This window comes from Pinus tabuliformis, chromosome 3_2, assembly GCF_031772625.1.
Source record: "Pinus tabuliformis cultivar Carrire ecotype Pingquan chromosome 3_2, CPIR1, whole genome shotgun sequence".
Taxonomy (NCBI): domain Eukaryota; kingdom Viridiplantae; phylum Streptophyta; class Pinopsida; order Pinales; family Pinaceae; genus Pinus; species Pinus tabuliformis.
Window position 1 is genome coordinate 728,946,682 of NC_142302.1, and position 72,089 is coordinate 729,018,770.

The 72,089-nt window shown below is 38.1% G+C and overlaps 1 pseudogene; it reads left to right on the forward strand.

Moving 5' to 3' along the window:
• The first annotated feature begins 4,205 nt into the window (after positions 1 to 4,205).
• LOC149182686 (24-methylenesterol C-methyltransferase 2 pseudogene) lies at positions 4,206 to 31,918 on the forward strand (annotated as a pseudogene).
• The last annotated feature ends 40,171 nt before the right edge of the window (positions 31,919 to 72,089 follow it).

The following is a 72,089-nucleotide window of genomic DNA, read 5'->3' on the forward strand; positions in this document are numbered from 1 at the left end:
TTGATTTTTAAGGACTTTCTGTCATTTTCAAAGCTTGACATGAAGAGCTGAGGTTTGAGACTTGCTAAGGAGGAAAATATGAATGATGATAGACCCATACTGACTGCAAATAGTCATGGTGACAATATTTTGTGTAACAGATTGCCCCCTAAAGTGCGAAGACTATAGTAGATGAGGATTTCATTTATCATCTAAGAAGAGTGAAGTACTTTATCATTTCGAGGATCATCTTGTGGAGAGCCCAGTTGGAACCTGTAAAAACATTCAAAACAAAATATATATATGAGATCATATCATTGTCGAGGTAGGCATTCCCATACTCAGATCAAAACTGACTAGAAAACTAACTACTACTCTGATATAAGAATGATCTTGTAATACATCACAAGTATAGACACATGTAGACACAGTATGGAAGCAGCCATCTGTTTATGAATAGTCCACTGTATAATGAATACAAAATTCCTCACAGCCTGGATGGTGGAAACTAGATTCAGGGTCCTGATTTCTACTTCTCGAAATAGTACGATTCTATCCATGTGAATGAATGTGTCGAATTCGGACATGGTAGAAACCACTTGATTACCAGTCAATGATGTAAATTGTTAACAAGTGTGAGAGAAACCACCAGTAATGTCAATGGCTCTCAAAGTACTTAGTACAATCCATGAAATTTGAATAGATGTGTTGATGTCGAACATGTCACAGAATCCTTTGACTGAAGGTCAATGATGAAACCTATCATCGAAGGTGAGAAACCTGCCATTGAGGCATGCAGATCCCAAGGTACTGACGATTTCTAGATCATCTTTCTAGATATGGAGCTGAAGTCGATAGAAAGCGATTCGTCGTAGGCAAGCCCACAACACGAAATCATAGATCAAGTTTGAAGAAATTTATATTTGCAAGGACTGACTCAGGGATGGTCAAGATGGATGATAGATATTTTGCAGATGAATGGTTTATTTGCACTGACCTCTTGAACGCATAACGACACAGCAGATGGTCTGGTGACAATTTACCCAAAGTTAATACCCAGAAACTGGCTGAAGACTTTCAATATGGTTTGATCAACTATTAGGCAAAGGATTTCCCAACCCAGGTGAATAAAAAGTGTCGTGTTCAAGAGTGGTTACAAAGTATGACAAACAGGCTCATTTTTCTCTCTTTCCCCCCACCATTTTTGGAAAGTACCTGATCATTTTTGACAAAAAACATTAGAGTCACCTTTAAGCTCTTTTCTGACTCCAAAAATATGAAAAGATTGCCGAGTTTTTCTTTTTAAGCTTGTTAGAACGGAACTAAAAAGACGGTTCACTTACAACCCTTTTCTGACCATAAAAACATGAAAAGATTGTCGGATTTTTGTCGTTTCAAATTCGATATTGGTCATAAAACGACGTGTCATTGGTCACTTTTTTACTTTTTCGGATCAGAGGCACTAATTATGAAAAGTACTCCTTGGTCGTAATGATCAAGCGGTTCTCTCAAGTATTATTTTGTACTTTTTCAGGCTTGGGAGACACAAATTTACGAAAAAGGACAACCATGGAGTTTTCTTAAGTTCTTTCAGAATCTCTAAAATTGAAAAATGGAGTCACCATTTTGTCGGCCGGATAAGTCGTTCTTGTGGACAAGACCGACCTCCCTAGTATCTAATGATATCTAGCGACAAGCAAACCAAACAAATTCTATCTTTCTCTAAATATGCAATTTATAAGTAAAGGAAAACAAGTGTTTTAGGCCTACCTTGGGTCCAGTGCAAGTTTGCGGAAGCCGCGCTCCGTTGATCCAAATGAGCTCTCTTGTAAAGAATCTGCAAACAAAAACAAGCACACACATTAAATAGCACCTGAAAAGCCAATATAATAAAGCATATTTATCATGATGATCAAGGAATTCATGAAACAAATCACATATGACAATTTGTTGAGAAAAATGAATCTGATTGTATTAACTTTAATCAAAGAAGAACTTTACAACCTTAGTGCTTTGATGCTATACAAGCTCCTCCCAGGGTCTAGCAAGAATCTCCTCTATTTTGACAAGTTTCACTCTCTTCCCAATGAAGCCAAAAGGTATGTAATCTCTCCTCTCAATCTTAACTAGGAAGTCTCAATTCCAACAACATTTACCCTAAAAAATGTTCAGCTTATAACCTCTCTAGCAACCAACCCAATGCCTTAATTTATAGTGCAATGGAGGGAAGTTACTAGGTCCACCTTCAAAGGGATAAAGCCCTCCTTCAAAGGGCTAAGCTCCTCTCATCAAGGGATTAGCTCCTTTAGTTTTGGGATGCATGAACCACCTAGGAGCGAACCATCCACGTCAAGATTCCTTCTAGAATCATCCAGAATTAACCACAAGTGATTTTTTAAGAATAAACTCGCGCCTTTTTGACTTTCACAGGGGTCTGCACCCACTCCTTTAGAGACAGAGTGGGCAGGTACACAGGTAACATGACCATGGGGTGCGGGACCGTAGGTAACAGTAAGAGAAAGTGCAGAACCAGAGCTTTATTGATTTTTAAGGACTTTCTCTCATTTTCAAAGCTTGACATGAAGAGCTGAGGTTTGAGACTTGCTAAGGAGGACAGTATGAATGATGATAGACCCATACTGACTGCAAATAGTCATGGTGACAATATTTTTTGTAATTGTAACACTAGGGTCTCTAAGTCAATTACTGTTCATTTGTTTGTTTACTCATTGTGTCAAGTTTCTGATTTGCTGCCTCATTTAATCCATCTTTTAGTCGCAACATCTTCATTGCTTCATTTTCAATTGCGTGAGTGAAAGTGTCTCATTTGTTCTCTTATTTCGAGTGTCTCTATTCTCGTTCCAAGCATAGATTACATTTCTTGGTTTGTTGATTGAAGCATTTATGTGTCTGGTTTGTTCGATTAAGGGAAGAAGTTGTTTTTAGTTTTGTTTATCATGCTTTGGATTTGATTGATGTTTGTTTGTTTGGAATTGTGAAAATTTTCATTAAAGTGCTTTATGTGAAAGAATCATTTTTCATTTTATGAAGAGAAGAACATCATTCTAGTTTACTTAAGAGAAAATATTGCATTAGTAGCGTCATTGAGAAGCTAGAGTTGCATCATCATAAGCATTGGAAATGAAATGAAATTTCTTTTGTTGTTAAGGGAAGATTAAGTGCATTAGGACATGAATTAGTGAAAGATTTCATTCTTTGATTGTTGCATTGATTGTGTGCTCTCTATCCCTCAATTAGTGTTAACTTTCACCGAAGAAAGATTTCTTTTCTCATATAGCTGCATGTAGGAGTTTTCAGATGACAGCGATAGGGCCTTGAAATTGAAACCTAATTCAAGATAAATCGTTAAAATTTATTGAATTAACCTAAGGAAGCATTATAACTTAATGCTCACATTTAGAAGGTCTAGGCTGGAGATGTGTTCTAGCATATTTAAACCTAGCAGCTGTCGTTCACTTTGGCATTAGACAACACTAGTAAAGACTTGTACTTCCCGTACCATCAAGTATATAAAGGGAGACCCCACTAGGTTTGCAATCCTTTATCCATAGAAAGTCGAGTTTGCTGCCTTGTAAACGTGATACACTGAACACAACATTCAGGGAGATTTCCTACTCGTACTTTTTGGTTTTCTGGGTGGTATTCTGCAATTCACGGTTACCTAGTAATCCCTTTTGCCTAGATTATCTTGAGCAGTCATTTTGGTCTTTTTGACTCTTTAAATTTAAAAGATCATAAAAAATTTGTCCTTTGAGCTCCTTAACTCCAAAAGCGACTAGAGTCACCTTTCATCCTTTCCTCGACTCTTAAAATATGAAAAGGAAAAGTTTTGTTTCAGTGTATTAAAATTAACTATCCATGAAATATTCATGGTTAAAGTTATCTTCCTTAGTGATTCTTTAGGGTCGATTCCAATGGCAATATTTCCAAAGTTTACCAGTCAAGGATTCCTCATTGATGCTCCATATATGGCAACGTTCTCCATCCCTAGGTTAACCATTGGTTTGCCTAGTTGGTTATTTTTGACCTTGGTGGTCCTGAGTGTCCCAACTCATGCCTAGCCATCTCCTTCATATGAACCACATCACATTGATTCTAAGGTTGACCTCTCACCTTCTTCCCCTATTTCTTCACCTTCCTCTTCTACTTTTCCTTGTGAATGTTTGAAATCCAGTAACCAGGAGGCTAAGAATAAGAAGAAGAAGATGAAGAAGAAGAAGTCAAATAAGCGAGAGGCCAACTATGCAAATGTTACTCAAAATGTACCTCCTATAGATAAACCTTTTGATCCTCCACGGAAGCTCAGATTCCCTTGCAAGCTGTGTAAGGGTAACTATCTCCTCCGAGAATGTCCTGGCATTTGCAAAGTCTTGGAGGTATGGTCTCAAAATCTGGATCAATCATCCCCATCGACCTTTGGATATCATGTCGATGCTATGCCTTTAGCTAATAATGGTAAGAAGAAGGGAAATATTAGATTCCCCTATAGGTTATGTGAAGGAGAGCATATTCTTCACCTTTGTCCTCTTATGGATAATTCCAAAATTTTGGAGAACCTTACAACTCCTCAACCCCAACTTCCTGTTGGTTATCACAGGCTTTCTTCTAACCCACTCCAAGTTTGTAAAGATATTGACTTGGATTCATCACTTTGCCATCCGGCTCTTCCTAAGCATGACTCTCTTGTGTTTGTTCCTGACCAACCATTGGTTGAGAAGAGTCTCGACTTGGCTCCGCCTTCAGTTGTTCACTCTGTTCTTGAAGAGAGTAGTGATCATAATTCTCATGTTCTTCTCGTCTCCTCAGATTCTCATGAATCGAAGAGTGGCCCTCTTGTTCTAGTTGTTCAAGAGGGTCCTTCTCCTATTCCTGTAAAGCATGGGGGAAATCTTATGATACCCCCACCAAGTAGTTCTACCGTATCTTTTGATTGGAGTCAATTGACTGCTTTTCGCCTCCCATCTTATGTGCCTTCCCAGATCGCAGTACAAGCCTATAATATAGTATTACATGGAAATATATTAGATGAAGGCGCATCTGTTCACATCATGTCTTCTACTACTTGGCAAGCTTTGGGTTTCCCACAGCTTGTACCCGTCACCCAGAATCTGTCAGCTTTCAAAGGAGGAACCAGTCAACCCTTAGGGATCCTTCTGAAGTTCCCTATTACTTTGGGAGGAAAAACAATCTATATAGACGTGAGGCTAGTCCAAGGTCCCTTAGATTTCAATCTTTGCCTTGGACACGACTATGTTTATGTCATGGGAGCTCTTGTTTCTTCACTTTTCCATGTGGTTTGTTTTACACATGAAGGGAGAATAATGACCATTGATCAATTGTCATTCATTGGTCACCAGGTGCCTCCTATGCAACCATCGTCCCCTATTGGTTCTTGTTTCCAAGTAGTACCCTCCTTGCCACAAGTCAATTATGTGGCTACCCGTTCCATCTCCACATCCACTGATGATCACAAAAATGGTATAATACATTATATACTAGGGGAATTAGAACCTGATCTTTCATTTGTACCAGTTGACATGTGTTCCTCCGAGAGCATAGTTCTCCCATCCAGTGAGGACCTCTTGGGGGCCATGTTCTCGTATGGTCCATGATCAGATGTACGAGGATAGTTCTTTTTCTATCTCAACCTCATTAAAAAATGAAACAACATGTGAACATAGTTCCTTGTCTTGTGTCAAGATTGTTAAAAAATGAATCAAGGAGTTCGAGGATATTTTATTCCTATATCTACCTCATTAAAAAACAAAAAATATGTTCAAGGATAGTTTCTTTCTATGTCTACCTCACTAAATAATGATACATATGTCCGAGGATAGTTCTTTTACTGTGTCAATCACATTAAAAAATGAAACAAATCCCTTTTCCAAATCGAGTCTTTGATTAAGATCTCGTAAAATCCCAGTCGAGTCTTTCCTGGATCTCAAAAGTGAACCTTCATTCCATCTACCTAGCTGAATGAAATGAAGCTTGGGGGGCATGTACCTCGAATTGAGTCATTATGCTGGGCGCATTCAAACTTAACTCAAGCATAGTTTGTCTTTGTTTAAAGCTTGTGTAAAAATGAAACCAAACTCAAGCATAGTTTTTCATTTCAAGCTTGTGTAAACATGAAACCGAATTCAAGTAAAGTTCCCTATGGTTCAAGTTTGTGTAAAAATGAACCCATGCCCATTTTAACCCTCGTGATTTCCATTTTTATCAACCTCTCCCGTCAGATAAGCCTTGGTTTTTTCTCCATTCCATCGCTACCATCTCTTTGGTCGATCATTTGCTTTCACTTGATCGTTTTACCCTTTCCTGATGAACCGCAGCGATGAGTGATTTTGTTAGCCAACCTCTTGACCATTACATGTTTTGAGTAGTTACATCATTGCTAGAACTAGTTGTTACCCTTTATACCACGCGTTCCTCTAGGACGAGTCACCTTTAAGCGCCCTTTTGACTCGTAAAAAAATGAAAAGATTGCCGAGTATTTATTCCCTTTTAGACCCGTTAAAGAAAATAAAAGCAGGGATTCATCTTTGAGCTCTTTTCTGACTCTCAAAATATGAAACGATTTCCAAGCTATTATCATTTTAAACTTGTTAAAGGTTGTGAAACATCATTTATCCAGTATATGTTTACCCCTTTTTCGAGGTCGGATAAACTATTTACGAAAAAGGTACTCCTTGGTTGACATGGTCAAGCGGTTCTCTCAAGTATCGTTTTATATATTTTTGGGCTCGAGAGACACAAATGGATGAAAAGGGACCATGTGGAGTTTTCTTTTCCATGTCTTTTTCAAACTATCTAAACATAAAAAAGATACCAAGGTACACCTTTGTCGGACTCATTAAAACATTAAACAATGTCAGATTCGTCACCATGATGAACATGAGCTTCTCCTTCCTAGGGCTCATTAATCTTACTAGGTTAGATTCGTCTGAAGGATGGGCTTACAGTGGAAGGAAATGCTATCCCCTTCAAGCTTGTGATTAAAAAAATTGGGGTACCTGCTAGAAAATGTGGGGGAAAATGGGAAATTCTATCAGTTGTGTTAGCAACTCACTCTTGAACATGACACTTTCTACTTCGTGTTAGGTTGGGATATCCTCGCTTCATCATTGACTCTCCTAGGTTGGGCCATTCATTATTGCCTTCCATTTGATCTCTGGCATGTCATCATGACTTCTGATCCTATGGATCCAAATGCTGCCAAACTCTGGAGTCGTGTCACTGATATGTTCAATGGTTGTCCTTTTGCAGTTACACTCACTCCTAATTATCTGTATCATCCATAATCATTGCATCCCTTTGTCTCATGTCGATGATGTGGGATACATCACGTTCCTCCTTTGACATGGTCATTTCCCGTCAACTTTAGCTCGTTACCCGGGAAGTTGGTCGAGAGACTCCCTTCCAGTACCTTAGAGCTTGCATGCCCTAATGGCAAGTTCTTCACACTCCATGACAAGTTCACATCATTGGCTTTCGATTAGATGATTTCATGGGTGTTCGACTTCAGTTCCTTTATTCACATTCTATGGATTGTACTACTGGTATCTTGAGAGACATTGTCATTATTGGTGGTTTCTCGGGCACTTGTTAACGGTCCACATCATTAATTGGTAATCAAGCGACTTTCTACCATGTTCGACTTTTTCACACTTATTCACATGTTAGAATTTGTACTTTGATCGGGTCATGTTGGAGTGCAAGACCCTGGGCTCATATTACAAAAGTCCAAGTTGCAAGGCGATGTGACATGATCATGCTGATATACATGTCTCTTTTAGATGGATGGTTGTGACCATACCATGAGTTGTTATATGTGACTTCTCATTATTGAATTCATGTGACCATACCTTGGTTTCGATATGATCCTCCTTACAAGATGGCTGCGCCCATGCATTGGATCCATTTACATGATCATTCTCTAGGTGGCTGCGTCCATACCACAATTCATATATCATTTATCAAATATTTCAATGATGTATATGTATCTATTCTTGCTTGCAGGTTCTTCAACGATGGTCTCCGGTTCCACACATCTATTTGTAAAGCATTTCACCCGACTCTAGTTCAGACTTCACACTTTAGAGGGCATCTGTTACACAACATTTTGTCACTATCCCTGTACTCTTCATTCCTAGATCCTGGAGTACCTCTACGGTGAACCCTACATACTTTGCCATCATGAAGAGACTCCCATTATGTTCCTCTTCATGTGCAGAAAATTTCCCTTTTGCATCATTTCCCAAGAATCTTCCTTTTACGCCAGTTTACAAGATCGAAACTAATGACCCATTTCATCCTCACACAAATTTGCAGAGTTTAAAACTCGGCCTAGCACCGTATAGCATAAATGAGCCTTTTCTCAGTCGCGCCGATCCTCTTTTGGCAAGTTTTTTAAATATGGAGTCAAAGCTTCCATGTCTATAAGCTTCATAACAGAAGTCTGGTAAATGGTTGGGATAGATGGAGCCAAGGAATTTAGTTTGGGCTCCTTTCCCCTATTAAGATGAATAAACCCAAGAGCTAAGGCCTCTCCCATAATAAGAGGAACCATCTTCCCTCAATAAAAGCTATATAAGCCCCCCTTTTCCCAAGCTAAACTAGTCTTAGTCTTTTTTGGAGCTTGAATAATCAGAAAGATATCTATAGCTTGTAGCTTTCTAGTTTATGTTTGTGGAGGGAGAATAGTGTGTTTGGCTTGGCTTGGAACTAAAGGGAAGAAGCCTTAAAACTTCCATTGTTGGGGCTATCCATGAGATCCTAGTAGATGTGTGGGAACCCAGATACATCGGAGGAGACCTGCAACGTCAAGGCTTTGGTTGTAATCTCTTTCTTAACTTATATAAATACAACTAATGATTAATTTCCTACATTAGTGTTACATTATATTTGATGGCTTAAGATTCTTTGACCTTTTAAGTAGGCTGAATGCAATTTGTATGCTATCACATTTGTTGTTGTTGTTTGTTGCTTGTTTTAGGTATTCAAAGGAAGGAAACAAAAAGTAGTTGGAGTAAGGAATCAAAATCAGCACTAAGCATAATAGTGTTCTAAGAGGTAGGCCCTCTTATTTGATACTGGCCTAAGGAAGTTTTCACTAGATTGTTTGTTCATGGCTAGAACTTATCTCTCAGGCTAGAGTAATTTTCTTTGTCCACATTGAGAATTTCAATACACCACAAATTCGATGCATGGAGGGATACATTTTTCTTAAATAGTTTATCCAAGCACGAAAAAGGGGTAAACGTATACTGGGTAAATGACATTTCATAGCCTTTAATGAGTTCAAAATGATAATAACTTGACAATATTTTCATATTTTGAGAGTCAGAAAAGATCTCAAAGATGAATCCCTACTTTGATTTGCTTTAATGAGTCTAAAAGGGAAAAATACTTGGCAATCTTTTCATTTCTTATGTGTCAGAAAAGAGCTTAAAGGTGACCCGTCCTGGAGGAATGAGTAGTATAAAGGGTAGCAACAAGTTCTGGTTAAGGGGGGAACTTCTCAAAAGACTGAAAGGTCAAGGAAAAATTAGTCATTGTTGCGGCTCCTTAGGAAAGGAAAAACAACCAAGTGAAAGCATATGATTGGCCAAAGAGATGGTGGTGATGGAATGAAACAACCAAGTCTCATCTAGTAGAAATTAGCTGATAAAAATGAAAATCACGAGATGTAAATTAGGCATGGGTTCATTTTTACACAAGCTTGAACCATGGGGAACTCTGCTTGAATTTAGTTTCATGTTTACACAAGCTTGAAATGAAAAACTATGCTTGAGTTTGGTTTCATTTTTACACAAGCTTGAAACAAAGACAAACTATGCTTGAGTTAAGTTTGCATGCCCCCAGCATAATGAATCAATTCAAGGTACATGCCCCCCAAGCTTCATTTCATTCAGCTAGGTGGATGGAATGAAGGTTCACTTTCGAGATCCAGGAAAGACTCGACTGGGATTTTACGAGATCTTAATCAAAGACTCAATTTGGAAAAGAGAGTTGTTTCATTTTTTAACAAGGTTGACACAATAAAAGAACTATCCTCAAGATTCCTTGTTTCATTTTTTAAGGAGCTTGACACAAGACCAGGAACCATGCTCCAACAACTTGTTTCATTTTTTAACGAGGTTGACACAAGACCAAGAACTATCCTCATATCCTTTATTTCATTTTTTAAGGAGATTGACAGAAGACAAGGAACTATGCTCCAAATATCTGTTCATGGACGATACGAGAACATGGCTTCCAAGAGGTCCTCACTAGACTAAAGAACCACACTCTGGGAGGAATAGATGTCAACTGGTACTAATGACAGATTGGCTTCCACTGCCCCTAGTACATAATGTACTATACCATCTGTGTGATCATCAGTAGATGTGGAGATGGAACAAGTAGCCACATAATTGACCTATGACGGGGAGGGTACTACTTGCAAACAAGGAACAATAGGGGGTGATGGTTGCATAGGAGGCACCTGGTGAGCAATGGACAACAATTGATCAATGGTAACTATTCTCCCTTCATGTGGAAAACAAACCACACTGAAAATCAAAGAAACAAAAGCTCCCATGACATAAGCATAGTCACATCCAAGGAGAAGATTGAAATCTAAGGGACCTTGGACTACCATCACGTCTATATAGATGGCCTTTCCACCCAAAGTAATAGAGAACTTCGGAAGGATCCCTAATCGTTGACTAGTTCCTCCGTTGAAAGCCAATAGATTCTGGGTGTCAGGAACAAGCTGTGGGTAGCCCAAATCTTGCCAAGTAGTAGAAGACATGATGATAATAAATGTGCCTTCATCTAATAGAACACCATGTACTACCATATTATAGACTTGTACTGTGATCTGGAAAGGTACATAAGAGAAAAGGCAGAATGCAGTCAATTTGTGGTGTAGGTAAATTCTCGATGTGTACAAAGACAATTCCTCTAGCCCGAGAGAGCGGGTCTAGCCACAAACAAACAATCTAGTGAAAACTTCCTTAGGCTAGAATCAAATAGGAGGGTCTACCTCTTAGAATGCTATTCTGCTTGGTGGTGATCCTGCTTCCTTACTCCAACTACTTTTCATTTCCTTCTTTCGAATACCTGAAACAGGTAAACAAAGAACAACAACAAACGTGATAGCATACAAATCGCATTCATCCTACTTAAAAGGTCAAGGAATCTTAAGCCATCAAATGTAAGGTAACATTTAATGTAGGAAATCAATCAATAATTGTATTTGTATAAGTTCAGAAAGAGATTACAACCAAAGCCTTGATGTTGCTGGTCTCCTCCGACGTATCAGGGTTCCCACACCTTTACTAGCATCTCATGGATAGCCCCAATAAAGGAATTTTTAAGGATTCTTCCCTTTAGTCCAAACCAAACCAAACACACTATTCTCCCTCCATAAACATAAACTAAAAAGATACATGCTATAGATATCTTGCTAGTTATTCAAGCTCCAAAAAAGACCAAGACTAGTTTAGCTTGGGAAATGAGGGGCTTATATAGCTTTGATGGAGGGGAGATGGTTCCTCTTATTATGGGAGCGGCCTTATCTCTTGGGTTTGTTCCATGTTAATAGGGGAAAGGAGCCCAAACTAAATTCCTTGGCTCCATCCAACCCAACCATTTGCCAGACTTCTGTTACGAAGCTTCTAGACCTGGAAACTTCGACTCCATATTTAAAAAACTTGCCAAAAGAGGATCAGTGCGATTGAGAAAAGGATCATTTGCATCGTACAACGCTAAGCTAAGTTTTAAACTCTGCAAATCAACATGAGGAGGAATTGGGTCATTAGCATTGGTCTTGTAAACTAGGGTAAAAGGAAGATTCTTGGGAATTATGCAAAAGGAAAATGTTCTACTCGTGAAGAGGGACATAATGAGAGTCTCCTCATGATGGGAAAGCATATAGGGTTCATTGTAGAGGTCCTCCAGGATCAAGGAATGAGGAGTAAAGGGACAACAACAAAATGCTGTGTAACACTAATGAAGAAATATTTTCTAACTTGAGCTGAGATTGAACATTGGATAGGGTAGTCCTAAGTTTGGAAAGAGACATAGCTGTAGTTGTCATGGTGGAAAATAACATTTCACCAGTCTGTCTGTGCATATCCATATGGTCAATTGGATGGATTTGACTAGTATCAAATGAAAGCACAATCTTTTTATAATCTAATGGAGACTTAGGAAATGGAATTTGGGCTTGCAAGAAAGCCATTTGCATTCTGCCTTTCTCACTATCAAAAGTAGAAAGAAGCCTATACTAGGAAGTTGATGTTTGTTTCCAGAATTGGCTGTATACATTAGACTTCAAAGTCTCATTCTTCTGTTTAATCTCAAGGAACCTTGAGAAGATGTTCTGATCATCTGAGGAACTGGTTCCTGTGGACTGAATAATTTCTAGAAGCTCCCTAGAAGGTGAAATTGTAGGAGTGGTTAAAACCCTAGTTTTAGGAGGAGTGGTTGAAGCACTAGTTGTAGGAGGAGTTGTTGAAACACTAGCTCTTGCTGATGTAGAAACTTTTGAATCTCTGAGATCAATTATTACTGGTTGATTTTCTTCTGTTGATGTGACCAAGCCAACCTTTGGCTTCTTCTGTTGAAAAATGAATCCTTTCGTAACTTCCTTAGTAGATGAAGTCTCCTCTCTCACCCTTTTCTGTTGCTTGCTCTGAGTAGCTGGATTTTGTTCATTAGGGGTGGATATAACCTGTTTATCTGCTACTTAAAGTGTCCCATCAACCCACTACTCTTGATTCATGAACTTTTATATTTTTGGTCTTAGAGTATGATTATACGGAGCCATTTTTAATTCAACTTTCAAGGCAGAAATAATACCAAAAGGGTCATAAGACCATTTAAAGATAGGATGGAAATTCATTTTCTTTAACAATGTATCTTCCTCAATACTAGTTGATCTAGTGTTGCAAATGAATGAACCAATCTGTAACAACCCTGGTGAAAATTCCATGTAAAATTATATAAATACCATGGATGATGGGACACATATTCCAAGCTTAATGGTGGGCAAGGCATCCTAGTGTGTTTTCATTTGGTTGTTTATGGCTAAGGAAATTGGTAAAGGAAATGACTAAGGCATTAAAGAGGCAAAAAGGTATTTTAGCACATTTATTTATGAAAATAATGGAAATTAGGAGAAAAGGAAGGTGAAAGGTCACATGTTGCATGTGAAGAGGAAATTGAAGGAAAATAATGGAAAATGAAGAAAATAGAGGCCTCATTAATAAAAAGGCTTCCGAGGATCAGTGGGCAAGACTTAGGCAATTTAGCTTTTGAGATCTCTCATTATTATCCCCCTCTCTCATACTCTTGGACCCTTAGAGTTTTCTTGGAGCACTTTGGCATTGGAGCAAGAAAGGCAAAGAAGGCAAGAGGAAGCAAAGATCAAGCAGGGAAAGGCAAGATCAAGCAACTACAACAAGCTTCATTACAAGTATCAACTTGCATGTGTATTTTCCTTGCTATATTTTCCATGCATGGGATTGCATGTGTTTCTTTTCTACCATGGCATGGGTCTTGCCAGGTGTGACAATATTTTTAGTGTAGCCTTTGCAATTTCCTAATAATTGTGATGAAATAGGTTTTCTCATGTGTTTTGTGGGGGATGGCCAAATTGGATTTGAAGCTGAGTGAGGTGGATCTATGAATAGAAAAACACATGGTGGTAGTGGTCCTTAAACCAGAGTGAGGATGCATGAAGCCACTGGCCTAGTAACCCCTGAACTAGACTATGGGTTGTGGTAAATCTAGATTGTGTGCCTTGGTGGGCCTAGGAATCCTTGTCAATGAATGGCGAGATATATGGTAAAGCCAAGAGGTGGATTTTCTCTCCGTTGGGCCTAGTGATTTTGGGATGGAATGCATGGTAAATACTGGAGAGTATGTCTTGGTGTAGGGCCTAGTGATCCCTGGATCAGATTGTAGATGCACGATAAAGCCTGAGAGACTAGGAGGCACTCAAATTCCTCGCGGTGTAGGCAGATAACTCCAATGGCATTCACATTGATTGGTGTTTTTTGATGTGTTCTATGAGTCCCACATTGATGCTTGGAATATGGCATGGGGGTGATTGGCTGAGGAGATACTTGGCTTAGCTAATCTATGGTCGGGTAGAACGTGGTAGTCCCATCACTGGTTGGTTCATTTCATTTATTAATGAAAAAATCATTCCCTTGATTTTCATGTGCAAATGTACTGATATATATGTGGATTTTGATGGCTGATATGTTTATTGTATTTCTATTCCTATTATGTTGTTTATATGCACATTTACCCTGGAGGGTGTTATATAGTGGTATCAAAGCATGGTTCAAACACTTGGATTAGATGGGCTCTATCATAGGTGAAATGAAGAACAAAGGTTAAATTTTTGACCTTTCTGTCATATCTGTTATAAATTTTCTTTTGTGGCATATTATAACTTTAAAATTTGTCCATATTGAAGGTAAATCCCACTGATAATGTGGTAAAAATTTCAGATATTGGTTCAAAATACATTAGGAATTATGATCTAAAGAAGATGACCTTCCTGAATGCACCATTAAAAAGGTCATGTTGGAATTTTTGCAATAACTCATATTTTGTAGGATTTCAAAAGATGAAAATTTTTCCACATTTAAGGGGCATACCACTAATTATGTGGTATAAATTTCAGATATTGGGTCGCAATATTTTAGGATATATGGGTAGAGGGAGTTGAGCCTTCTGAATGCTCCTAAAATGAGTCCTCAAACAGGTCACGCTGACATTTTTGTTATAACGTTTCTTCTTGGAACTCTCAGGAGATAAAATGTTTTCCACAATTAGGGGAAATTCCACTGATATTGTGATAAACATTTCAAACATTTATTCGCTATATTTTAGGAGATATGACGTGTGGAAGTCAAGATTTCTGGATACTTCTAGAATTGTGCACCAAATAGGATTGTGTTGGTATTTTTGTTATGACTTTTCATCTATGAAATCTGAGAAGTTGAAACTTGAACCATACTGATGTAAAATACCACTTATCATATGGTTTAGTTTCCATAACTTGTACTACTACAATTAAGATATATGCATTGAATCATTCACTATATTAGTTTGCATGCAAAGTGTTTGATGAAATGCTTAAATGGTTCAATGCTTAATTGCATACAAACTGTTTGATAAAATGCCCCAATGAGTATGTTGTTTGTGGTTGGGGATAGTATTGATGTGTAATAATATTCTTGTAGTTGATATATACTTACTTTTATGCAAATAGCTTGCTATATTAGTTTGCATGTAAAGTGTTTGAAGAAATGCTTACATTCAAATGTAATAGTATAGTAGTTGTTTGAAGAAAATGTAAAAGTATGATAATTGTTTGAAGAAAATGTTATTTTTTAAGATGGGATAGTATTTTAGTATCGTAATATGGATGTACCTAATCTATGCCTATTTTCGTGCAAATAATTTGAAGAGTTGCATGTAAGAAATTTGAAAGGTTGCATGCAAGGAATTTGAAAATGGAAAAGTGGCATGTTTTTAGTTATTATGTTACAAGTGGAATAAGTGCAGCGTTTTGACTTAATATCATGTAAAATATATGAGAAATAAAAATCAATTTCTTTTCAAGTGTGGTTAAATTTAGTAGAGATTTGGAGATCCCATTTCCATAATTGGGCATTGGAGATCAGGCCGTTATAGTAGCTTCCTCCTTCTACCTTAGTATGGACCCTGGATAGTATGGGGGTATGCTTATAGGTTGTTGGTATTGTGAAGGGTGATTTCAATTAATAGACCCGATGTCTTGATTTTTGGAACATGTGACTGACTTTGTATGAATTATATGTCACTTACATGTTGATTTCATGATACCTACTTACATCCTTGTATGTTAGGTTACATTTTTTAATATTTTGATGACATGTATCAGTCTTTTAGGTTGATTACAAGAATTGATCGCTTATGTTCGACTACATGCGTTTATGTGTAGGTGTAGTTTATTTGGCATTGCTTATGCATAATGTTGGTTACATGTGGCAATGTGTACAATGTAGTAATGGTTGTTGTTATGCATGTATGGTCATGGCTATGACTATGGATGTATAGTAGGTCAAACATTCCTTGTGAAGTCCTTGTATGCAATTTAGGTCATCATGATGCTATTAGTTGTTATGATGCTAATGAACTAGTTGAGATAGAGAAAGGGATGCAAATCATCATAATGAGGTTGCAACATTAGAATTTGGGATAAGAGAAGATCATCATACATGTAGTGTATGTTTGGCATGCAGGTATGTAGATTAAGGATTTTTATATGCATTAGGGTTATATACATTAGGTTTACGTACATGTCTTTTGATGTTATGGTTACATTCATGATAGATCTTAGTTGACTAGTGTAGCTATATGCACATGTGTCAGATAGTCAAGAATGATAGTAACCTGTAGTTGTATGCATTGCTATTGTTGTGTTATATGTCATTGATGAGCATGATAGACTAACTTGTTGTTGTTATGTGCTATTAACTTGATGATTAGAGTTATTTCATTGAGATATTGATGTCGTAATTTGGATTGGTCATATGTGTGATGGTTATGTTCATTGCATTGAAGATCTTGATGTTATATGTATTGTGCTAACCTGGTTTGGCATATGTAGATGGTTATGGTTCAAATATTCAGATATTAGCCAACATATTCGTGATATGGTGTCCTACTGATCTATATTGATCAGACATATGTGATTGTTATGCATGAATTACAAATGCTTATGAGTTTATGATGCACACATGTTAGTTAGTTACTGTTAGGGATATCATGATTTATGTTTGAGTTGATATGTTGTGAATTTGTATCATGCTAACCTAGATTTATTGTGTAGACAAGATAGCCTCCCCTGATATACATTAAGGTATGAGTTTTCTTATGTCGTATATTTGGTGCTTGGTTGTTTGATTATGACGTCTATTTGGTGTTTGAGTGTTTGGTGCCTAGTTGATTTATTTAACATGGTATGTTTGCAAGTAGTTGAATGATTGATGAATTGCTTAATATGAGTATGTGTTGAAATGATTTTATTTTAAGATGATTGTACTAACATGTATGTATTGAGATAGTTGATATGTACTTGAATGTAGTTGATAGTTGTAGCATTATGTCTAATGATTATGGATTATGACATGATTTTTTGTAAAATTTGATTTCAAATTGATAAATGTGATTGTCTTGATATTTGGAACATGTCAACCAACATGTGGTTGACATGTGTGAGCATGATGCAGGGAGTTGGCAAGAGAGGTTGCCATGAAATCTTGAAGATGGCTTAGGTTGCGCTTTCCTTGGGAACCATGGGGATTGAGTCATGGTGTCAGTCTTGTGCTTTTGGTATTTTGAGCTTGATTTATGGTTTTGTTTATGTCTAGTGGAAGGCCTTGCCACTTTGTTGTAGTGTCACATCGTTATGAGATTTCATGGTCTTCTTCTTGGTTTTTCCTTGTCTTGTCTTTTATTGTTTTGATTCTTGGGAATTGGTTGGGAAAGAGGAAAGTTGATGGAGCTTAGGGAGAGATTCGTGGTACCCAAAAGGTAATGTAAGATTCAGATGAAGCTCGATGCATGAGTAAGCGCAGCAGAAGGTAGGGCTATGACAGTCGGTTGGACTGGATAGGTCCATTGTGGTAAATGGATGGTACTAGTATAGTCATGAGAAAGGTAACATGAAAAGGTAAAGTGAATGGATTTGAGGTGTCATATGCTTTGTCTATGTTGGGAATTGTTTCTCTTAATGCCCGTGCATAAATAACGAAGTTCTCTTAACCTAGAACTTATGTTTTCTGGAAATTTTGTTATGATCATGATTATGTTGATGTTTATATATGTATAAATGTATGTATGCATGTATGTCGTTGTTTGACAGGATCATGATTGTTTTATGCTAACATTTATATATGTATGTATGTATCCATGTATCTATGTTACTATCTAACAGGGTTGTCAAGGATCATTATTGTGGAGCAATGATTGCTTATGCAGGAGAATGACATGAAGAGGTTCCTGGTCTTACGAGGAATCAATTAGGAAGAATATTCACGACAAATATAGGAGGTCAGTATCATGTGGATATGATTTGATATTGTATACTTGTATTATGTCTATTTCTATGTTATAATAGGTAATTTTGAAGGATACATCAACAAAGTGAACGAATTGTGGTATGAGGCATGCCGGGATAAGCATGGATGAGATACCGGAAGCAAGGTTTCTTGGTCAGGATAGTGTCGTTTTGGATGTGTGGTACTATTGTTGAGGACATGTTATATATGTTGAACATTTTGCATCTATGATGTGTGAACTTGTGGTGTTGTGTATGCATAGCATGTGTACATGTTGTTTAAGCAATGTTATGTACATGATGGTACAAATAGGATTGTGCGAATATTGCTTATGGAGTGTTGTATACATATTGTTCTGTCTTCATGATGTATATGTGGTGAGTGTGCATATGGTGCTCTGTGCATGTTGGATATGCAGTGGTGTGTACATATGATGCTATGTACATGTTGGATATGCACTGCTATGTACACTCGGTGTTGTGTGCATGTTGTACATATGGTGCTATGTACATATGGTGTTGTGTGCATGATTGTACAAGTGGTTCTATGAGCATGTGGTGCCATGTACATGTTGTACATAGGGTGTTATGAGCATGCAGTATTATGTACATGTTGTGCATGTGATGCTATGTATATATGGTGTCACGTATACATCGTGTGTGTGGTACTGTGTACATGTGGTATTGTGTACAAATTGTACAATGGTGTAGTGTACATGTTGTGCAGGTGGCATCATGTATATGTGATGTTGTGAACATGTTGTGCAGGTGGTGCAGTGTATAGGTGGTACTGTGTACATGTTGTATATATGGTACTGATATATGTGTGGTATTGTGTGCATGTCTTCAACGTTGTGTTATGGGCATGCGGTATTATGTATATTCATCATGTAGTCATGGTATTGTGGTGTGTGCATTCATTGTGTAGTACTTTGTGTAGGTACATGCACTGGGTGGTATTTCACATCAGGTATAAATGGATGCATTGTATTGTATACACTGGGTATAGGTGTATGTGTTGTATGTCAGGTGTAGGTGCATGTATTTCATGGTGTGGTATGTCATGTGGTTGTATGTGTGTGATGCACACTATGTGTCTATGCGCATGGTTGAGGAGAAGGCACTGGGTGTTTGTTGAGTGTAGCAACAAATCCAGAGTGCATATGGAACAAAGACACAGGTAGAAGATAAGGATTGAGGAAAGGATAAGTATCATCATTTTATTTCAATTTTATTATGCATGTGATTTATGACTATGGTATATGATGATTATATGTGATCTATGATTCTGGTTTATGATGGTTACATATGATTTATGATTTTGATCTACGATGGTTTTGTTTTGAGCTAACCTGATGTGATATTTTCATACATGTTGATTTGGTCAAAGATGCTAGTTTGAATTCTTGTGATAGGAAGAAAACAAGATTCCAAGTGTACCTTATTGATGAACTACCAATGAGGTATGATTTTAAGTTATTTCAATTTATTTTGAATCTAATGGAAGTTATGTTCTAGGTACAGGAAGAATGAACATGCTCAGTTGGGTGGTTGAAATCGACTATAAGAATTAGTAGCAACAGCAAAAGAAATTGTAACATGCAACAGTATGCTAGTAAAGCACTTCAGGAGTAGGGCCATTGTGGGGCACTGGTACCCGATAGTGTCCATTGATTGCCATGAGCATGCTTAGACCGGTATGATAGTTTTGAAGTACGTATATTCCTTGGCATTTGAATCTTCTGATCTGAGGAAGCCTTGCCAAGGGATGGACTACCCAGGATGGAGGTGCCAGCAGAACTTGGAATGTGAGCGATTGCATAGAAGAGGTGGCCAAATTCCTAAGGGACTGTGTAGCAGAGAAGGGAAGGTCACGGATGGATTTGTTTTGGTCATTAGCATTTCCAGATGGAATCAGATGCACATTGGGAGTGCGCCCTGGGACAATGAGCCGGTAACTGTTCGTTGAGAGGACAAGTGGCGTAGGATTATAGTGCTGGACATTGGATGCAAATTTGACTTTGCAGTGGATTCTGGACTTCTTGGGAAGGAGGTGAATCCTGGTATTACTTTGAGGGTGGAGGTGTGAGCCTATGGATTCCCTTATTGATTGATATGACATCGTATCATTTATTTCTTAGTTAAGAAAATGTGTATATGTGTATATCATTGTAAATACATGTAGTATGGTTTTTATCTGGTCATGTTGTCATGATGTTTTGCTTTTGAGCGGGTCATTCATTGCAAATACTGCAATGAGCTAAGTTATAAATCTCCACGGGCATTATGTTTTGTTTTCAGTAGTGATGTTGGTTATAGGTGTCATTGAACATCGAGGATAGTGTTCTCCCAAGGGGGAGGGTTTTGTAATAGCCCTTGTGAAAGTTCCATGTAAAAATATATAAATACCACGGATGATGGGATATGTATTCCAACCTGAATGGTGGGTAGGACATCCTAGTGTATGTTAATTTGGTTGTTTATGACTAAGAAAATTAGCAAAGGCAATGGCTAAGGCATTAAAGAGGCAAAAATGTATTTTGGTACATTTATTTATGAAAATAATGGAAATTAGGAGAAAAGGAAGGTGAAAGGTCACATGTTTCATGTGAGGAGGAAATTGAAGGAAAATAATGGAAAATGAAGAAAATAGAGGCCTTATTAATAAAAAGGTTTCTGAGGATCAATGGGTGAGACTTGGTCAGTTTAGATTTGGAGCTCTCTCATTATTCTCTCTCTCTCTCTCATACTCTTGGACCCTTAGATTTTTCTTGGAGCACTTTGGCATTGGAGCAAGAAAGGAAAAGAAGTAAAGAGGAAGCAAGGATCAAACAAGGAAAGGTGGGATCAAGCAACTACAACATGCTTCATTGCAGGTATCAACTTGCATGTGTATTTTCCTTAGTATATTTTTCATGCATGTGATGTCATGTGTTTCTTTTCTACCATGGCATGGGTCTTGCCAAGTGTCATAGTATTTTCAGCCTAGCCTTTCCATTTCTTGATAACTGTGATGAGATGGGTTCTATTATGTATTTTTTGGGGGATGACTGGATTGGATTCGAAGCTGAGTGAGGTGGATCCCTGAATTGACAAACACATGGTGGTAGTGGTCCCTGAACCAGACTAAGGATGCACGAAGCCACTGGCATAGTAACCCTTGAAACAGACTGTGGGTTGTGATAAAGCTATATTGTGTGCATCAATGGGTCTAGGAATCCTTACTGGTGAATGGCGAGATATACAGTAAAGCAAAGAGGTGGATTTTCAATCCGTTGGGCCTAGTCATTTCAGGATGGAATTCATGGTAAATCATAGAGAGTATGTCTCGGTGTAGGGCCTAGTGATCCCTGGATCAAATTGCGGATGCACTGTAAAGCCTAAGAGACTAGGAGGCATTCAAATTCCTCGCGGTGTAGGCAGAGAACTCTAGTGGCAACTACATTGATTGGTGTTTTTTAATGTGTTCTATGAGTTCCAAATTCATGCTTTGAATATGACACAGGGGTGATTGGTTGAAGAGAGACTTGGCTCCACCAATATATGGTCTGGTGGAACGTGGTAGTCCCATCACCGGTTGGTTCATTGCATTTATTAATGAAAACTTCATTCCCTTGATTTTCATGTCCAAATGTATTGATATATATATGGATTTTGACGGCTGATATGTTTATCATATTTCTATTCCTATTATGTCGTTTATATGCACATTTACACTAGAGGGTGTTACACAATCTTTGACTTGATTTTAAACCAAGATTTCCTTTTGCCTGACACAAAGTGGAGGTCATCCATGTTGATCATCTGCCTAATATATTCCAGAGTAAAGATTCACATAGAAACATACTTGGGCAACTTATATGGTGCAAACTCACAACCATATACCTTATCTCTATATAGTTCTGGTATAAATACCAACCACTAGTTTTAGTCTGCTCACATAAGTGTAAAATCCTCTTTATTTCATCTCCAATCCTTGGCTCCGTCTGACTGTTGAGAAGCTGTGCCACTGGATGTATGAATGTATATATAAAATATGAAAATGAAGAGTTGGTAGAAGTTGTCCTAACTATTTTGGTTCAATGGATCACTGAGTGATTCACTCCTTGTTCATCCCGTTCGTTGAGCTTGATGGGCAAAAGATCTCCTTGTTGAAAAAGAAACATGCAGACAATTTGTTATGCTCTTAACCTGCAAAAGATACCCAAATACAGAATATGCGAAGAAAGATACCCAGAACATAGAACAGTGAGAGACAACAACAAATACTTTATTATTGAGAAAGTAATGTTCACTGGCCTCTTCGAGGGGGCAACCTCCAATAGAGCAGAGCTCGATACAAAAATAAGACACGATGCTCCTTGCAGGGAGTCTCTATCCTTTATATATGACTCATACATGCAATACCAAGGATCAATACCATGGGTTTTATTATTACCATCTATCTAATACTACGACCCATTTGCAACTAACTGTGGTCCCGTCATTAATTGTGGTGTAACCACTTACAATTATTAATGTGGGCTTTATTGACTCTTGACTATGACTCGATCCCATTACCTAAATAATAGGGTTAGGGTGGGACCCTAACATGCCCTCCCCCTTAAGACTAGCCTTGTCCTCAAGGCTGAAGCTGCGGAAACTGCTGAAGAATAGTAGCTGGTTCCCAAGTTGCATCTTCCGGAGAGGTGTCTTTCCACTTAACGAGGACTTCCCTAATGATGCGGCCCCGCAGATGCTTGTCTCATGTGTCTAGGACTTGTTCAGGTTGGAGCCAGATTGAACCTTCTTCGTCCAATTCAGGGAGACTAGTTTGAATTCTGCAATTGTTCCCAATCACTTTCTTGAGGCACGTGACATGGAAAACTAGATGATTTTTGCAGTAGGTGGCAAAGCCAACTTGTAAGCCACTTCTCCAATGCGCTGAAGTACTTGGTATGGTCCATAGAATTTTGGAGATAGTTTCTGACAACCCTTGTCTTTAAGTGATGTTTGCTTATATGGTTGCAGCCTCAAAAAGACCTGATCCCCTTCTTGAAATTGGCGCTCTGAGCGATGATAGTCTACCTGTTGCTTCATGCGGTTCTGAGCTTGATGAAGATTCTCTCTAAGATGGGCGAGCATGGTTGCGCGGTGTTGTAGGAGTTGATCCACTGCTTGTACTTTTGAGCACCCCTTGAGATAAAAATTAGGGGAAGGAGGGAGTTGACCATATACTGCTTCATATGGAGTCATTTTGGTGGTGGCATGATAGTTGGTGTTATACCACCATTCAGCCAGAGGTAACCACTGTACCCAAAGATGTTGCTTTTCTGAAGTGAAACACCTAAGGTAGGTTTCCAGACATTTGTTGACGGCTTTAGTTTGACCATATATTTGCGGATGATAGGAAGTATTGAGTTTTAGTTGAGTGCCTTGTATCCTGAAGAGTTCCTGCCAAAAATTACTGGTGAAGATCGGGTCGCGATCGGACACAATAGAAGTGGGCATGCCATGCAATTTGAAGATCTGATCCATGAAAGATTGAGTGACCAAAGTTGGTGTAAACGGGTGGGGTAGGGTGCAGAAATGAGCATACTTCAAAAGTCTGTCCACAACCACCATGATGACTGACTTGTTCCCTAACTTTGGAAGACCTGTAATGAAATCCATAGAAACCTCCGTCCACATTTATGCCGGGATGGGCAATGGTTGTAATGTGCCTGGTGTGTTGACGGTTTCACCTTTGTGGCGTTGACAAACATCGCATTCTGCTACGAAAGTAAGGATGTCATTTTTCATGCCTGTCCAAAAAAATGATCTTCTGGTGCGAGCATACATCTTCTGAAAGCCCGAATGTCCTGCAATGGGAGATGAGTGGAATTCTGCCAAAATGTGACTTTTGAGGGTGGATGTTGGTGATATTACGACTCTGTCCCTGTAGCGAAGAATATCATCCTGCCATGAGTAGCCCTTGGTGGAATTTGGATCTACCTGCAATTGATAAATGAGTTGGGAGAGCCCAGGATGTGAAAACCATTCTCTGCGAGCCTCTTCAATCCATTCTGGAATGGGGAGGGAAATTGCTAGCAGAGTACTTTCCTCCTCAAATTGGCGAGATAATGCATCTGCTACACTACTGTCTTTCCCTTTCTTGTAAATGATCTCATAATCATATCCCAGCATTTTGGCAAGCCATTTATTTTGTTGTGGGGAGGATAGGCATTGCTCCAAAAAATATTTAAGACTGTGATGATATGTACGGATTTGGAAACGTTGCCCCAATAAGTAAGGTCGCCAGGTCTCTATTGCATGTAAGATGGCCATCATTTCCTTCTCGTAGGTAGATTGGCCCAGATTCCTCCCACTTAGTTATTGGCTTGTGAAGGCTAAAGGTCGGCCTTCCTGCATTAAGACCGCCCCAATACCTGTACCCGAAGCATCACATTCAATGAAAAAAGATTTGGTGAAGTCAGGTAGTGCTAAGACTGGAGTGGAACACATGGAATTTTTTAGAGCGGTAAATGCCTGTTGTGCTTCCTCATTCTAGAAGAATGAATTTTTCTTTAGGAGTTGAGTGAGGGGCTTCGCTATGCGACCATAGTTGCAGACAAATTTACGATAATAGCCTGTGAGACCCAAAAATCCTCTCAAGCTCTTCAAGGTCTTAGGTTGAGGCCAATCCTGTATTCCCTGGATCTTTTTGGGCTCCACATTGACACCTTTACGCCCCACAATGTGGCCCAAATACTCAACTTCTTCCATGCCAAATGAACACTTGGACATCTTGACAAATAATTTATGCTTACGGAGCAGTTGCAATAGTAGATCTACATGCTGAAGATGTGTGGCCCAAGTGCAACTATAGATGAGGATGTCATCGAAGAAGACAAGGACAAATTTCCTGAGATATGGTTTGAGAATGTGGTTCATAAGGCTCTAAAAAGTAGAGGGGGCATTACAAAGACCAAATGGCATGACCAGGAACTCATAATGGCCTTCATGAGTTCTGAAAGTAGTCTTTGGAATGTCGACTTCCTTCATGCGAATTTGGTGGTAGCCTGAGTGAAGATCCAGCTTAGTGAAGAATTGAGCCCCATTGAGTTCAGCCCGCAAATCATGAATCACCGGAATGGGAAATTTATCTTTGACTGTCAACTTATTAAGGGCCCTGAAGTCGGGACACATCTGCCACTCCCCATCTTTCTTTTGCACCATGACCACTGGGGATGAATAAGGACTAATGCTGGGACGAATGACACCTGCTTCCAAAAATTCCTTGATTATTTTTTCTATTTCATTCTTTTGGGTGAAAGGATATTTGTATGGGCGCACATTTGGGGGTTGGGCCCCTGGAACCAAGGTGATGTTATGATCATGTTCCCCTCACGAGGGTGGAAGCTCATGAGGCTTGTCAAAGACCAGCAGATGGTTATTTAAAATCTGTTGCATCTCAGGATGAATTGGCAGAGACTTGGTTTCAATTGCCTGGATGGAATTAAATTGAGCTATAACTCCATGATTGCCCTTTTTTAACAATTTTTCCATCCTATGTGAGCTGATGATAGAGGGGGCTCCCGCCTGGAGTCCACGGAGGGTATGTGTGGAGTTGTTCTGCTTAAAACTCATATATAACTCCTGGAAATCCATTGTGATTGGCCCAAGAGTGCGGAGCCATTCAGCGCCGAGGACAATGTCGCAACCTCCCATGTGTATGGCAAACATGTGGGTTTTCAACTGATAATCCCCCATTTGACATTTGACATTTTCACAGCGGCCTTCACATTTCATTGTGCCCCCATCCGCAATTTGGACTTGGAAGTTAGAAACTACTCGTACAAAACAATGCACTGCTTCTGTGACTTTTTGATGGATGAAATTATGTGTACTTCCACTATCAATCAAGACTACTACTGGGCGATGTTTAATAAAACCTCTAATTTTGAGAGTTTGAGGTGAAGAAATCCCTGCCAAAGCATGCAGTGAAATAACTGGTTCGTCAGAGACATTGTCCTTTTGGTTGTCTTCTTCTAGCGCCTCATGTTCCTCAAGTGGTGGATCTTCCTCTGTTGAGCTGTAGTCAGTGGCATCAATTTGAAAAAATTTGGGCTCCTTGCATTTATGACCTAGGGAGTATTTGTCATCACAGTAGTAACATAGTCCTTGCTTTCTTCTTTCGGCCATTTCCGCAGGTGACACCTTTTGGACCATAAGTGTTTGAGTCGTGTTGTGAGCCGTGGGGGGTGACCTTTAGCGGAGAAATTTGGGCGACTGTATTGGGCTGCTAATGCACGTTCCATGTTACGAGCTACCTTGCAAGTCTCCGTCCATGTGGGAGGGTGGTGCAGTAGGACTTGGGCTTTGATGGCTTCTTTAAGACCGCTGATAAAACATTCCGTGTAGAACACATCTGAGAGACCCCAAGTGTGGAAGGCTAAGGCTTCAAAAGCTGTAATATATTCATCCACTGTACCAGTCTGTCGGAGCTTAGTAAGACGACCCAAAAAAGAAGATTCCTGGTCAAAGCGGTCTTGAAGAGATTTTTTGAATTTGGTCCAAGTCAGAAAAGGTCCATTGCAACGTTGATGCCATTCCCACCATTGCCACCTTTCATTGTCCAAGTACATGCTCCCCACCATAAGCTGAGTCGCATCATCTAAGATGTTATTCAGATTGAAATACTGCTCCATTTGTGCTATCCATGCTGACGGGTGAGAACCGTCAAATTTATGCATATCCAACTTGGGAGGTCGCTGACGGGGTTGTTGGTGGGTGTGCCAGACGTGAGGAGAGTGGCTAGACTCACCCTCACTGTGTCCATTGCCATTATACGCCTCCTCATGGGCTTGCTCCTTGCCCTTCGGGATTATGCTCTCGACCAGGCTAGTTAGTCGGTTAAGCTGAATGTGGAGGGTTTGCACGGATTCTTCAAGTTTGTCCATCCTTTCATTGGCCATCGCTTGAGCTCTAGTTTCTACCATGCACTGACCTGATGTTTTTTTAAAATTGGGACCGCCTAAAAAAATTTTCACTAAGAATTGAATGGTACCACCGTGCTCAGCTCGTCGTCCTGATTCTAATGGGCTAGATCACCAATAAGCCCCCCAGGAGATCTCAGACTTTTTTTCTTAACAGAGTTCTACTCCTTCCTTATCAATACTGCAGTCGCCAAATCCTCAAAATGTCAATGTGGCCAAAAGTCCTGCGAAAATTATACCTCGGTATAGGAACCCTTCACAATGACTCAGATCTGGTGGATCTGAGAGATCTGAATGGCGGATCGGATAGCTCTGGGCGGCGGAACAGACTGCTGCTGTGGATCTGATGGATCTAATAGATCGGAGTGGCTGGTCTGCTAACTCAGAACTGCGGGACTAATGTTTGCTACTACTGCACCTCTTTGTGCACTGATCTAGCAGATATGATGCGTGATCCCCATATAGAAAAGGGAACTATGGTCTCGAGGAGTGTTAGGTGCTACAGATCGCAATATACATAGGGGTCTGACAGTAGTACTCAGCCCAATGTTTTAGGGCTCTAACTAAGGAGGATCAACCGTACCCTTAGCCGTACAACCCGACTACCCTATCGTACGGGTGAGTAATCTCTCCGAGTGTTGTTCTCGGTGTACTGTAGCAGCAAGACGGCCGAAGGTTTATCTATGGTGAGGTTGCAGGGGAGCTAAGGGGCTTCTGATATACCTAGAAGGTACTTGGAAGACAGTCCGTACGCAGTTCTGTCTAATGCACTACTACTCAAAGGGGTACCCACAGGGGTTACAAGGGAGTCCAATAAGCATGACCACCTCTTGTATTTCCTGCGTGCATGCCTCCCCAAATCCACAGGTTTATGCGCTCAACGACAGATCCCGTGGTTTAAAGACGCCAGAACACGTCTCTAGCCAAAAAAAAAATTCTACGAAATGGAGATCCCACCATCCCTGGAAAGTGCTCTGATACCACTTGTTATGCTCTTAACCTACAAAAGATACCCAAATATAGAATATGCGAAGAAAGATACCCAGAACATAGAATAGTGAGAGACAACAACAAATACTTTATTATTGAGAAAGCAATGTTCACTGGCCTCTTCGAGGGGGCAACCTCCAATAGAGCAGAGCTCGATACAAAAATAAGACACGATGCTCCTCGCAGGGAGTCTCTATCCTTTATATATGACTCATACATGCAATACCAAGGAATACCATGGGTTTTATTATTACCATCTATCTAATACTACGGCCCATTTGCAACTAACTGTGGTCCCATCATTAATTGCGGTGTAACCACTTACAATTATTAATGTGGGCTTTATTGAATCTTGACTATGACTTGATCCGATTACCTAAATAAGGGGGTTAGGGTGGGACCCTAACACAATTATAGAGTTGTAGCTTAACACTCCATGTTGAGTAAAATTCATGAATTGTTCATGTATATTATTAGCCAAGAATTGGCTATAATTATACATGAATGTTGGTTGTTGATCTTTGTTGAAGATGGAAAGGAATCCAAGGATGGTTTCATCAATAGAATGGTCATCTGGATATCCTAACAAGTATGAAAGAAGAGAAATAAAATTCCTAGAGGCTTTAGGAAACATGGAAGATGGGTAGGGTGGATTTATTTTTGGTAATTCTACATCCTCAAGTAAAAATATTTCAAATATTTGGGCTCTCTATGGAAAGGTTAGCTTATGGTACAAATCCATAAGTTCTGTTGGCGAAAAATGGCTGAGTCTAATTGAGGAATTATGAGCATTTGGTTTATGTTTTCAGCAGAGATGTTGATCAGAATGTTTCCATTCTAAGCCATCACTACTTTTTTTACAGGGTCATATTTGGCTTGGAACTAGGTAGTTAAGTCAGGGAAATCATGAGTTTTTGGGAAGCTGAAGAAAGGCAACAACGATTCTCAGAATCTGATCAGGTATTGCTGGTTAAGGTATTTTTGTTTGAGCCATAGGTTTATTTCATGGAAGTTGAACTCACACTTGACATTTGCAATCTTGAAAAGTGAGTCAAATAGAGGAGCAAGGTCGAGCAGGGTGGTAGTAGCAATGATTTCTCCTCTATTGTCATTTTTAGCCTTCCCTTTTGGGACCATGATGGTAGATAGAAGAAAGAGTGACTTTGGTGACAGATTAATCAAATAGGAAAAGGTTCTGCATTGGAAAAATGTTTCGCCTACAATTAGCAGTAAGAAGTAAGAAAAAGGTGAAAAAGAGATGAGTGTAGGTTTATTTATAGCATGCAGGGATGGGCTAATAGTTTTATTTATGACCATAGCGACTTTAATGTATAGGATCGGAGCTGCAACAGATGAATATAAATGGGTATGACAGTAGGGCAATGAGCACGTGAGGTGGAAATGGATAGGATGACTTGGAAATAGGCATGTGAGGTGGCGGCATTAGATTGGTCAAGGGATAACGGTCAAGGCATGGGATGGAGGACCATTGGTGGAGGAAAACCATGAGTGGATTGCGGAGGGGGTAGCAAATGGTTTATGGTTTTGAGCAGGGGGGAGGGGGTGTGGAGCTATAAGATGGTGACATGTAGGGTTGGGGTGTCCGCCATTAAAACCACTTTTTGAAAACCACCACCCCCCCCCCCCCCACCGCTTTAATGAGAAATGGTCGAAGGGGGTGTGAAGTCTCTCCCCATCGTTGATCTGGGCAAGGAGTAGATTGACTTTCCGATGATGCGCGCCTTTTATTTAAAGCCGACATGAAATTTTTTCACTTAGCAACTTTGGCCTATATCAAATATGTGTACCATATACATAAATTTTAATATCAAAGGTTTACAACAAAGATTAATACCTTTTAAGGGAAATTAATCATTAATTAATAAAAATTTAACATTTCTAATGTGGTGCATTTAAATGAGCAGGCCTTGCATTTATTCTATTTTTAAACTGAAGCCTTTATTTTCTTTTTCTTCTCTAACATTTTTTGTTTTCTTTTGCCTTCATTATTTAGGGAAACTAACTCCTAACATTTTATTTGATATGGATGCATAAAAAATATACAACTGTCCTAGAATTTTTTGATTTTTCTTTCTTTTTCATCCATAACCTAACTTATCATTTTGAATTTATTTTTGAAAAATATACTAACGGAAACAAAATAATGTTACAACATCGTCTCTAGATGAGGACTGCTTCTCCCTGTGGGATGCAGAGAACAAGTAGATCCAAGTGCCTTCTCCTCAGGCTATGGAGTCTTTGCTGAAACAATTACACACTTGCAATTTTTTTAAAATAAAATGAACTCTCAGGATATTCACAGATGATGAATGAATGGATGAAAATCTAATACTGCATATAATGTTTTAGATATTTCCCATTGACTAGAAATTAGGAATACTATTCTTCCAAATTTTGTAGGATGAATGTATTAGTTCCTTTTACATCTGTAATGATAAATGGGCCAAACTAGAGGTTGTAAAATTTTGCATGATTGCCTTTATCCTCCCTTCTTGTATCCCATCTAAACACTGGTCTCCTTTCTTGAAATTTCTTTCTTTGGCCTTTCTGTAAAACAGTTGGAAATAATTAATTCCTACTTGTCTATGGTTGTAATTTTATATTTGAGGAGTTTGTTCCTACATAATAGGAATAAGCTAGAATATAGTTTCTCCTAGTTTAGTGTGTGGTTGAGAGAATCTCTCAACCACACTACTGTACGTCTAAGATAGAATTTCTATCTTGAGACTATTGATTGTATAAATATGTGTGTAATTTCCTCATTCAAGAATAATAGAATATATTAGAGTTTGTTGTGTGCTATTTTATCTTGGTATCAGAGCCTGAGGGCCTAGCCCCTCGTGGGCTTGGCTGCTCCTGGGCTGAAGAGAATAAAAGTTTTGTGAATGTTTTTTGTCCATCACCCTCCGTTGGCCAGCGCAGCTGTGGTTGTGGCGATTCACCCCTGAGATCTGCTTCATTGGGAGAATTATGGACTGAGCCTGCCGACTGGTATCGTGTTGATGGATGTGCTGTGTGTGCATGTTCTCTGGAGTAAAGTTGATCGGCGCAGCGCTGGTAGTGTGGCCTGCTATGTCTGCTTCAACACATTGTTGTATGGACTTATGTACCTATGGTGTTTGGCGCTAGAGTTTTGTTAGCCATGTTTGTTTATATGAACTAGCATATGCACTAGTGTGAGACAATGTAAACTAGGTGGAGCGCGCCCGCAGCCACAACAAGAAGGCGGGGCTCGACCGCCTCTGCGAGGTCGTCTGCGGCAACTTTCTCAACATGCCCTTTGCAGACAACAGCTTCGACGCTGTCTATTCCATCGAGGCCACCTGCCATGCCCCTGAGCTCCAGGATGTGTATGCCGAGATCTACCGGGTTTTGAAACCGGGTCGCCTCTATGTTACCTATGAATGGGTGACCACGCCCAAGTTTCGGGCTGACAATCCCGAGCATGTTGAGATTATTCACGGAATCGAGCACGGCGATGCGTTGCCTGGGCTCCGGAACTACAAGCAGATTGTCGAAATAGCAAACAGCGTCGGCTTTGAGGTCTTGGAGGAGAGGGACCTGGCGCTCCCGCCGGCTCAGCCCTGGTGGAAGAGGCTTAAGATGGGCAGGATTGCTTATTACAGAAACCACATTGTGATTGCTATTTTGTCTTTCTTGGGCATTGCTCCCCAGGGAGTTGTGGATGTGCATGAAATGTTGTTTAAGACTGCAGATTATCTTACCAGAGGTGGTGAAACCGGCATCTTTACCCCCATGCATCTCATGATCTGCCGAAAGCCGTTGCAGCAGCAGCAAAATTCTGCTGAAGGCGATGAATAAGGCGACGCGAGACAGTGGAAAAAGACCAGGTGTTGTTAGGGTATTGGGGATTGGCTGGGGTGGACTGCGTGCCGGGTAAATCTATGGGACTTTGTCATAGATCTGGTTTTGATTATGTAGCAGGTGTGAGTCTGCTGACTAGTGCAAGAGCCGAAGAGTAGAGGCCGTGGTTGTTGTGAATGTGTGAAAGGAGATTGCGGTGACGCCGCTCCTCTTCCGGATGTACTGAAGGTGTGCATCAGGCCCGATAGTGTGGAATTCGTTAACACCAACCCTGCCCCGTCAGCAAGAAGGCGGGTCATCAGACTTTCGCATAGTCATGAGGGACGGGGCGGGCCTTTTTTGGAGGCGCGGAAGGAGGCAGCATCGAGGGAGTGCCCGGGGTCTCGAACCCTGTATCTGCACCTGCTCTGGTTGCAATGATATTGTGAAGCAAGAGGCTTTAAAGAAGCTTTGATTCAATAGCAGCAGCGCTTGCGCCATGTGTCTCACGCGGTGCAGATTTTGCACATATATATATTTTTGTGTATATATGTCTCAGTTAATGGGCTTTGATAGCATGATTCAATGGGCTGCCCCGGTCAGGAATTAGCGCATTTAAGCCTCTGTATTTTTTCTAGCTGCTGCCGGATCGTCCAGGGTTCGTATCTTGGGGACAGTGAGATTGAATTTCTTCTTAAAGATAGCAGTTTGTCTCTGGGAATCATGTCGGAAGCCGAAGAGGAGAGTTCCAATTCGATGCAGCAGCGGGTGAAGTTCCTTTGCAGCTTCGGCGGCAGCATTTTGCCTCGGCCTTCTGATGGGAAGCTCCGGTACGTTGGGGGCGAAACCCGTATTGTCTGCGTGAATAGGGATATTAGCTTTTCGGAGCTCATTTCGAAGATGGCGGAGTTTTGCGGAGAGGCTTTTATAATGAAGTATGAGCTGCCCGAGGAGGAGGACCTGGACGCTCTGGTCTCTGTTCTCTGCGATGATGATCTTGCTAACATGATGGAAGAATACGATAAGCTTGAGGTGGTGGAAGGATTTACGCGGTTGTGGGTTTTTCCTGTTCTCGGCCGTGGAGGATTACTTTTACTTGGAAAAGTGCTATGGAGGACATCAGTTTGAAATGAGGGTTGGTTAGCATGGTGATGGACGAGCCATAACAGTTGGGTTTGAGTTTCTTTGGTAATATTCTGCCACTGCAACAGTAAAATGTGGTACTTATAAATGTTTTGGAACTATAGGAATTGAGCTTAGCTAACTCAATGGAGTGGTTTTGTTAGAATTAGCTACTCTAACAAATCATGCAGGTAAATCCAAGACAATTAAATCAGAAAGATGATGCAAATGTACTATGTGGTGGGTAACAAGGTTGAATTGCACCAAATATTAATTTTGTGCAACAGTGACACTAAAGGAGCAACAACAATGTTTATGGTGGACAACAAAGTAGATTTTTGTTTGAGTGAGTGTGGCTTGTGGAATAGACTCCCTAGCATGTTATTGTAATAGTCATTGTATGTACCCAGAAACTCCAAAATGTGGAATCAGATGTAAGATTTTTAAGGGCATCTGAAAGTTCGTGGTGATCTTAAAACCACTTTGTAATGGTTTATGGTTAGCCTGAAACCATCTTTTGTCACTGTAAAGTGATGGTTGGTGGTGAGCCAGAAACCATCTATATAGTCTTTGTGACTGAAGTGCCTTTGTGGCCAGCTTGCCTTTGTGGCTGAATCGCCTATGTGGCTTGAGGTGCCTTTGTGGCTGGAATCGTGGATGTCAATGCATTGTTTGACAAGTTGAGCGAATCTTTTGCCTTTGTGGCTGTGTGTACACGAGAGCTTTGTGTTCAATTGAGCAGGTGGACTACAGAACACCTAGCTCGGACTCAGATGATTTTTTCTGAGTAGAAGGGGATTGGCGCGTTTTTCGCGCTGACAGCAGCCCCAGTAAAGCCAACTGGCGCGTCTGTTAGGCCATTAATCGTGCCAATGGGCGCGGGTTTTTCGTTAAGGATCGCGCCAATTCACCTTCAAGGGGATCCTCGGGATCATAGAAGTTGTGTATCTGTCCGAGGGCGACAGATTTTGTTTTTGGAGGTTTTGTACATGCAATTCGCCTGATGGTGGTGGATTTGACTATCATGACAAGTAGTCATTAAGGGGGGGAGTTGGAAATAATTAATTCCTACTTCTCTATGGTTGTAATTTTCTATTTGAGGAGTTTGTTCCTACATAATAGGAATAAGCTAGAACAACTCCTTCATCTTGTTTTGATATTTCCTTAGCTTGTATTGAATTTCATCTCTATTCTCATTTAACTCTGATTTGATTAATCCTTCTTGAGAAATCATATTTTTCTTCATAATATTCTTGAAATAATCTTATAACTAGTAAATCTAAATGATTGGGAAAAACTACTTCCTTACCATAGACTAATTGGAAAGGAGACTTGCTGGTGGTCCTCTTGGGAGACACTCTCTTTGCCCAAATTGCATGGATTAGTTGATTGTCCCAACTCTTTTTATGGCCTTCAAGAGTATTTTTAATGACCTTAACTAAGCTTTTGTTGGAGGACTCTGCTAGCCCATTACCTTGTGGATAGTATGGTGTAGAATGATGTAACATAATTGAATACTTTTGACAGAACTCAATCATTTTAACACTGCTAAAATCTGCTACATTGTTTGTAACAATCTGTTGAGGAAATCCAAATATTGATAAAATATTTTCCTCAAGGAATTTAATTACAACAGTATCAATTGCATTTTTGACAAGTATAGCCTCTACCCATTTGGTAAAATAGTTTGTAGTAGTTAGAATCCATCTATGTTGATTACTTGATTGTGGATGAATCTCCCCTATGAAGTCCAACCCCCATTGTAGAAAAGGTGCCTGAACCAATACTGGAACAAGAGGGAGTGCTGACAGCTTCTGTTTCCCTGCAAATATCTAACATTGGGTTCAAATTCTAACTCTTGCTCGAACCTGTTTAAATAATGTGGGCCAGTAGAAACCTACTTTTAAAATTTTGAGTTGTTGCTATCCAAGCATAATGTCCACCACAAAAACCTGCATGAAACCTATCTATAATTCCCTCTGTTTCATTTTTAGTCAAAAAAAGAAGAAGGGTATTGAGAGGATCCTTCCAGTATAGATTACCATTGATAATACAATATTTAACTTCTTTAAGCTTCAGGGCTTTACACTGCTTCAAGTCAAGTTCAACTAGACATTGAAAATCTATAAGAAACTACAGAATATCAGAATACCAATCAGAGAGTAGATATTTTTGATATATATGAATGAGAATGGATTGATCTGAATAACAAGGTTCTTGTGGATTATCTTCTAAATTTTGAGAAGGTAATTCTAGATTCTCCCCTTCTACATTTAAAGAAGGTTCTCTGGATAATTCTCTTCTGAAATTTGAGAAGGTTCTTGTGGATTCTTCTCAGATGAAAGTTCAGAAATGAAATTTATTCCCAATACTTTGCAATTGGATTCAACTAGCAATTTTTCCAAACCTTGACCTTTCACTAGCTTTGTGGTCTTGATCTCAAGATCAAATTCAAGAATTTTGGCAATCCATCTCCCCCTTCTTCCATCAGTATCAAGTTGGGTCAAAACAATTTTGATAGCATGATTAGGGACATAGGTTGTAATGTGTGAATGCAAAACATAGGTTCTAAAGGCTTTGAGGGCTTGTATTAAAGCATAAGATTGCTTTTCAATAATGTCATATTTAAGCTTGGCATCCCTCATGACTTTACTAAAGAAGGTTATGGGCTGGTCATCACCATTTATATTCTTCTGTAAAAGTACAACTGCTAAGGTTGTCTCTGATGCAAAAGAAAATATGCTAAAAGGGGAAGAGTAATCAGGACTGGCTAATGTAGGGGCTTCAGATATAGCCTTTTTGATCTGATCAAAAGCATATCTGGCAGAAACTGTCCATTTCACTTCATTGTTCTTCTTTAACATATCAGTTATATCTTTTACTATCTCTACATAATTAGGGATAAACCTTCTGAGAAAATTAATTTTCCCAAGGAAGGTTTGTATCTCCTTCTTGTTTCTAGGCAAAGATAAAGTTTGAATAGCTGAAACTCTCTTTGGATCAATGACAACTCCTTCCTTGGAGATAATATGCCCTAGTAATTTCCCTTCCTTTACAAAAAATAAAGACTTCTTTGGATTTATAGATATGTCATTTTTTATGCACCTGTCAAAAACCTTTCTCAAGTGTTTTAAATGACTTTCATCAGAATTAGAGAAAACAGTTAAATCTGTTGACACCTAATCATCAGGATTGGGTGAATATAATTAATGTAAATAAATAATAAGTAATATGAACAATCATCGAGAGATGAAGTGAACAGTCTCTCCCTCATGTATATAATAAAGACCAACCTGAAGGAATAACATACGAATCAATTTGTTTTGAGGAGTTACTACCTGGCCTGACATGGTATCAGAGCCAGCTCCCAAAATTAGTTGTAACTCCCTTCTGCTAGTTTCTCTCCAATGTCTACTATGCTCTCTGTCTACCATGCAGTCTGTCCACTACCTCTCTATGTGTCTTTTGCGCATAATCATCATGGTCCGTTGCCTCTCTGCGTGCCTACTGCATAGTCTATCCACTGTTTTCTTGAAATATCCTTTATACCCTTGCTAGTAACTGCTTTGCCTTCCCTTGCCAGTAACTATTGAACTGTGAGGGAGTGCTACGCACCATACCTGTGTGAAGGAATGCTACCGCAAGAGTGTATTTTTGAAGAGTGAAATGTTGCTTCGTTGATGGTATCAAGTTTACTGCGTGAAACAATCCTGCATTGAGAGAGGGACGACTTTGGTGTATTTGCAAATCCATTGCAATAAGTTATGGTTGTTCTGAAATCCTGTAGAACTGGTCGGAATATCATCTCCATGACCGTGAGAGTAATGCATTTCTCCTGTACCAAGGCTTAATGTCTCTGAGCGTGTGCCATCACCAGAAGCGTCTATGCTCATAGTAGAACTTCCGCAATTAACACTCTCTCATGCAGATCGATCTTTAGAGGCAATGCTGTCCATTGCAGCTCCCTGGACACCTAGAGAATGCACACAGAGACCTCTAGACCAAGAAACCAGACCTGCAATTTTACAATCCAGACTACAATAAGATTCTAGAAGTGCTACCTTTGTGTTTTCCTTTGTGGTCACTGGTATTATATAACGCTGGTATCATTACATTGTATTTACACTGCTGGTATCATTACATTGTATGTACACTAGAAGCGCTACCTTTGTGTTTGCCTTTGTGGTCACTGGTATTATATAACATTGGTATTATATAACGCTAGTATCATTACATTGTATTTACGTTACTGGTAAAATGTTTGTTGTACACTGCCCCACTTGTGTATGCGTTGAAATTTTTTGGCATATAAAATGTGTTGAATGCCATGTTTCAAATATAGTTTTTTAAAAACTAGGTCATGGGTCAAAGCACTGTGGCATAAAGTGTTGAATATGTTGTACAGTCTTGGGTATTGACATTTGTTGTCAAGTTGAATTTGCTATCCAGTCATATTAGAATTATTTTTTTCGCATTAAGAGTAAAAGTTTTGTAGCAGAAGTTTTTGTTACAGTATGCATTCAATCATATCCATTGTGGGAATAGTTCTCACTGGCAAGGAGAACTGTCCAGAGTGGTCCCGGATGATAAAACACACCCTCATTTTCAATGAGTTGTGGAAAGGAGTGTGCATTGGATACGGAGAGAAACAGCCAGAACAACCTACATCAGACAGGGAGCTCGCCATTTGGGAAAACAAGAACAACACAACCTATGCATTAATCTCAACATCTGTAAGTGAAGAGGTGAGTCACCATATTATGCCACTTTCAACTGCTTTCAAAGCCTTACAAAAGCTGAAAGAACTCTATGACTCACATTCTGCACTTGAAGTTGTTCAACTCATGATTAAACTCTTCACTCTTAAACTGCAAAATAATGATCCTCTTGCTCTTGCATATGAAGTAAAGTCTATAATGCATGATATCCAATCCACTAAAATTGATTTGGATATTCCTCTCATCACTTTTCTCAAGGCACTTTATCCTACTTACTCCAATTATCTTGATTCCTTGCAAGCAAATGGAAACCTTAAAGACATTAGCTTTGACTCTCTTGTGAAAAAATTTGCTGAAAGAGAGAAATATTTTGGAAAGAATACAACCCCTAAATCTTCTGAAGAGGTTGTGTGCCTTGCTCATAAAGAAAAGAATCCCGCTCAAGATTCTTCAAGAGGAAGAGGTGGTCGAAGAGGAAGAGTGAGATATTTTAGAGGCAGGGGGGGCAGACACTCTCAAGGAGAAAAGGCACATTTGCACTGCATACGCTGCAAAATAAATGGATCACATGATGCCTCTACATGCAAGTTACCATGGGAAAAAATTGAACAACAAAGCAACCAACAAAAAGGCAAAACTGACGATACAGACAAAGGTAAGCACCTGAATGTACTCACTATGTTGTGGCACAATGTATTATTGGAGTAAATGAAGATTTATTTAATGCTTCACTTGCTTCTTGGAAAAATGATTGGTTGCTTGATTCAGGAGCAACCTGCCACATGACTCATAGAAAATATTTTTTTGACGAATTTACTAACAATGTTGATGGAGCAATATACTTTGCAGACCAATCAAAAATAAAGCCATGAGGGCTTGGCACAATCAAGCTTAAATTGCCTGGTCTTCCAGAGTTTCTTCTGCATCATGTTCTATATCTCCCACAACTCAAGAGAAACTTGTTGTCCTTGGTCCACATCCGCCAGCAAGGTCACTCCATTCATATGTTTGATGGCAAGCTTTAGGTAAGAAAAGCATCTGACCACTCACTTTTCATGAGGGGAATAGAAGAAGAAAGGCTTCTCAAGCTACAAGAAACCTCTGCTCGTGCACAACATTTCTCATACAATTCTCATTATGAAGAAGGTACACTTTCGTCAAGTTTATTATGGCATGCTAGATTTGGACATTTGAACTATGACAACCTGCACTTGTTGAAGAAAAATGGTGTTTCTGGTTTGCCTACAATTCCTGGGAAACTTAAGCAATGTGATGCTTGCATTCTAGGAAACCATAGCAAACAATCTTTTCATGATTCACATTCAAGAGCACATACAAAACTTGAACTCATTCATTTAGATTTATGTCGTCCAATGCTTGTTCCTTCTGCAAATGGAAATAAATATATGATGACATTTATTGATGACTACACCAGAATGTATTGGGTTTATTTATTGAAGAATAAATCTAATGCTTTTCAAACATTCAAGAACTTTCATAAATGGATTGAAAATGACGCACAATCTCATATTGGGTCTATTCACACTGATAATGGAAAATAATACACATCCAATGAATTTGAAAACTATCTTCGCCAACATGGGATCAAACATCAAACAACTGTGCCTTATAATCCCCAACAGAATGGTGTAGCTGAAAGAATGAATAGGAAAATCTTAAATATGGTACGATCCATGCTCTTCTTAAGAAATGTAAAGATAATGTTTTAGGCTGATGTTGTTCTATGTGATGCATATATAAAGAATAGATTTCCATCTAATGCTATTAGAAACAAGACTCCATATGAAATGTGGTATGGACATGTTCCTTCGGTAAAGCATCTCAGGGTCTTTGGTTCTACCTGTTATGCCTTGATACCAAAGGTACATAGAAACAAACTTGGTGCTAGAAGTTGTAAATTTATATTCCTGGGGTATTCAAACACCTCCAAAGAATACCGTCTCTATGATGAAGTCAATAAAATGTTTGTTGTATCTAGAGATGTAATTTTTCTTGAATCATCCAAAACTGACAATGTTGTTGAGTGGCAACTTGATCGCTTAGATAGATTCACAAATGAAAAAATCATTTCAAGAGTTTGATCATCAGATTTCCACATCTTGAAGGGGGGGTTCCTGTACTAGACCAACATGTGGAATCTTCTTCTGAATATTTAACACTCTCCCCTGCATGAAACTCCAACAACGGATGATGCTTTAAGTGATGTGATTGATAGAATTGGGAGAATCAACCTTGATTCAGTCCCAACTCAACCAGCGAAGCAACCTGGACCATATGAGAAAGGTCCCCCAAAGTGGCTGACAAAGTAACTTGAAAGTGTTCATCCTAATGAGGTTGGAAAGACAGGAACCAGAAATTCGAACCGGAAAAATGGAGGTGATGTAGATGACTCTAATTCACCTGTTGATATGGATGTTTCTTATGATTGTGAATTAAACTTGTCTAAAGATTTTAAACCAACTTCCTTCAAATAAGCTGCTTCTCATGATGAATGGAAAGAAGTGATGCAAAAGGAGTATGATGCCCTCATAAAGAATGGCACTTGGAAGCTGGTTGATCCTCCATTAGGAGCCAAACCAATTGGCTGCAAGTGGGTCTACAAGAACAAGTATAAAGTTGATGGCTCACATGACAAGAACAAAGCCAGGCTTGTGGCAAAAGGTTTTGCACAGAAGGAAGGGGTCAATTATGAGGAGACTTTTTCCTCCACAACAAAATGGGCTACAATTCGGACACTCTTTGCCCTAGCAGCTCAGAATGGTTGGAAAGTCCATCAAATGGATGTAAAAAATGCTTTCTTGAATGGTGATCTAAAAGAGAATGTTTTTATGTCCCAGCCTGAAGGATTTGCTATGAAAGGACATGAAAATAAAGTATGCAAACTTGTGAAGTCCTTGTATGGCCTCAAACAAGAATCATGAGCCTGGTATGAAAAACTAACTGAGCATCTTCTGAAACTCAATTCCAAACATTATGATCTTGATGATGCAACTTTATTTGTCAAGAAAGTTGGAAAAACAGTTTTATATCTTGTGGTATATGTAGATGATATTTTGATGACAGGGAACAATGAAAGCTACATTGCATCCATAAAGAACAAACCGGAGAAAATTTTTGAAATGACTGATTTGGGATATGTTCATTACTATCTTGGTATTGAAGTAACCCAACATCCGAAGTCCATATTTCTTTCTCAAAAGAAGTACATTGGAGATTTGTTGAATAGGTTTGGCATGACAGAATGCAATCCTCTTACTATTTCAATGGAACAAAACTTAAAGCTCACATCTATTGAAGGAAAAAAATTTGAGGGTGCAACAAAGTATAGACAGCTTGTAGGAAGTCTCAACTACCTAACTATTACCAGACTAGACATTTCATTTGATGTTGGAATCCTATCCAGGTTTATACAAAAGCCATGTGAGGGACATTGGTATGCTGCAAAAAGAGTTCTAAGGTACTTGAAGGGAACTCAAGACTTTGGAATCAAGTATACACAGGTGGACGACTTCAGCTTGATTGGATAATCTGATTCAGACTTCGATGGAGACAAAGAAACCTGGGTATCTACTTCAGGATATGCTATGAGTCTTGGATCAGGAGCTGTCTCCTGGAGATCACGCAAACAATAAGTTCCAACAGATTCCACAATAGAAGCAGAATACATGGCAGTAGCGGAAGAAAAAGAAGAAATTGTGTGGCTTAGGAAAATTCTTGAAGATTTGCAGGTAAAACAAGTACAATCAACTCCACTCATGATTGACAATACCTCTGCAATAAAGTTAGCCAAGAACCAAAAGTTCCATGATCGAATGAAGCACATCAATACTAAATATCATCTGATTCGACATCATGTTGAGGACAAAACAATCCATCTCCGTCATTGTTCCACTAATGAGAAAATTACAGACATCTTCACCAAAGCGCTTGGAAGAGAAAAGCCTGAATGATTCAGAATGATGCTTGGACTCGCCAACATCCCTTCAGATTAATGGGGGGGAATGTTGACACCTAATCATTAGGATTTGGTGAATATAATTAATGTAAATAAATAATAAGTAATATGAACAGTCATCGGGAGATGAAGTGAACAATCTCCCACTCATGTATATAATAAAGACCAACCTGAAGGAATAATATACGAATCAATTTGTTTTGAGGAGTTATTGCCTGGCCTGACAAAATCATCTAGATAAATGACAGTGAATTCAAATGTCTTACCAAAAAATTCTAGATCCATGGCTCTCTGGAAAGTGGCTTCAGTGCTTGTTAGTCCAAATGGCATCCTGGCATACATGAATGTACCCCAGGGAGTAGTAAAAGCAGTTTTGTATTGGTTAGCTTGACTCACCATAAACTGGGTGTAACCAGAAAATCCATCTAGCATACAAATCCTATTTTCACCTGAAACTTTCTAAAGTAGATGATCCATTTTGGGAAATGGGTAGTTATCCTTTAAAGATGATTTGTTCAAATTTTAGAAGTCTACACATAATGTAATTTCACCATTCTTCTTCCTAGCAGGAACTAGGTTAGCCACCCAGTCAGAATACCTCAAAGGTACTATGATATGAGCATCAAGAAACATTTTAAGTTATTTCTCAATGGTTGGAAGAAGTATTGGATTAATTATTATTAATTTTTGTTGGAAGGGTTTTGCTTCTCATTTTAAAGGAATCTTACGCTCAATAAAAGATGTATCATAAGTTTTTAATTCATTATAAGACTAGGCAAAAACATCTTTGTAATTTTAAAGAAGGTTCAAGTATTTCTTTTTAACATCCAAAGGCAAAGATGATGATATTTTAACATTTTGAACTTTATCTAAAGTCCCAATATTGCGCTCTTCAATTTCTTCTTTAGTTGAATCAGACAAGGGGTTTTTGGAGACATCGTTATGATCAAATAGCTTTTCCAATGGAACTAATCCTTTGGGAATAAAATTATTAGATAAATGAATGATATCATGATTAATAATTTTAGGACTAAATGAAGTTTTTGGGCTCTATTGATTTGATTCTTGGACATCTTTTTGATATTCTTCAATTTGCATATTTGAGAATTCATTAATGAATTGACGAAAATATTTTAACTTCTCATCATCCTCAAAAATCTGCCAATGTTTAAGGTTATTAGGAATTGATGGTTTGTACTTGACTTGAATCTAATATTCCAATAATACTGGCTCATGGATTTTGAAAGAGCTTGTTGAAACAACAAGTGAATCAACATGCATATTCTCATCCCTGGGTATAAAAATTATGTTAAATCCTTGAAATAAAATTTCAATTGTATCCCAAACTTCATTTCTATAAGATCTAAGTCTTGGGTACTTTGTTTGATAGAGGTTTCTAACTTATTTGACTATTATTTTAGAATTGGAAAAGACACTCAAGTTTTGAGCTTTTAGACTCTTAGCTAGTTCAAGACCAAGAAGAGAAGCTTCATACTCAGCCACATTATTGGTGACTTCAAATTCAAGTTTACATGACTGAGTAATGTTTTCTTTATTTAGTGAGATTAACATTATCCCTACTCCTGGTCCTTCATTTGAGCTAGAGCCATCAAAATAAAGTTTCCAAATATACAATTTTACCATTTTAGGTTTGGAAACTGTATTTTCTATGGCAAGTTGAGTGTTTGATGAATTTTACAATGAAAATTGAAAGCAACCAAAATCCTGATCTACTGCATAGATGGGGTGATTTTTTTCTTGATCAGACCTGCAAACAGTATGGAGGAATCTAACTTCCCTATATAACCTTAAATGTTCACCTCCATAGACTGGAATAGTAGAAAAAGACATGTCCATATGAAGTGATCCTCCAAGTTTAGCACAACATGATCTAGATAGAAGCATGCCAAACTTGGCAGGAATATTAGTGACAACTATGTCTAAGACTATACTCTTAACAAGTATTTGGGCTAAGGTCACAACTAGGTCTTTGATTAGTCCTAGGCATGGTACTTTCTTTGAATCAAAGGTGTAGAGATCATGATAGGAACAAGTAACTTGTAACTGGAGCTGGTCCATAATTACCTTTGGCATAAGGTTATGAGAAGCTCCAAATTCCAACATGCAGTTATACAAGAGAAAATCATGGACCTTTAAAGTTACATAAAAGGGTGTAATAATATCCTCAATCATATCAGAACTAGGGCCAAAAACCACTGAGGGTTTTTCATCTTGTAGACTAATGATATCTCCCTCAACATCTACACTAGAGGATTGTATCCATTTAGACACTTGATTTTTATAACCAGGGTTTTTGGAAAGTTTAGCTAAAGGGATAGGAATCTTGACTCTTTCCAATTCTTTCTCAATATTAAAAGTTGTCAAAATGGTTTTATCAGATGAAAAGGTTTCAGTAGATGAATCTGTAGTTTGAGGTGTTGGAGTTTGTGTTTGAATAGATTTTATTGCAGGTTCAATTATAGTTGTAGATTTTGGAGGTCTACCTGGGCCTGATCTAGGTCTTAGATCATATCTCTTATTTAATTCTACAATAAAAAATTCAGAAAATGCTTGATATTTGGAAAGTTAAGTATCTCCCTTCTCTTGTTCAAAAGACTGCGAGGAAGATGTATGTACTATTTCCATTTGCACTATTAAAGAATCAACATTATTGATATCTTCAGTAATTAAAGGACCTGCATCCTGAAACTGTTGATCATCAATCAACAATGGTGGTTGGATGTTTTCATTGAAACCCAGTTTCTGAAGGATCTACATTTGAGGAGCTCTTCAAAATTGAGTTTCAGCTTGAGGCTAACAAAAATTTTCTAAGTAGATATAGGTTTTGATTCAATTTTAGAAATCCTATTGGAAATGTTTCTAAGTAAAGATGTGAGTTCATCAATTTTCTGATCTTCGAGTTTAGATTTGGAAGAAGATGAGTCATCAATCCTAGCTTTTAACTTTCTTTCTTCTTTCTCTGCTTTAGCCTTAAGTTTGCTAGAAGCAGACCTATTAGCTTCAACCTTTATAGAATTTGTATGCATATCTTCTAATGTATTAGATACTCTTTCTCTTAACATGACTACAAAGTCATCTTCAAATTCTTTGGAAAATCTAACTTATGCAGCTGCTACTAGTGGCTTACAGTTAGTAGGCATTTTATGATAGAGTTTATTAAATCTCTTGATAAATTCAGCCACTGGTTCACTAGGGTTTCTCTTCAATTCTTCAAATTCATTAAGAAAGTAGACATGATCCTTCTTTACCCCCCATTGATTCTTAAAGATAGTTATGAGCTCATTCCATGTTCTAATAGAGTTAGGTCTAAGTTGTCTAAACCAGATCCTAACATTCAATTCTAATGATTGCACAAATAATCTCATATAAGCATTTTCATGTTCTATGTTCATATTAGCTCCAAAATCTAAAAAAGCATCTACATGATCTTCTGCTGAAGGACCAATTTCACCATTGAATCTTGGTAAATGCTTTAGATATCCATGAGGAAAATTTGCGAAGTTTTGAGGAAGGCCTAAAATAGCATATCTTGCTTGCACAATGGGTTGAAAAGCCATAGTGGAAGGTGGATTTTGGGGTGATTGAGTAAAACATGAAGAGGAAGAGGAAGAAGATTAAGGTGAAGAAGAATTGATAGGGGTATTAGTGTGTGGAGGAGAGAAAGAAAGAGGAGACCTCCTTGAATATTTCAAAGGGGTTTTAACAACCAACTTATGAACTCCTGATGGAAAGTATTCCTTATTATCAAACAAAGGATTTGAATAGACAGAGAATGTCTCTTCAAGATTAGTAGAAGTTGATGGAATAGAATAAGGAGTTGGAGATATGAAATCTGTAGGTTTGGATTCAGGTAAATGTAAACCAAATTCTTCCTTAGATGAAGGTGATTTTATATGAATGGATGTCACTTGATATGGCTCAAGTGATTGGATTAGAAAGGATGATGGAAGATCTACTCCTTTTGAATGGAGTTCAGAAACCGTATGAGGTACTTCAGTCCAATCAGTATTAGATGGAACAAATGAAAAAGGATCTACAAATGATATATCTTCAGAGTGAAATGCTGAAGAAGAAGAAGAAGTTTGAAGTCTTCTCCTTAAAGAGGCTCCCCTAACAAGTCTCTCTGGATCTGGTAGAGGGTTAACAATCTCAGAATCAAAGTGTGATATAGTATGCTTAAAAGGAGCCATCTTGAAAAAGTGGAATTACCAGGTGAAAGTTTTTGACCTATATCTAATCCTTTATTCACCTTAAAGGAAAAGAGAAAATAGTTGTTCCCAGGGAAAATAAATCTTTCAATCCTTCGCTCCCCAACAATGATACTAATCTGATGTTGTTCTTTGAGATAACTCTAGGTTAATTAGTTATGCCAAAGCATCTATAATGTTTTGTTGTTTTGAATGGTTGGATGACTAGTGAACAATTTATAAACATGTGCTTCAAACTTAGATAGATTTCCAAGTAAAATAAAAGGTTTTTCTTTAACTGCACATAGTTAATTTGATTTTAATGGGGTGGAAAAGTAGAGCATGAAGAAGTATAATTCATTTAATATTCAAATTGAATACTTAACAAACTATAAGAAGAAATTAAGAAAACAGTGTTTTCTTAATCAACAAAATATAATTAAACTGTTACAAAAATCTGATGTAATTTATATTTAAAGAGGAACTTACAATAACAAACAATTTTGTAAATTATTCTCTTATTTATAATCACAACTTCACAGAGGATTCAAAATGAGACTGAAACTCAGTTAAATTTTGAATCAGATAACTGTAAAAGACTTAATTTATATGAAGAAAACATAATGAATGAATAACATGAAATAGGACCCACTGAGAAATAAACCATATGAGATAAATATAGAATTCTTTATTATTCCAAAAAATGCTCCAACGTAGTACAAATTTGCTTGATAGCTTGTTTAAGGGTTCAACCCATAATAACTCAAAGAAGGAGTTATTTATACAAAAATTTGAAAAAGATATACGTTCTGTTGGAACAGTATACCAAAATAGGACAAAATTACAAAAATAGGACAATATTGTAGGAATCGAGAAACTGTTGAAGAGGTGGATCTATCTTTTGGAAATCAATTGATGATCTTGCATGAAAAACCTGACGAGCTGCCATACTCTTAGGATAAACAATTACTCAATTGTTTCACACAATTGATCCCATCTTTGTTCACTTGGGATTTCCAAATTCACCATCTTTCTAAATGTTTCATCCACTTCTATATACCTCTCGAAATTTGGTTTGGTGAGGAATAAATGTCATATTTCATGCTTGATGGTCAAATAAAACTCTAAGGCTTCCAGAAAAGCCTTCCCTATCATCTATCTTTTGATTCCTGCAAACTTGTCTCTGTACACTGTAAGAATATACATTTTCTTGCAATAATATTCTAATTTGATCAACTTATCATTTATATCTACCAATCCTGGTAGTCCCTTTTGATTTAAAATATTAAACTTTGAATGAAACCTTTGGACAACAATATCTAGGGTTTGACATTTTGTTTCTAACTGGTTAACCAAATTCTTCTTTTGTAAAACCTTCTTAATCTCTAAGATGGTGCATGTTCTGTCAGATATATTTATTCCTTCTAGCTCTTCTTTGCTTTTTGAATTTAACACCTTGATCATATATGTGGCTTCTATTGGCTTGGTCTTCAAAGCTACTTTATGTTCTTCTATCACTGCTCTACATCTAGTGATAAGTTCTTGTTGTTCAAAAATAATTTGTATGGATGACCATACATTTGTCATAGATTGGTTGATGTGTGTCCAAATATTTTCCTTAGCATGGCCAAATTATCTACCATTACGGACTCACTTTCCAACTTCTAGATCTTAAGTTCCAATCTATGGGACTTCTTAATCTCCTACACAGACAAAGTATCATTCTTGACTTTCTACAATTCAAAAATTTGGAATTTTTGCAGTAAATTCTCATTTTCTTGTTTCTGTATGGCCAATTCTTGTGATAATTGTGTTGGATCAGCTACTGTTGATGTAGACTCAATGACTGTTGATGATGAACTAGGCTCTGTACCTACAAATTCTATTGGGACTGCTATGACTGGAACCATAGCAAGTTGTGTTGCTTCTTTCTCCTTTAGTAACTCTTCAAGTTGCTCTTCCATTTTCTTTAGCTGTATATTTTGCTCAATGATAAGCTTGAGCATATCCTCCTTTTTTTGTTCATTTTCTTCTATGCCCTTTGTTAGAGGATCTTCTGTAGAAGGCATATTCAATTGTTTCTTTAATGCAACGATGTCCACATCTTTCTTTTTGAGGAGTAAATTTGTAGCTTTGACATCTTTGGGATCATATCCTACTTTAATCACAAAGTCCTCCAGTGCCTTTATTCTGTTATCTTTGGCTAATGAAGAAATATTTTCTAACTTGAGATGAGATTGAACATTGGATAGGGCAGTCCTAAGTTTGGAAAGAGACATAGCTATAGTTGTCATGGTGGAAAACAAAATTTCACCAGTCTGTCTATGCATATCCATCTGGTCAATTGGATGGATTTGACTGGTATCAAATGAAAACATAGTCTTTTTATAATCTAATGGAGACTTAGGAAATGGAATTTGGGCTTGCAAGAAAGCCATTTTTATTCTTCCTTTCTCACTGTGAAAAGCAGAAAGAAGCCTATGATGGGAAGTTGATGTTTGTTTCTAGAATTGGTTGTATATATTAGACTTCAAAGTCTCATTCTTCTGTTTAATCTCAAGGAACCTTGAGAAGATGTTCTGATCATTTGAGGAACCAGTTCCAGTAGACTCAATGATTTCTAGAGGCTCCCTAGAAGGTGAAGTTGTAGGAGGAGTGGTTGAAACACTAGTTGTAGGAGGATTTGTTGAAACACTAGCTCCTGCTGATGTAGAAACTTCTGAATCTTTGAGATCGATTATTACTGGTTGATTTTCTTCTGTTGATGTGACCAAGACAACCTTTGGCTTCTTCTGTTGAAAAATGAATCCTTTCATAATTTCCTTAGTAGATGAAGTCTCCTCTCTCACCCTTTTCTATTGCTTGCTCTGAGCAATTGGAGTTTGTTCATTAGGGTTGGATACATCATGCTCATCTACCTCTTGAAGTATCCCATCAACCCACTACTCTTGATTCATGAGCTTTTCTATTTATGGTCTTGGAGTATGATTAGAGGGAGTCATTTTTAATTCAACTCTCAAGGCATACATAATACCAAAAGAGTCATAAGACCATGTAAATCTAGGCTAGAAATTCATTTTCTTTAACAATGTATCTCCCTCAATACCAACTGATCTGGTGTTGCAAATGAATGATCTAATCTTTGACTTTATTTTAAACTAAGATTTCCTTTTGCCTGACACGAAGCACATGTTATCCATGTTGATCATCTACATAATATATTCTATAGAAAAGATTATCATAGTGACATACTTGGGCAGGTTATATGGTACAAGCTCACAACCATATACCCTTTTCTCTGTATAGTTTTGGTATAAATACCAATAACCAATCTTAGTATGCTCACTTAAGTGTAAAATCATCTTTATTTTATCTCCAATCCTTGGCTCTGTCTCATTGTTGAGAAGCTGTGCCACTGGATGTATGAATGTATCTATAAAATCTAAAAATGAAGTCCTGACTATTTCGGTCTAATGAATTAATGATTGATTCACTCCATGTTCATCCTGTTTGTTGAGGTTGTTGGGAAGAAGATCTCCTTGTTGAAAAAGAAACATGTGGACAATTACAAAGATGTAGCTGAACATTCCCTGTATAGTAAGATTCATGAATTGTTCATGTACATTATCAACAAGTAATTGGCTGTAGTTATACATGAATTCTCATTTCTAATCTTTGTTGAAGATGGAAAGGAATCCAAGGCTCGTTCATCAACAAACTGGTCATCTGCATATCCTAACAAGTATGAAAGAAGAGAAATACAATTCCTAGAGGCTTCAGGAAACATGGAAGATGGTTAGGGCGGATTTCTTTTTGGTATTTCTACATCCTCAAGTAAAACGATTTCAAAGATTTGGGCTCTCTGTAGAAAGGTTAGCTTATGGTACGGATCCATAAATGCTGCTGGTGAAAAATGGCTGAGAGAGTCTAATTAAGGAATTATGAGCATCTGATTTATGTTTTTAGCAGAGATGCTTGGAACCAGGTAATTAGGTCAGGGAAATCATGAGTTTTTGAGAAGCTGAAGAAAGGCAACAATGATTCCTAGAATCTGATTGGGTCTTGCTGGTTAAGGTATTTTTGTTTGAACCATAGGTGCAATTCGTGGAAGTCAAATTCACACTTGGCATCTACAATCTTGAAAAGTGAGTCAACCACGGGAACATGGTCAAGATTGAGCGAGGTGGTAGGAGTAGTGCTTTCTTCTATACTCTGCATTATAGTTTTCCCTTTTGGGGCTATGCTGACAGACAGAAGAAAGAGTAACTCTGGTGACAAATTGATCAAATAGGAAAAGGTTCTACATAGGGAACATGCTTCACCTGCAACTAACACTAAGAAGTCATACAAAAGTGAAAAACAGATGAGTGTAGGTTTATTTATAGCATGCAGGGATGGGATAATGGTTTTATTTATGACCGTAGTGGATTTAATGTATAGGAGCGGAGTTGCAATAGAGGAATAGAAACAAGTATGATAGGAGGGCAACAAGCACGTGAAGTGGCAATGGATAGGATGAGTTGGCAAAGGTATGTGAGGTGGCGACATTGTATTAGTTAAGGGATAACAGTCAAGGCGCAGGATGGAGGACCATTGGCAGAGGAAAACCATGAGTGGATTATGGCGGGGGTAGCGAATGGTTTATGGTTTTGAGTGGGGGCGGAGCTATAAGATGGTGACACATAGGGTTGGGACATTCGCCATTAAAACCATTTTGTGGACCCCCTCCCACCGCGTTAATGAGAAATGGTCGAGGGGGGTGTGAAGTCTCCTTGTCGTTGATCTGGGCAGGGAGTAGATCGACCGTTCGGTGATGCACGCCTTTTTTTTAAAGCCGACATGACATTTTGTCTCTTAGCGACTTTGGCCTATATCAAATATGTGCGCGATATACATAAAGTTTAATTTCAAAGGTTTATAACAAAGATTAATATCTTTTAAGGGAAATTAATCATTAATTAATAAAAATTTAACATTTCTAATGTGGTGCATTTAAACGAGCAACCCTTGCATTTATTCTATTTTGAAACTGAAGCATTTATTTTTTTTGCTTCTCTAACTTTTTTTGTTTTCTTTTGCCTTCATTATTTAGGGCAACTAACTCCTAACATTTTATTTGATATGGATGCATATAAAATATACAATTGTCCTAGCATTTTTTATTTTTCTTTATTTTTCATCCATATCCTAACTTAACTTTTTGAATTTATTTTTGACAAATATACTAACTTATCAAAACCAAATAATGTTACAACACTAAAATCACAATTTCCACTAAGCTATGACATCAAACAAGGGCTACATAGTAGCTAGTCCCTGTCGCTTAGTTTAAATATAGCTTAATTAAACTAAAAAACAAAACATAAAAATTTCATAACAAAAATAAAACAACGAATTAAACACTCTATTGTTAAAAAATGCTATTAGCTATTATTTATATTAACTTATATACACTTTAATATATATGTGTGTTTTTATTTTATATATGTGTGTGTGTGTTTTATTTTTTATTAATATATATAATTTTTTATAATTAAACTTATTGAAATATATTTTTAATATAATAATAAGTCATCATAAATTACAAATATGGAGAGAAAAAAAGAGTGAAGGGATCTCTTCTTGAATGGTTCATGAGGCACAATACTTGCTAAGGTTTTGCAAATGGGGTAGCAAGCTAAGTGGGCTTGATTGTGGGGAAAACTCCACAGTTAAGCGCGCTTGAGCCAGAGGCGATCTGGGATGGGTGACCTCCCGGGAAGTCCTGGTTACCGGGTGCAAGCCCCGGAAGTGATGATTGACGCTATGTGATTCATTTCACTAGTTTCAATCCCACTTCTTCACCCCTGTGAGCATCACCCGATTCAATGAGTGCTAAGTGAACTATTCAAAAATCATGTGAGCATCACCCGATGCAATGAGTGCTAAGTGAACTATTCAAAAATCATGAGAAATTAGTCAGTTACGACTACCTCTCATGGAAATAGTCATACGTTAATGACTTCCTTAATGCAGTTGAATCCCAAAAATGATATCTAATATAATGCACTGCGTAAACCCCCTAATAATTAAATTGAAAAAGAGTGAAGGGATCTCTTCTTGAATGGTTCATGAGGCACAATACTTGCTAAGGTTTTGCAAATGGGGTAGCAAGCTAAGTGGGCTTGATTGTGGGGAAAACTCCACAGTTAAGCGCGCTTGAGCCAGAGGCGATCTGGGATGGGTGACCTCCCGGGAAGTCCTGGTTACCTGGTGCAAGCCCCGGAAGTGATGATTGATGCTATGTGATTCATTTCACTAGTTTCAATCCCACTTCTTCACCCCTGTGAGCATCACCCGATGCAATGAGTGCTAAGTGAACTATTCAAAAATCATGAGAAATTAGTCAGTTACGACTACCTCTCATGGAAATAGTCATATGTTAATGACTTCCTTAACGCAGTTGAATCCCAAAAATGATATCTAATATAATGCACTGCGTAAACCCCCTAATACTTAAATTCAAAAAGAGTGAAGGGATCTCTTCTTGAATGGTTCATGAGGCACAATACTTGCTAAGGTTTTGCAAATGGGGTAGCAAGCTAAGTGGGCTTGATTGTGGGGAAAACTCCACAGTTAAGCGCGCTTGAGCCATGGGTGACCTCCCGGGAAGTCCTGGTTACCGGGTGCAAGCCCCGGAAGTGATGATTGACGCTATGTGATTCATTTCACTAGTTTCAATCCCACTTCTTCACCCCTGTGAGCATCACCCGATGCAATGAGTGCTAAGTGAACTATTCAAAAATCATGAGAAATGAGTCAGTTACGACTACCTCTCATGGAAATAGTCATACATTAATGACTTCCTTAACGCAGTTGAATCCCAAAAATGATATCTAATATAATGCACTGCGTAAACCCCCTAATACTTAAATTCAAAAAGAGTGAAGGGATCTCTTCTTGAATGGTTCATGAGGCACAATACTTGCTAAGGTTTTGCAAATGGGGTAGCAAGCTAAGTGGGCTTGATTGTGGGGAAAACTCCACAGTTAAGCGCGCTTGAGCCAAAGGCGATCTGGGATGGGTGACCTCCCGGGAAGTCCTGGTTACCGGGTGCAAGCCCCAGAAGTGATGATTGACGCTATGTGATTCATTTCACTAGTTTCAATCCCACTTCTTCACCCCTGCGAGCATCACCTGATGCAATGAGTGCTAAGTGAACTATTCAAAAATCATGAGAAATTAGTCAGTTATGACTACCTCTCATGGAAATAGTCATACGTTAATGACTTCCTTAATGCAGTTGAATCCCAAAAATGATATCTAATATAATGCAATGCGTAAACCCCCTAATAATTAAATTCAAAAAGAGTGAAGGGATCTCTTCTTGAATGGTTCATGAGGCACAATACTTGCTAAGGTTTTGCAAATGGGGTAGCAAGCTAAGTGGGCTTGATTGTGGGGAAAACTCCACAGTTAAGTGCGCTTGAGCCATGGGTGACCTCCCGGGAAGTCCTGGTTACCGGGTGCAAGCCCCGGAAGTGATGATTGACGCTATGTGATTCATTTCACTAGTTTCAATCCCACTTCTTCACCCCTGTGAGCATCATCCGATGCAATGAGTGCTAAGTGAACTATTCAAAAATCATGAGAAATTAGTCAGTTACAACTACCTCTCATGGAAATAGTCATACGTTAATGACTTCCTTAACGCAGTGGAATCCCAAAAATGATATCTAATATAATGCACTGCGTAAACCCCCTAATACTTAAATTCAAAAAGAGTGAAGGGATCTCTTCTTGAATGGTTCATGAGGCACAATACTTTCTAAGGTTTTGAAAATGGGGTAGCAAGCTAAGTGGGCTTGATTGTGGGGAAAACTCCACAGTTAAGTGCGCTTGAGCCAGAGGCGATCTGGGATGGGTGACCTCCCGGGAAGTCCCGGTTACCGGGTGCAAGCCCCGGAAGTGATGATTGATGCTATGTGATTCATTTCACTAGTTTCAATCCCACTTCTTCACCCCTGTGAGAATCACCCGATGCAATGAGTGCTAAGTGAACTATTCAAAAATCATGAGAAATGAGTCAGTTACGACTACCTCTCATGGAAATAGTCATACGTTAATGACTTCCTTAACGCAGTTGAATCCCAAAAATGATATCTATGTAAATATTTTTTAATTATAATTTTGTATATAATATTGTATATATATTGATGTATATTAGTTTAGGTTTATTATTTTTACATTTTAAGAGATTTGATGTTTTTTGGTAGCTTATAAATCTAAATCCTGTTTTTTTTTTTTTTGGGTTGATAAGTGGGTGAATCCTGAAAATCAGGCTTACCTTGTGGTTGAGAGGTCATGACTCAGGGGCATCTAAGCCGTCAAGGTCACCCGGGGATCGTACTTGGCCTGAGCTGCACCAGCCGAAACCATGCATGATTTTTGGTATCGACGAGATTAGAACTAGTCACCTTTGCATACGGAGCACCCTCCTTCAGTGACTATTCTAGATCTCTTTGATCTAAACAGTTTTTATTATTAATTACAATTACAATTATAAATAGAATGATTAATTTCTTATTTTTTATTTCATTTTTTTTTTTTATAGTTTTATACAATTTGATAATATTTTATTAATAATTATAATTATAATCTATTTTTATGTAATTTGTGTCTTGACATAACAATATAACTAGCATAACTACATTGATAAATATAGTTAACTACATTGATAAATATAGTTGATATATGCTATTAAATATATATCAATTATATACACAACTAATAATATCATATTTAATATGATATTTGATCGTTAAATAATGATAAAAAACTTAACATTAACTTAATATCATATTTCAAAAATATTAAAAAAATCTTATAAACAAAAAACGATCTTCAAAAAAGTTACTTATACCCTTATCAAATAAAATCAAATGTAATATCATTTAAAATCTAATAAAAATTGTTGAATGGTGATTACTATGTTTTTGGTTAAAGGCGGAAAGAAATGATTAATCATCAATACACATACCTCGACCAACACTATATAATGAACCAGAAAACCACTATACCATTTGTAAGATTTGTTATTGGCATGGGCAGATTGTTTCTATGGATTTTATATAAAAAAATATTATATATATGGGCTTATTGTTATGATTGAGTGAATATAAGTGAATTTTATCCAGTATAGTAGTGAAATTAGATAAGAAGGTATATATTGTTCTTGATATTGGTGGAATCTACTCTATGATGAACCACAGAGGATTCGAAATGTCGATTCCGAAAATATGAATGCGATGACTCTGGAAAATAACACACAAAGCATAGAAGCCTCGAATTAATAATTGGTGGAATATTTAGTATTTATTCAAAAATAATATATTTATATATAATCATATTTAATTTCTATTTATGGAAATCTCAATTCATTAGATCTAGTTAAAAAAACCTTTTTTACCATGTTTGTCAAAAAGATCACTCTTCCTTACATTAATACACCCTTGGGTTTATTATTCATTTCGGTTTATAATATCAATCCCTTGGGTTTATTATTCCCTCAAGTTTATAATATCAATCATGGTCAACCATTATTGAATGTCACATTGTCACAAGGATTGTCTCACCATGAATAGATCATGTTTATTTTAGTTTTTGTAATATTTATATTTGGGTTACAAATGTTGGGTTTATAATATTAGTCCCTTGGACTTAATATGATTCCCCTAGGGTTTTAGTATTAATTCCTCGGGTTTATTATTCATTTGGGTTTATAATGTAAATAACTTGGGTTTATTATTCCCTTAGGTTTACAATATCAATCATAGTCAACCATTGTCAATCATAGCCAACTAGGTCAACCATGTTTGAATGCTGCATTGTGACAAGGATTGTCTCACCATCAAAATAAACCATGTTTATTTTAGTGTTTGTAGTATTTATATTTGGGTTTATAAATGTTGGGTTTATAATATTAGTCCCATGGGTTTAATATTATTTGCTTCGGTTCATAATCCCTTGGGGTTTTATTATTAATCCTTTGGGTTTATTATTAACTTGGGTTTATAATATCAATCCCTTGGGTTTATTATTCCCTTAGGTTTATAATATCAATCATGGTAAACCATTGTCAATCATAGCCAACCATGGTCAACCATGGATGAATGTCACATTGTGACAAGGATTGTCTCACCATGAAAATAAATCATGTTTATTTTATTCTTTGTAATATTTATATTTGGGTTTATGAATGTTGGGTTTATAATATTAGTCCCTAATATTATTCCCTTGGGTTTAATATTATTCCCTTGGGTTCACAATCGCTTGGGGTTTTAGTATTAATCCCTTGGGTTTATTATTCATTTTAGTTTATAATATCAATCCCTTTGGTTTATTATTCCCTTAGGTTTATAATATCAATCATGGTCAACCATGGTTGAATGTCGCATTGTGACAAGGATTGTCTCACCATCAAAATAAATCATGTTTATTTTAGTGTTTGTAGTATTCATATTTTGGTTTATCAATGTTTGGTTTATAATATTAGTCCCATGGTTGAATGTCACATTTTGACAAAGATTGTCTCATGATGAAAATAAACCATGTTTATTTTAGTGTTTGTAATATTTATATTTGGGTTTACCGTATTAGTCCCATGGTTGAATGTCCCATTTTGACAAATATTGTCTCACCATGAAAATAAATCATGTTTATTTTTCTCTTTGTAATATTTACATTTGGGTTTACGAATGTTGGGTCTATAATATTAGTCCCTTGGGTTTAATATTATTCCCTTGGGTTCATAATCCCTTGGGGTTTTACTATTAATCCCTTGGGTTTATTATTCATCTGGGTTTTTATCAATCCCTTGGGTTTAATATTATTCCCTTGGGTTCATAATCCCTTGTGTTTTAGTATTAATCCCTTTGGTTTATTATTCATTTTGGTTTATAATATCAATCCTTTGGGTTTATTATTCCCTTTAGTTTATAATATCAATCCCTTGGGTTTATTATTCCCTTGGGTTTATATTATTAATCCATTTTGTTTAATAATATTCCCTTTCGTTCATAATCCCTTGGGGTTTTAGTATTAATCCATTGGGTTTATAATATCAATCATTGGGTTTATTATTCTAGAGTCAAACATGGTTTATTATGATGTTGACCATGGTTCAACATGGAATTGTGATAAGGATTGTCTTAATATACAAATCAATGATGGCCAATCATGTTTATTTTAATGTTTATAATATTTGTCCTTGTGACAAGGATTGTCTGACCATGAAAATAAATCATGTTTATTTTAGACTTTGTAATATTTATTTTTGGTTTTACGAATATTGGGTTTATAATATTAGTCCCTTGGATTTAATATTATTCCCTTGGGTTCATAATCCCTTGGGTTTATTATTCATTTTGGTTTATAATATTAATCCCTTGGGTTTATTATTTCCTTTGGTTTATAATATCAATCGTGGTAAAACATTGTCAATCATAGCCAGACATGGTCAACCATGGTTGAATGTCGCATTGTGACAAGAATTGTCTCACCATCAAAATAAACCATGTTTATTTTACTATTTGTAGTATTTATATTTGGGTTTACCTATTTTAAGTCTATAATATTAGTCCCATGGTTGAATGTCGCATTTTGACAAAGATTGTCTTACCATGAAAATAAACCATGTTTATTTTAATGTTTGTAATATTTATATTTCGGTTTACGAATGTTGGCTTTATAATATTAGTTCCTTGGGTTCATAATCCCTTGGGGTTTTAGTATTAATCCCTTGGGTTTATTATTCATTTGGTTTTATAATATCAATCCCTTAGGTTTTTTTATTCCCTTAGGTTTATAATATAAATCATAGCCAATCATGGTCAACCATATTTGAATGTTGCAATGTGACAAGGATTGTCTCACCATCTATGTTTATTTTAGTGTGTAGTATTTATATTTGGAGAAAGAGCACAATTAGTGAGAATTTATAGTGGTCAGAAGTGCTAATGAAGACCATATCATAGAAATGTGACTTGTGTGTGAATTACATTTGTTTTCTATATTGTTATTTATAAAATACAAATTATGGGAGGGTGTCAAGAAAATGTTTATTTTAGCTATTAGTTTAAATATTCTTGGAGTTTGTTGAGAGAATTTCTTAACATTATTCTCATTGCATAGAATCTGTTGGATCTCAAATGCACTATATTAATTGATGTACTTTGGGTTTGATGAGAAATATACAAATAATTTTCGTGTGGTGTGCAATTTTTTTTTGCTTTCTCATATGTATTTTTGCTACTTATATATATATATATATATATATATATATATATATATATATATATATATATATATATATATATATATATATATATATATATATATATATATATATATATATATATCTATATATATATATATATATATATATATCTATATATATATATATATATATATATATATATATTAAACCAAATTCTACTTCAATATCTAAACATAGAGGTGTACAACTTTCATCCTCAAATCCATTGTTGGTTTCCATAGTTTTTGCCATGTTCATAGGCCTCTTTGTTGTTTTTTCCACTCCCATGTAGGAAAACATAATATTTTGGGTATTTAGAAATATTCTTTTTGCACTGTGTTGTAGTGGCTACAACCACCCTCTAAATTTTTTCCCATGCTTCGATTTTTGAGCCTTCCTTCTTATCCACAAGAGCTCATCTCGCACTGCTCCAAGTATTCATGCTTCAACTAAGACTCATCTTTTCCATTTGTGCTTTTCTTGCTTGTTTTCACAATTACCTTATATTTCTGTGTCACAAGTTGATCTCCCAACTTGGTCACACAATAGTTCTAGGATTTCCTCTACAAACTGCATAATCCTTGAAGGCAGTCAACCTTGATGATTGGAATTGTGCAATTCAGACTGGAAGTTAGCATTGGGCTCAGAAACTGCACAGTCATGGAAGGAAGCCCAACACTGAGCCTAGAAACTGTACAACCCTCACTAAGCTTAGAAACTGCACAGTGCACACTAAGTGTTGCCCAGTTCCCCAGAACTGTGTAGTCTTTCCCAGCAGTGTGCATGCAAAATTTCCCCCTTGAAAGAAAACTAAAGGGTAAAAATAATCCATAAGAATTAGGGATCTATTATTAGTTTCCCAAAGGTGGCCTATTTCTATTTTTAGAAGTTTAAGCTGAGTGTCGCTTTTGTCCTTAATCTCTAGCATGCATGTCATAAAACCTCATTTTCTCAAATCTAGTTAATCGACGCCTCTAGAGCTCATTTGAGAATTTGATCTTGGTGCCCTAGCATTCCTGAAGAGAACAAGGAACCTACAGTGGGATCATCGTTGCTTTTTGGGTGAGTTTTGTTGTTATCACCTTTTGCCACCATTTCTGTTGCTTTTTTCCATTCCGCTTGTGTGAGTGTTGTTTTGCTTATTTCTCTTCATGGTTGCTGGAATTTCAACTTGTTTTAACTTGTAGAAGTGTTTTTCTAAGTTATCATTTGCCTTTCACAAGTGTTGCATCATCGATTTGATTCTCTTCCCAATCATTCCATTTCTAAACTTGATCTATCGTGATTCATTCACACTTAGTCAAATATGCACTCAAGCTCGCACCAACGCTTACATCTACTCATTTCCACACTTCCCTTGGGTAGATCTGTACTTCCCTTAGTTGGATCTTGCCTTGCCCAGCTAGGCACTATGAAATCCTAAGGCTCAAGCCACAAGGTTGGCCTTTGGAGCTACGCAGTATAGGCTAGCCCCAACTGCGCATTGTGTAGTTCCAGGGGTCAGCCTATCAATCTTGGTCACTGAGACTGTAGAATGCACAGTCTCTCCTAGGATTTTCCCAGGTTGAACTAAAAATTGCACAGTCTCAAGCCTTAGGGTGCACCCTTGGTTGCTGGGTGATGGGTCCAGCCCCCTCTTTACTCTCAACAAAATTTATAAAATGGATATGAATTAATGTAATGATTTTGGTGGTGATTAATTGTGTGATTAGTTTAATCAATGGGCGATTACAATGATTTACACAGATATTTTGGTCCTGGACTTTATTGCTTGTACCGGCGCTGTTGGATGATGGACATGTGTCCCTTCCTCAGTAAACACACTCCCGTCTTGGTTAATGTTCACAAACCCTTCACTCGGTCATTTACGCATTGTTCTATGGTGGATCGAGGGTTTTACTGTTTATTCTCCAATGCGGTTTCTTTGTGTGAATGTGCTCTGCTCCACCGGTTGGTAAGTATGCTCACTATTCTATGCCTGTTTTGTTCCTCTGTCTCCGTGCTTGATGAGCGTTGTCACTCTGTGGAAAATGTGCTTGTCCTGAAGGCTTTCAGTTCCTCTGTATACATTTCTCAGCTGGTTGTTCCACCTATCTGTTAGTGATTTCTCTTTTCCTCAGTTTCTTTCATTTAGTTGCTCTCGAAATTCATTGGGTTATGCTGCTCTGTTGCATTTGCAGGTTGTGGTCTCGGGGGTTTATGGCTTTGGCTCTCTCCACAACAATGAAGGTAAGTCGTTGTTCTATGCTATCATCAGCTCCTACTTTTTACTCTGTTAACTGACTCAGTTGCTCCTTTGTGAGCAGAGAAACCCTTTGGTGACCGCGACCTCGAAACTCTGTTTCTTCACTGGTAAGTTCTAGACCCTAGACTCTCTGGTGTTTTGTTCCTTCAGTTCTTTCTTGTTCTCCACGTAGTTCTTACACTCTGTTCTGGTGAATGGTTGCAGGTGGGTTCGCTCTGGAGACCCTGGTTCCCTCTACGATGTGTGTTGGCAAGACTTGGTAGGGTTTCTCCTTGATAACTTTGCTTATTTGGTTGTTTCTATTGTCAATGGCTTAAGTGATGGCCTAGTTAGGTTTAGGCGTAGAGTCTTGTGTCTTTACTTTCTGTGTATTGTTACTGTAGGCCTCAGGCTTGCGTTGTCACAGTTTATGGTTTGTGACTATAGGGTTTACATGTTAGGCTTTTTCAACCCGTTTCGTACTGTGCACTTGTTGAACTTAGACAACATTAAATTCCATATGGACTGTAACTTATATTTGACAGAGATTGTATTATTTCTTTTTATGAATAAATGAAAAGAGTTCCATTACTCAGGAAGTACCTGTGTTGATTTGCTCTATCCTCACTGTCTGGAACTTGTGTGTTATCAAAACTTCCTTTCACTCGTTTTGCTTTAATTTGTCTGGGACTCCAATATTCGTCTGGGTTTCTGTAGGTTCTCTAGCTTGACACTTTACGAAGTCTTGCTATCTATCGGCCTGTTAAGTTTATACAAATAGAAAAATACGTATGCTCTGTAGAATAAAAATAAAAGGGATTTCTTTCACTGTGTTAGGCAATTCAAAATGAAAGACTGTAAATGGACTACTATGGGATGTCAAATGTAAACTTTTGTGTGCTCATAGATTTCTATTATTTTCCTTTTCCAAAAATCGAACCTGTTACAATACATTCTGTTGTCTTTTGAATGATTTTGGAAAACAGTTTTTCCTAACTGCTGTTAGTTACATTTGATGGTTTTTCCAGTTTCTAAAACTGTTTATTTTTCCTACGTTGTGATTTGTAAAATATAACATAGTAAATGAAAAACAGTTATAAAATATAACACAGTAAATGAAAAACAGTTAACTACAATAGTTCATTTAACTCAACCTTTACCTTCCTAAATTCTACTTCACTAAGAAATTAAAATAAAAAAAATGAAATTAAAATGTTCACTTGAAATTTTCTCCTTAGTACTCTCAGAGACCAAATGACCCTCTGTCATGATGATCCCCTTCAGCTAGATGCTCCTGCATCAGGCTCCTGGGGTAATAAAAAGTCATGGCTTCATTCCATGAGCTCCTCCACAGAATAACCTACTTCTTGTATCCTTGTCGCATTGAGCCATGAACTGTCCTCAATGGGATGGTTCTTCCACTTGGCAAGGTATCACAGATACTCCTTTCTGTGAGTTCACTTGGCCACCTATGTGTCGAGAATCTTCTCGATCTCATGGGGTTGAGCCGAAGGCATTTGCCTCATCCAAGAACCACCTTCAACCTGGGTGTCCCGTTCTAGCCGTACCACACTGTCATCTTCAGGGTTGGCAGTATATGGGAACAGGTCTGCCATGTTGAAAATAGGTGATATGCCTATATCTGGTGGCAGTTGTATTTCATAAGCGTTGGCTGAGAATTTACGTAGAATTTTACAGGGGCCAATCTTCTTAAATTTCAGCTTATTATATGCACCCTTAGGAAACCGTTCTTTGCGTAAGTGTGCAAGGACTTCATCCCCCACATTAAACTGCACTTCTCATCACTTTAAATCTGCCTGCTATTTATATTTCTGACTGCTATCCTGCAACTTTGATTTCACCTGCTCATGTAGATCATTCATTGCTTTGGCAAAATCTTCCCCATCAACACTTCTCTTTTCCAATTTTCCCAGATCCTGCAACTCATGTACTCCGTGAGGGTGCATACCATACAAGATCTGAAATGGACTGTGCCCTATGCTGTGGTTCGGTGAATTGTTATAAGTGAATTCTGCCTGAGCAAGCACACGATCCCATAACTGTGAATTTTCTCCAGTCAGGCTCTGTAGCAGGTTCCCCGAACTCCTATTCACCACTTCTGTTTGCCCATCAGTCTACGGGTGATATGCGGAGTTGAAATTCAATTGTGTATCCAACTTCTTCCATAGGGTGTGCCAAAAGTGTCCTGTGAATTTCATGTCCCTGTCAGAAATAATAGATCTGGGTAGGCCGTGTAATCTGACAATCTCAGTGAAAAATAGGTGAGCTACATGAGTGGCATCACTGGTTTTTATACAAGGGATGAAATGTGCCATTTTCGAAAACCTGTCTACCACCACCATCACCGAGTTGTAACCTCACTACGTTCTTGGCAGACCCAAGACAAAGTCAATGCTGACTGAGTCCCATGGTCTACTTGGAACAAGCAGTGGTGTGTAAAGTCCTGTGTTTTGACTGTGTCCTTTCGCCGATTGGTAGACTTTACACCTACTCACATATCGCTGCACATCCCTTCACATTTTTGGCCAGTAATAAAAGTGTCCGAGCTGATCTAAAGTTTTGTCTATACCGAAATGTCTGGCTAGACCTCCACTATGCTTCTCCTAAATGACATTTTCTCTCATCAAACAATCGGGGATGCATAACTGTCCCCCTTTACACAATAGCTTCTCTTGTAAATTATAGTCCAACCATGGGCTATTGTTTCTCAGCAAGGGATTCTGACAGGCTTCATAAGCCTCTTTGAAATCCACGTTGGTCTGATACAAGTCTTTCAAATGCTCAAAGCCCAACACTTGTATCGTACTTTCTTGTAAGAGCAAGGCTCTTCTACTCAACACATCTGCCACCTTGTTGGCCTGCTCGCTGATGTGTTTCAACACAAAGGTGAAACTCTGCAAATATTCGACCCACTTGGCATGCTTGTGGTTTAGTTTATGTTGTTGCATCACATATTGCAGTGCAAAATTATTAGAAAATAAAACAAACTCACTCCCCAACAGATAGTGTCTCCAATGCTTCAGTGCTTGGACAATAGCAAAGAATTCCTTATCATAGGATGAATACTTCTACCTTCTCTCATTCAACTTCTCGCTGAAAAACGCAACATGTTTGTCTTCTTGGCTAAGTACAGCTTCAATGGCTATACCGCTTGCATCACAACGAACCTGGAAAAACTTATTAAAATCTAGCAATCTCAGAATTGGTCTTTCTGTAATCTTCTTCTTCAGGAGCTGAAAGCTTTTCTATGCTCCCTCGGTCTAACGAAAAGGTTGACTTTCCTTTTTTATCATGTCCAACATAGGTGCGCAGATTTCACTAAAATTTCTTATAAATTTGCAATAAAAACTTGCCAGCCCATGAAAACTATGTACCTCAAATAGGATTTTCGGGGATGGCCAGTTAATGATCGCTGCAATCTTCTCTGGGTCCATCTTCAACTCATTTTCTACAATTACAAAGCCTAAATAAACCAGTTCTCTTTGTAGAAAAGTACATTTTTTCAGATTTATCAACAGCTTATTTTGCTGCAATTTTTTCAGGACACTTCAAACATTTTCGAAAGTGTTCCTCCTTAGTCTTGCTGAAAATTAATATGTCATCAAGATACACTATACAAACTTTCTGATAAACTCTTTCAACATTTCATTCATCAGCCGCATAAAGGTACTAGGGGCATTACTTAAACCGAATGGCATGAATAGCCACTCGTACAACCCTTCATTGGTCTTGAAGGCTGTCTTCCACTCATCTCCTTCCCTGATTCGAATCTCATGATAGCCACTCTTTAGATCAATCTTTGAGAAGTATGCTACCCCACTCAGGCAGTTGATCATATCGTCCATCCGTGGCAGTGGAAATCTGTACCTGATGGTGATCTTATTGATGGCCCTCGAATCCGTGTACATTCGCCATTCTCCTCCTTTTTTGGGAGTGAGAACTGTTGGTACTGCATGTTGGAATTATGACACAGGTTTACAACAGGTTTGGCTCTATGACATAAGTGTTTTCCTTGATGGCAACTTACTCAAATGGAAGATCACAGTTCAAGCTCTAAGAATGAAAGAAAATGAGGTATACAGAGGTTCCTCATAACAAAGTCACGTATACACGCAGGTGTACCGATCAGAAGGCGTGTATACGTATGCATGCACTTTCATGCAAAGAAAAGCGTGTACATGTGGGAAAACTTATGGTTGGTCCATGGTATTTAGTTCGACATATTTGAACATATGGTTTTGGTCCTTGGTATTGCATTTAAAGTGTTGAACCCAAGTATTGGGTCCCTAGTATTAGTTCTCAATGGTTTTGGACCATGGTTTGAGTAAGGCCTAAGACTATAAAAAGGGAAGGAGATCATTTGGCAAGTGAATGGACTTATGTGTTGAATATCTTGTGAGGGGAAAGATCTGGAATACTGGTGATTGGTTGGTGAGTCACAGCTAGATCTGAATCAAGGAGGAACCTGAGCATTACATGATGGTTAAGATCTATTGATGGGTCGAGATCTCAAGGCTTGAATAGTAGTATCATTGTGTGATTTTGATCTATTATATTTGGCACATGATTAGATCTATAAATCTGATAATCTGGGTATAACTAACGTCTGATTAAGTAAAAGGATAAATTATCTTTTATAGATCTATACGCAGGTTCGGCATGGCAGAGGCGCATATACACGCAAGTTAAGCAAGTGAAGATTGCGTATACACTGGTTGGCTTTGGCATATCTGCGTATGTACGCAGGTTTATATTGGTGAAGTAGCATACGTCTCTTGAAATATGTTTTAGCTGCTTCTGTTTATTGCTGCAGTGTTCTGGGTTTTGAATTGGTGTCTGGTTACTGGTACTACTTTCTGGTTACAACATTCTAAGAAGTTATTGGTTGATTCAGTATTTGTACAAAGGAGATTGGTTGTTGCAGATCTACTTGATGTTTGATTGATATTCATGGATCCAGTCTGAAAATTTATGAAACGTGGTCCCTGGAAGAAAAGAGAAGGTTGAAGCCTTCTATAGGTCAGCACCTATGTACTAGTACCTCAGCTAGTACAAGAGCTAAGGGGGTTGTAGCTCCCTTCCAGGAGAAGCTGGAGAATGAGAGAAGGTTGTAGCCTTCTGCAGGTAGAAGCCTGTGTGCTGGTATAAGACTGCACCAGTACAAAATCATTGTAAAAAGAAGTTTCTAATTGAAAGAAGATAGAGACATATTGCAGCAGGTGGTTTTCACCCACATTGGGTTTCCACCTTATATCTTGTGTTCTTTTCTGTGACTGTCTGCTCTACTTTTCTATTCCTGCTTATTGTTATATGGTTCTAACACATAGATTAATGATCAACATCTGAAGAAGCGTATACACGTTGTTTTCATTAACTGAAGTAGCGTATACAAATCTTTGTATACATTGAAAAAGAATTTGACTTAATAATACTGATTCACCTCCCCTCTCAGTGTTATTTTCAACACTACACAAGGGCTCAAACTCTCCCTTATTAGCCCTTTATCTAGCAACTCCTGCACCTGTTTTCTGGTCTCCTCGTTATCTTTGGGGCTCATTCGATATGCTGCCTTATTCGGTAGACTTGCCCCAGGTATAAAGTCAATATGATGACTGATACTTCTCTTAGGAGGCAAATTGTCTGGTAAATTGTCAACTACAATATCACTAAATTCCTGAAGCATTTTCTGAATTTTTGCAAGAAAATCAGACATTTCTGTGTGTAACAACACTGTCTTTGCCCTCCTCACAACAGCATAGTTCACTTCACTTTCTTCAATCTACTTCAAAAACTATTTTCCACCCATTAGTAATGCTTTTGTCTCACTTGTTTCTGCTATCTCCTCCTCCTTGATGGGCACAAGTGTGTGCTTTATCCCATCTTTGACAAACTTGTAATAGTTTGTCTTCCCATCATGCACTACCTTCTGGTCATACTGCCATGGCCTTCCTAGCAGTATATGACACACGTCCATTGGCATAATATCACAAATAACCTTGTCTTTGTACCTGCCAATGTGGAACTCAACTTCACACTGTTCGTCAACCAACTTGGCAACTAGATTATCTATACTCCCACTTTCAATGATCAACTTGCAACATTTTTCGTGCAACTTGCAAACTGTTCGGAATAATGCTTTCCTTTGAGTTTGTTCAGCTATTTCTTTGGTTGGTTTCAACAACACTTTATTCAAAACTAAATCTTCCCCTGTTTCTGGCACATTTTCTACTTCTTGGGGCGGTGCCTCTGCTTCCTCTAGCAGTGCAACAAACATTCCTCTCTGGCTAGCTTGTTCTGCTTCAGGACATTCAAAATATCTGTGCCCCCATTTGTGGAACCTGTAGCACTGATATTTGGCTCCTCTACCTCAGCCATTCCCTCTTCCTCGCTGATATGGCTTGCCACCTCTAGTGTTGTCTCCTTTGTCTACTTTTCCTGAAGCCTTGGAGCTGCTGCCCTCTTCACTATTACTGGAAGTTCGTCCTCTGCCATAGGATTGTCCTCTTCCTCTACTGGTTCCCCATCCTCTCCTAGCATTTTGTTTTCTGGTGATCTTCTCCTCTGCCTTCACGGCACTCTGGTAGGCTTCCTCTATATTTTTCAAGGAAAGAATGCTGATTTCATCCAATATTTCCAGTCTCAGACCATTTACATACCTTGTTGTTTTCTCCAGGGTGTCCTCTGTGTAACCAGCTCTTAAATTTACTCAGTAGAATTATTCCGTATACTCTCTCACTGTCATCCCTTTTTGCCTCAAATTCTGCACTTGTCGATGCAGTGCAATCTGGTAATCCTTGGGCAGAAATATGCCCTTCAGCTTGGCCACCATCCTTGGCCATTTCTTTATTGGAAACTTGTTCATCCTTCTTCTTTTCGCTTGGACATTGTCCCACCACAAGGTTGCGTGTCCTTTCAGCTTTGTTGCAGTGAACTTAACTCTCCAATCCTCACTAACCTCTTCACATTCAAAATACTTGTCCAATTCACTGATCCAGTCCAACAGAACTTCTGTGGACAAGCTACCATTGTAATTTGGGATCTCTGGCTTAGGCTTGCTGTTAGCCAATAGTACCAATTTCAACAACCTCATCTCTGGCCGTCCTTCATCCAATCCATCTGTTGTAACTATGGCTTCTTCTTCGCTATCATCTCCTACCTCTGGATCCCTTCTCCTTCTTGCTTCAACTGCCTCCAAACAGGCAGTAAGGATCCTTATTTCCTCTTGTAGTCCTTCATCTACTGCTCTGCACACACCTCTCCCATGTCCTCGTCTTCCAACTTCCATGTCTATCCTGGCACTTTCAATTTCCTACTCTGATACCACTTGATGGGTCCAACCCCCTCTTTACTCTCAACAAACTTTATAAAATGGATATGAATTAATGTAATGATTTTGGCGGTGATTAATTGTGTGATTAGTTTAATCAATGGGTGATTACAATGATTTACACATATATTTTGGTCCTAGTCTTTATTGCTTGTACCGACATTGTTGGATGATGGACATGTGTCCCTTCCTCGGTAAACACACTCCCGCCTTGGTTAATGTTCACAAACCCTATTCACTCGGTCATTTGTGCATTGTTCTGTGGTGGCTCGAGGGTTTTACTGTTTGTTCTCCGGTGCAGTTTCTCTGTGTGAATGTGCTGCTACTATTTTTTTTGTTCGGCCTTGGCCTGGGTACGTGCTTTGCTCCACCAGTTGGTAAGTATGCTCACTATTCTATGCCTGTTTTGTTCCTCTGTCTTCGTGCTTGATGAGCACTGTCACTCTGCAGAAAAATGTGCTTGTCCTGAAGGCTTTCAGTTCCTCTATATACATTTCTCAGCTGGTTGTTCCACCTATCTATTAGTGATTGCTCTTTTCCTCAATTTCTTTCGATCAATTGCTCTCGAAATTCATCGGGTTATGCTGCTCTGTTGCATTTGCAGGTTGTGGTTTTAGGGGTTTATGGCTTCGGCTCTCTCCACAGCAACAAAGGTAAGTCGTTGTTCTATGCTATCATCAACTCCTACTTTTTACAACATTAACTAACTTAGTTGCTCCTTTGTGAGCAGAGAAACCCTTTGGTGACCACGACCTCAAAACTTCATTTCTTCACTGGTAAGTTCTGGACCCTAGACTCTCTGGTGTTTTGTTCCTTCAGTTCTTTCTTGTTCTCCATGTAGTTCTTACACTCTGTTCTGGTGAATGGTTGCAGGTGGGTTCGCTCTGGAGACCTTGGTTCCCTCTACGACGCGTGCTGGCAAGACCCAGTAGGGTCGCTCCTTGATAACTTTGCTTATTTGGTTGCTTCTGTTGTCATTGGCTTAAGTGATGGCCTGGTTAGGTTTAGGCGTAGAGTCCTCTGTCTTTACTTTCTATGTAGTGTTACTATAGGCCTCAGGCTTGCGTTGTCACAGTTTATGGTTTGTGACTGTAGGGTTTACATGTTAGGGTTTTTCAACCCATTTCCTACTGTGAACTTGTTGAACTTGGACAACATTAAATTCTGTATGGACTGTAACTTATATTTGATAGAGATTGTATTATTTCTTTTTATGAATAAATGAAAAGAGTTCTGTTACTCAGGAAGTACCTATGTTGATTCTCTCTATCCTGGCTATTTGGAACTTGTGTGTTATCAAAAATTCCTTTCACTCGTTTTTCTTTAATTGGTCTGGGACTCCAATATCCATCCAGGTTTCTGTAGGTTCTCCAGCTTGACACTTTGTGAATTATTGCGGCCTGTTAAGTTTATACAAATAGAAAAATACATATGCTCTATAGAATAAAAATAAAAGGACTTTCTTTCACTGTGTTAGGCAATTCAAAATGAAAGACTGTAAATGGACTGCTATGGGATGTCAAATGTAAACTTCTGTGTGCTCAGAGATTTCTATTATTTTCCTTTTCCAAAAATCAAACCTGTTACAATACATTCTGTTGTCTTTTGAATGATTTTGGAAAATAGTTTTTCCTTAACTGCTGTTAGTTACATTTGATGGTTTTTCCAGTTTCTAAAACTATTTATTTTTCCTACGCTGTGATTTGTAAAAGATAACATAATAAATGAAAAACAGTTAACTACAACAGTTCGTTTAACTCAACCTTTACCTTCCTAAATGCTACTTCACTAAGAAATTAAAATTAAAAAAAATGAAATTAAAATGTTCACTTGAAATTTTCTCCTCAGTCCTCTCAGAGACCAAATGACCCTCTGTCATGATGATCCCCTTCAGCTAGATGCTCCTGCATCACTGGGACTATGCATTGCAGAATTCCCACAACCTGTCAATCCCCCCTACCATTGAAAATTATGCAATCCTTCCCGTAAGATGCTCGGTTTATTTCTTGATTATGCTTTGAAGGTAAATTTGTTGAAGCTAATGGTTTCTTGCCATGAGTGTATTTTTGTCCCACGGGTACCACACTTGTGAAGCACTTTCTCCCATCAGTCATTGTCACTATGAAACTAAAGAGAGATGCTTCAAAAGAGACCACTGAAAGTAGTACTGGGGAAGAAGTTGAGCAAACACCAGTAGACTCGTTAGTATATGAACACACTTAACTATTTATAGAAAAGGATTTGACACTAACATGGAAACAAGCTAATGAAGCTTTTTCAAAAAAGATCCTTGAGGCTAATCTAGAGGAAAAATATGAAAGTAACATCAATAGGAAGCAATAATCCTATACAAGATAAAGGAAAGAGAATGATTGCAGATAATAGAGAGGGGAAACAAAGCTGCAATATGAACGAAGATCCAATCATTGGTAGAAAAAGGAAGCGGAGGATATAAAGAGTAGAGTGGAGGAAGAGAGAAAAGCAGAGTTTGCAGGAAGCAAAAATAAGGGTGCAGAAAGGAGAACAAGAACTGGGGAAAGAACATGAATAGAGAAGGAGAGAATAATAGGAGAAGTAGAAGAAGGAAGAAGAAGAAAGGAAATACACAATGTCGGGAGAAACAACATCAATTCAAGTTTAAGAGCAAGGACATAACCAACTAGTAGCGGAGGGGGGAGAGTGAATAGATGTAGGATCGGGAGCTTGCTCAGCAGATTGAATACTTGATTGAAGTTGTAGACATGGAGTTGGAACCAAGATCACAAGATGAAGATGTTGAAATGATACCATATGCCCTGAAATTCATCTTTCAACCTCTACCACATCTAGCTGCAGAGGTTAGCCTCGAGAAATAATCATGCATCACCTACATTCAATAGAGAAAGCGTGATAGTGGTGGACACTAGTAGGAATCCAAATGTCATTGACGAAGAAAACTTGGCCTTCGCTGATACGATAATATCAAACACTCAATATTTGAAGTCAAGAGTAAGAAATTGATATAAAATCTACAGTTTTTGGGGCAAGGGATAGAAGAGCTCCACACAATAGCACAAAACATAGTCTCTACATGGTTCTACTTGGCGTAAATGAGAGAAGCAATACTTGGTGAAGTATCAACATTTGTAGAGACCATGCAGGACCTATATGAGAAGCTCATGACTAAATATAAGGTCGTTTTCCACTTGCATAGCTTGGAGCAACATATCAAGGAATTTGTCGAGACACTTAAGAATGTGAAAAATTCCATCACTGCCATGCAAGAATGGAAAAGGTGATACAAAGGGGCACTGCTTTGGTAAAGAAGATGAAGCCGCAGATAGAATTGGAGAAAGAAAGAGTTCGAATGTTGATTCATAATAAAACTAAACTCACCTCGTTCGTTCAAAACATCTAGGCCCCATATGTATTGTTGTACAAGAATATTGTACTTCATGGTGAGAAGCCATAAGATCCCATTAGTCAACTCACTCACCGAAGTTAAATGCAAACACCAAGTCAGGAAGGAGATTAAATAGTACTTGGAGTAGCTTAGACAGGATGCCACCAAGCAGGACTTGGAGTCGAACAGGAAAAACATGCAAAACTACATTGGTGGTCCCATCCAGATCATAACCATGTTGCTCCTGCTTGAGAGAGAAGTTAGGACTGATTCCAAATCATTGTACCCAGATGCAATGGATGCTAGATTCTGCTTCCATCCTGACACCATCATGTAGTTTTCGGATGTCATTACACATTACCAAGCTTGGCATCGATACATGACTCAAAAGCATCGAATGGAGGTTTGTAAGATAGAGTGTTCCCAAAATCAAGCATCATAGTGTCTTGTCTTGTTAGGCTACCAAGTTGTCTCTACCATATTTTGTCCTATATGGGTATGAGTGTAAAATGGAATATTATTTGTAGTTATGTTGTAAGTGAAATTCCATGTGTCAATATTGGAATATTAAAAGTCATCATGTGATTTAATGTGTTATTTTGTGAAGAATTTGAAGAGTCATGAGGGTAGTCCAAAGGTCATAAACCGGAGTTGAAGAGTCACTCCCTCTTGCTGTAAATAGAACCTCATAAATCATGTAACAAGATTTTGGGAGCCAAGCTTTTAGCCAGGCTTAGGGTTAGAAAGAGCTTGGGAGTATTTTGAAGAGCCTTGAATTCTCCATAGAATAGAGAAAGTATGCTTCTTTGGATAAGCAAGTGTTATTGACTTTAATGTTCTAGTATTGGGGCTACTGGTCTTCAATGGTGTATTTATGGATGGAACTTTCACTTATAATAATAAAATTAGAGCCAACAAACTTTCATGCATAT